The sequence below is a fragment of the Danio rerio genome, chromosome 8, assembly GCF_049306965.1.
Source record: "Danio rerio strain Tuebingen ecotype United States chromosome 8, GRCz12tu, whole genome shotgun sequence".
Lineage (NCBI taxonomy): Eukaryota > Metazoa > Chordata > Actinopteri > Cypriniformes > Danionidae > Danio > Danio rerio.
The window spans coordinates 46,127,751-46,199,839 of NC_133183.1; positions in this window are offsets into that span (position 1 = coordinate 46,127,751).

Sequence of the window (72,089 nt, forward strand, 5' to 3'; positions counted from 1 at the left end):
GGCAAGATGGGCGCTGTTTTTCACCCGATTTGACTTCCAAGTCACCTATATCCCTGGTTCGAAAAACATCAAAGCAGATGCTCTGTCCCGCCTCTCAGACGAGGAGACCTCTGAAATCCCTGACGAGCCCATAATCAAAAGTCCTCTAATTGTCGCTCCCATCCAGTGGGATATAGATCAGGAGATCCTCCAAGCCGCAGAAAATAATCCTTCTCAGCAGCCCTGTCCGGAGAATAAAATCTTTGTTCCCCCGTCGCTTCGAGAGACTCATCTCCGAGGTACATGACCACCCCAGTTCCGGTCACCCAGGCAGCACAGCCACTGTGCAAATGATTCAATCCCGCTACTGGTGGTCATCCATACACAAGGATGTAATCAACTTCATTAACAAATGCTCACCCTGTCAGATGTCCAAACACTCCCGTCACCGTCCAGCTGGATTACTCCAACCCCTGGAGGTGCCACATCGCCCCTGGTCACACATCGCTATAGATTTCATCACCGATTTACCCATATCTCAGGGCAAAACCACCATCCTCACCGTAGTGGACCGGTTTTCAAAATCCTGTCGCCTTATCCCCATTTCCAAACTGCCCACAGCCATGGAAACGGCCGAATTACTCTGCGAGTGTGTGTTTCGGTACTATGGTCTCCCCGAAGACATCGTGTCGGATAGAGGTCCCCAGTTTACATCCCGACTCTGGTCAGCATTCTTTAAAAATCTCCAAATCAACGTTAGCCTAACATCCGGCTATCATCCCCAATCCAACGGGCAAACAGAGCGCTTGAACCAAGAAATCGGCAGATTCCTCCGCACGTATTGTCATTCGAACCAGAACGAATGGGCCAAATTTTTGATGTGGGCAGAATATGCTCAGAACTCCCTCAGAAAGGCATCTACAGGATTAACCCCATTTCAATGCGTGCTGGGCTTCCAACCTCCGCTCTTTCCCTGGTCCGGTGAGACCTCTGAACTCCCTGCGGTGGATACCTGGTTTAAAAACTGCGAAGAGGTCTGGAACGCAGCTCATACTCACCTCTCTCACGCCATAAGGCGTTTCAAGGAACAAGCCGATCGACACCGACGTCCTGGTCCCATGTATTCCCCAGGACAATGGGTATGGCTTTCCACCCGCGACTTACGCCTCAAGCTGCCCTGCAAGAAACTCAGTCCCAGGTACGTGGGTCCTTTCCAGATAGAAAGACAAATATCTCCTGTTTCGTTCAGACTGACACTCCCTAACCATTTTCGTATTTCCCCCACTTTCCATGTCTCTCTGCTCAAGCCTGCTGCTGGTCCAGCCGAGACGGATAGGGAGGTGGCAGCCGGTGAACAGGGTCCCCCGCCTCTTATGATTGATGGTGAAGAGGCCTACCAGATCCACGAGATCCTGAAATCCAGACGCCGGGGCGGACAACTCCAATACCTCGTTGATTGGGAGGGGTACGGCCCGGAGGAGAGATCTTGGATTAACCGCAAGGACATACTCGACACTACACTACTGGAAGAGTTCCACTCACAACATCCGGAGATGCCGGCCCCTCGCCCCCGTGGAAGACCCCGGCGTCGAGAATTGCCTCACTTCAGGAGCCGTTCGTTGGGGGGGGGGGCTCTGTCACCGACTCGGCCCCAGTCATTCCCCTCGCTGACCAGCAGAGGTCACCATCTCCGGACTTCTAACCATTACGTCATCCTTCTCACTCAGATCCCAGCACACCTGTTCTCCATCTCACTAATGACCCACGTACCACATATAAGCAGCTCACACACACACTCCATTGCGAAGTCTTGTTTAGCCCCGGCCAACATTTCTGAGCGTTCTATCCTGCCTGATCTCCCGTTTACCACTTCAGCCCGTTCCTCGACTCTGCTCTGTCTTCTGCCTGCCCTTGACCTAAAGCCTGATTACACGGACTCTGATTCTCGCTGCCTCCCTCTGACTAAAGCCTGTATTACGGACTCTGAACCACGCTGCCTGCCCTTGACTCTAGCCTGGTAATCACTCTGCCTCTGTTATCTGCTAATCATCGTTGAGTTGTATGTTGTATGTTCGCACAGCCGTGCGAGGTGTTGATGTTTAAGTGTGACTTAATAAATACTGCAAAATGGATCCCTCCGTGTCAGTCTCCCCGTTACAATGTGTACTTCACATGAAACCTTTTTACTGTACTGTTTTGGGGAAACGGGGTAATAACCTAATATAAAGTGCTATAAAGACCACATTTAAAATAAGTAGAAATAAACAATGGTCAGTTCTTGTGCAGGACATCCCATACTATACCTGTACTTCACATAAAACCTATTTACTGCAGCACTTTGGAGAAATGGGGAATTAACATAATATAAAGTGCTATAAGGACCCCATTTCAAATAAGTAGAAAAAAACAATGGTCAGTTCTTATACAGGACATCCCATACTATACGTGTACTTCACATTAAACCTTCTTACGGCACTGTTTTGGAGTAATGGGGTATTAACATACTATAAAGTGATATAAAAACCTCATTTCAAATAAGTAGAAAAAACAATGGTCAGTTCTTTTACAGGACATCCTATACTTTGTGTACTTAACATGAAACCTTTTTACTGCAGCATTTAAAAAAATTGGGTATTAACATATTATAAAGTGCTATAAGAACCGCATTTCAAATAAGTAGAAAAAAACATTGGTCAGTTCCAAAACAGGACATGCCATACTATATGCGTCTTTGACATAAAAACTTCTCACTGCACTGTTTAGAAGAAATGGGATATTTGCATAATATAAGGTGATATAAAAACCCAATTTTAAATAAGTAAAAAAGAAAACATTGGTCAATTCTTATTCAGGACATCCCATACTATATCTGTACTTCACATGAAACCTTTTTGCTGCAGCATTTTAAAGAAACGGGGTATTAACCTAATATAAAGTGCTATAAAGACCACATTTCAAATAAGTAGAAAAAAATAATGGTCAGTTCTTATACAGGACATCCCATACTATATGTGCACTTCACAAAAAGCCTTTTTACTGCACTGTTTTGGAGAAACGGGGTAATAACCTGATATAAAGTGCTATAAAGACCGCATTTCAAATAAGTAGAAAAAACGATAGTCAGTTCTTATACAGGACATCCCATACTATGTGTGTACTTCACATGAAACCTTTTTACTGCACTGTTTTGGAGAAATGGGGTATTAACATAATAATATAAAGTAATATAAAAACCCCATTTCAAATAAGTAGAAAAAACATTGGTCAGTTCCAAAACAGGACATGCCATACTATATGCGTCTTTGACATAAAAACTTCTCACTGCACTGTTTAGAAGAAATGGGATATTTGCATAATATAAGGTGATATAAAAACCCAATTTTAAATAAGTAAAAAAGAAAACATTGGTCACTTCTTATTCAGGACATCCCATACTATATCTGTACTTCACATGAAACCTTTTTACTGCAGCATTTTAAAGAAACGGGGTATTAACCTAATATAAAGTGCTATAAAGACCACATTTCAAATAAGTAGAAAAAAATAATGGTTAGTTCTTATACAGGACATCCCATACTATATGTGCACTTCACAAAAAGCCTTTTTACTGCACTGTTTTGGAGAAACGGGGTAATAACCTGATATAAAGTGCTATAAAGACCGCATTTCAAATAAGTAGAAAAAAACAATAGTCAGTTCTTATACAGGACATCCCATACTATGTGTGTACTTCACATGAAACCTTTTTACTGCACTGTTTTGGAGAAATGGGGTATTAACATAATAATATAAAGTAATATAAAAACCCCATTTCAAATAAGTAGAAAAAACAATGGTTAGTTCTTATACAGGACATCCTATACTTTCTGCACTTGACATGAAACCTTTTTACTGCAGCGTTTTGGAGAAATTGGGTATTAAAATATTATAAAGTGCTATAAAGACCGCATTTCAAATATTTAGAAAAAAAACAGTGGTCAGTTCTTATTCAGGACATCCCATACTATGTGTGTACTTGACCTGAAACCTTTTTACTCCAGTGTTTTGGAAAAATTAGGTATTAACATATTATAAAGTGTTATAAAGACCCCAATTCAAATAAGTTGAAAAAAAAAACAATGTCAGTTCTTATACATGACATCCCATACTATATCTGTACTTCACATGGAACCTTTTTACTGAACAATTGGGTATTATTATAATTCAAAATGTTATAAAGACCCCATTTCTAAAAAGTATAAAAAAACAATGATTAGTTATTGTACAGGACTTCCCATACTAAATGTGTACTTCACATAAAAACCTTATTACAGCAGGGTTTTTGAGAAATGAGGTTTAACATAATTTAAAGTGTTTCAAAGACCCAATTTCTTGTAAGTAGAAAAAAACAATGGTCAGCTCTTATGCAGGACATCCTATATTATAAGCGTACTTCACATGAACACTTGTTACTTCAGTTTTTTGGAGAACTGGGACATTATTACTTTTCAGATGGATATAAACACCCAATTTCTAATAAGTACATAAAATCATCAGTTCTTGTACATATGAAGACTTCTTACTGCAGCAAGTTCTATAATGACCCAATTTCTATTAAGCAGAAGAAAACATTGATCAGTCATACAGGACATGCAATGCTATATGCATATCTCAGACGAAGACTTGTTACTGCATCGTTTTGGAGAATTGGGACATTGTTACCTTTTAGATTGCTACAAACACCTCATTTCTAATAAGTAGAAAAAAGAACAGTCATTTCTTTTACAGGACATCACATACTATATGCATACCTCATAGGAAGACTTGTTACTGCAGTGATCTGGATTAATGGGGCGTTATTAGTCTTCAGATGACTATAAAGTGTCCATTTCGAATGAGTAGAATAAAATAATGGTCAGTTTTGATACAGGACGAATGTGTCAAGGACAGACAGCACATCACAGTTTTCCACAACTCCAAATGTGTCAGGGATACACAAAATTGCAGTTCCCTTCCTGTTGAGGAACTATATTTATTGACCTCCATAGTAATTGTTTTTTTTTTCTAAAATGGAAGTCAATGGTTACCAGTTTTCAAGTTCATTCTAAATATCTTTTGTGTTCAACCAAAAGAAGGAACTAATAAATGTTTGTAACCATTTGATTGCCAGTGCATAGTGCGTTCATTTTCACTTTTGGGTAAACTATCTCTATGAAATTAACCAAACATAATTGTTTTGTCTTTGTACCCTACATTTGGAGCAGCACCACTCATCATCCCCAATAATATCATTTTGTTGTAATGGTACAATAATAGCTTGAGACAGTTGGGATGATGCCATCAACCTAACTGACCACTGAATTGTCCATTGAAGAACTGACCGTTTTTTTTTTTTTTTTACTTATTAGAAATGGGATCTTGATAGCCATCTAAAAGGTAATTATGTCCCTTTTCTCTAAAACGCTGCCGTAAGAAGTCTTCATATGAGGTAAGCCTTTAGTATGGGACGTCCTTTTTAAGAACAGACCATTGTTTTCTTCTACTTATTAGACATTGGGTCTTTATGACACTTTGAATGTTATTATTCCTCCATTTCTCCAAAATGCTGCAGTGACAAGGTTTCATGTAAAGTATGCATATATTATGGAATGTCATGAACGTGAACTGCCCATTGATTCTACTTATTAGACATTGGGTATTTAAAGCACTTTATATAATGTTTATGCCCAAATTCTCCAAAACACTGCAGTAACAAGTCTTCATCTGATAAATACATGTAGTATGGGATGTCCTATACAAGAACTGACCGTTGTTTTTTTTCTACTTATTAGAAATTAGGTCTTTATAGTACTTTAAGTTGATACCTATTTCACCAAAAAGCCGCAGTAGGATGGTTTCATGTAAATTATGCATACAGTGAGGGACGTCCTGTACAAAAACATAAAGCACTTTATATTATGTTAATGGCCCAATTCTCCAAAAAGTGGCAGTAAGAAGGTTTCATATTAGGTATGCATACAGTATGGGATGTCCTCTACGAGTATTCAGCAATAGGAAGAGCTGAGCATTGTTATTTTTTTCTACTTTTTAGAAAAGGGGTCTTTAAAGCAATTTATAAGTTTAATACCCAATTTCTCGAAAATGGTGCAGTAATAAGTTTTCACATGAAGTATGCATAAAGTATAAGACATCCTGTATGACAACTGACTATTGTTTTTTCTACTTATTAGTAATGAGGTCTTTATAGTACTTCATATTATGTTAGTGCCCCATTTCTCTAAAATGTAGTAGTAAGAAGGCTTCATATGATGTATGCAAATATTATGAGATGTCCTCTAAAAAAACTGACTATTTTTGTATTCTACTTCTAAAAAATGGGGTCTTTAATAATTTCTCCAAAATTATTTGGTGAGAAGTCTTCACATGAAGTATGTGTATAGTATAGGACGCCCTGTATAAAAACTGGCAATTGTTTTCTTCTACTTATTAGAAATTGGGTCTTTATAGCACTTTGTAATATGTTAATATCCCATTTCTCGAAAATGCTGCAGTAAGAATGTTCCATGTGAAGTACGCATATAGTATGGGATGTCCTATATATGAACTGACCATTGTTTTTTCTACTTATTTGACATGCGGTCTTTGTAGCACTTTATAATAGGTTAATACCCCATTTCTTCAAAATGCTGCAATAAAAAGGTTTCATGTGAAGTACACACATAGTATGGGATGTCCTATATATGAACTGACCATTGTTTTTTCTACTTATTTGAAATGGGGTCTTTATAGCACTTTGTAATATGTTAATACCCTGTTTCTCCAAAACACTGAAGTAAAAAGGCTTTATGTGAAGTACGCATATAGTATGGAATATCCTGTATAAGAACTGACTATTGTTGTCTTCTACTTATTTAAACTGTGGTCTTTATAGCACTTTATAATGGGTTAATACCCCATTTCTCCAAAATGCTGCAGTAAAAAGGTTTCATGTGAAGTACATATATAGTTACATATATAGTATTGGATGTCCTATATAAGAATCAACCATTATTTTTTTCTACTTATTTAAAATGTGGTCTTTATAGTACTTTATATTATGTTAATACTCCGTTTCCTTAAAATGCTGCAGTAAAAAGATTGTATGTGAAGTACACACATAGTATGGGATGTCCTGTATGAGAACTGACAATTGTTTTTTTCTACTTGAAATGCGGTCTTTATAGCACTTTATATTAGATCTATACCCCATTTCCCCAAAGCAGTGCAGTTAGGAGGTTTAGTGTGAAGTACACATATAGTATAGGATGTCCTGTATAAGAATTGACCATTGTTTTTTCTACTTAATTGAATAGAGGTTTTTAGAGCACTTTATAATAGGTTAATACCCCCGTTTCTTTAAAATGCTGCAGTAAAAAGTTTTCATGTAAAGTACACACATAGATTAGGATGTCCTATATAAGAACTGACCATTGTTTTTTTCTACTTATTTGAAATGGGGTGTTTATAATACTTTATATTATGTTAATAGCCAGTTTCTTTAAATTGCTGCAGTAAAAAGGTTTCATGTGAAGTACATAAATAGTATGGGATGTCCTGTATAAAAACTGACCATTGTTTTTTCTACTTATTTAAAATGAAGTCTTTATAGTACTTTATATTATGTTAATGCCCCGTTTCTTTAAAATGCTGAAGTAAAAAGGTTTCATGTGAAGTACATATATAGTTTAGGATGTCCTGTATAAGAACTGACCATTGTTTCTTCTACTTATTTTTTAATGAGGTTTTTATATCACTTTATATTATGTTAATACCCCATTTCTTTAAAATGCTGCAGTAAAAAGGTTCATGTGAAGTACACATATACTATGAAATGTCCTGTACAAGAACTGACCAATGTTTTTTTTCTACTTATTTAAAATGCTGTGTTTATATTATGTTAATACCCAATTTCTTTAAAATGCTGGAGTAAAAAGGTTTTATGTGAAGTAGATATATAGTATGGGATGTCCTGTATAAGAACTGACCATTGTTTTTTCTACTTATTTGAAATGGGGTTTTTTTATATCATTTTATATTATTATGTTAATACCCCGCTTCTCCAAAACAGTGCAGTAAGAAGTTTTCATGTGAAGTACACATATAGTATGGGATGTCCTGTATAACAACTGACAATTGTTTTTTTCTACTTATTTAAAATGCGGTCTTTGTAGTACTTTATATTATATTAATAGCCCATTTCTTTAAAATGCTACAGTAAAAAGGTTTCATGTGAAGTACACATATAGTATGGGATGTCCTATGTAAGAACTGACCATTGATTTTTTCCACTTAATTGAAATGGGGTCTTATTAGTACTTTTTTCTATTTTAATACCAGTTTCTCCAAAACAGTGCAGTAAGAAGGTTTAATGTGAAGTACACGTATAGTATGAAATGTCCTGTATAAGAACAGATCATTGTTTTTTTCTACTTATTTAAAATGGGGTTTTTATAGTACTTTATATTATGTTAAATCCCCCGTTTCTTTAAAATGCTGCAGTAAAAAGTTTTCATGTGAAGTACATATATAGTATGGAATGTCCTGTATAAGAACTGACCATTGTTTTTTTTCTACTTATTTAAAATGCAGTCTTTATAGTACTTTATATTATGTTAATACCCCGTTTCTTTAAAATGCTGCAGTAAAAAGCTTTTATGTGAAGTACACACATTGATTAGGATGTCCTGTATAAGATTTGACCATTGTTTTCTTCTACTTATTTAAAATGCGGTCTTTTTAGTACTTTATACATTTACATTTAGTCATTTAGCGGACGTATTTATCCAAAGCGACTTACAAATGAGGACAAGGAAGCAATTTACACAACTGTTAGAGCAACAATGAATAAGTGCTGTAGGCAAGTTTCAGGTGTGTAAAGAGTGTGAGAAGCAAAACATTAGTATTTTTTTATAGTTAGTGTAGGAGTCAGAGAGGGAGTTGCATATTAGCAAGGAAAGTGGAGACTAAATTGTTATATTATGGGGTATGTTAATACCCCATTTCTTTAAAATGCTGCAGTAAAAGGTTTCATGTGAAGTAAATTTATAGTATGGGATGTACTGTATAAGAACTGGCCATTGTTTTTTTCTACTTATTTGAAATGCGGTCTTTATAACGTTTTGAATTACATTAGTAACTTAATACTCCAAAACGCTGCAGTAAAAAGGTTTCATGTGAAGTACAGATATAGTATGGGATGTCCTCTATAAGAACTGTCCATTGTTTTTTTCTACTTATTAGAAATGGGGATTTTATATCACTTTATAATATGTTAATACCCCGTTTCTCCAAAACGCTGCAGTAAAAAATATTTCATGTGAAGTGTACATATAGTATGGGATGTCCTGTATAAGAACTGTCCATTGTTTTTTTCTACTTATTAGAAATTGGGTTTTTATGTCACTTTATAATAGGTTAATACCCAGTTTCTCCAAAACGCTGCAGTAAAAAAGATTTCATGTGAAGTGCACATATAGTATAGGATGTCCTGTATAAGAACTGACCATTGTTTTTTTCTACTTATTAGAAATGGGCTCCTTATAGCACTTTATAATATATTAATACCCTGTTTCTCCAAAACGCTGCAGTAAAAAGGTTTCATGTGAAGTGCATATAGTATGGGACGTCCTGTTTAAGAACTGACCATTGTTTTTTTCTACTTATTAGAAATGGGATCCTTATAGCACTTTATAATATATTAATACCCTGTTTCTCCAAAACGCTGCAGTAAAAAGGTTTCATGTAAAGTGCACATAGTATGGGACGTCCTGTTTAAGAACTGACCATTGTTTTTTTCTACTTATTGGAAATGGGCTCTTTATAGCACTATAAAATATGTTAATACCCAGTGTCTTTAAAATGCTGCAGTAAAAAGGTTTCATGTGAAGAGCACATATAGTATGGGATGTCCTGTATAAGATCTGACCATTGTTTTTTTTACTTATTTGAAATGGGGTCTTTATAGCACTTGATATTAGCTTAATACCCCGTTTCTTCAAAATGCTGCAGTAAAAAGGTTTCATGTGAAGTACATATGTAGTATGGGATGTCATGTATAAGAACTGACCATTGTTTTTTTCTACTTATTTGAAATGGGGTCTTTATAGCACTTGATATTAGCTTAATACCCCGTTTCTCCAAAACGCTGCAGTAAAAAGGTTTCATGTGAAGTGCACATATAGTATGGGATGTCCAGTTTAAGAACTGACCATTGTTTTTTTCTACTTATTGGAAATGGGCTCTTTATAGCACTTTATAATATGTTAATACCCCGTTTCTCCAAAACGCTGCAGTAAAAAAGATTTCATGTGAAGTGTACATATAGTATGGGATGTCCTGTATAAGAACTGACCATTGTTTTTTTCTACTTATTAGAAATGGGGTTTTTATGTCACTTTATAATAGGTTAACACCCAGTTTCTCCAAAACGCTGCAGTAAAAAAGATTTCATGTGAAGTGCACAAATAGTATGGTATGTCCTGTATAAGAACTGACCATTGTTTTTTTCTACTTATTAGAAATGGGTTCCTTATAGCACTTTATATTAGCTTAATACCCCGTTTCTTCAAAATGCTGCAGTAAAAAGGTTTCATGTGAAGTACATATGTAGTATGGGATGTCATGTATAAGAACTGACCATTGTCTTTTTCTACTTATTTGAAATGCGGTCTTTATGGCACTTTATATTATGTTAATACCCCCTTTCTCCAAAATGCTGCAGTAAAAAGGTTTCATGTGAAGTACAGATATAGTATGGGACGTCCTGTATAAGAACTGACCATTGTTTTTTTCTACTTATTTGATATGGGGTCTTTAAAGCACTTTATATCATGTTAATACCCCCTTTCTCAAAAATGCTGCAGTAAAAAGGTTTCATGTGAAGTACACATATAGTATGGTATGTCCTGTATAAGAACTGACCAATGTTTTTTTCTACTTATTTGAAATAGGGTCTTTATAGTACTTTATGTTGGCTTAATACCCCGTTTCTCCAAAATGCTGCAGTAAAAAGGTTTCATGTGAAGTACAAATATAGTATGGTATGTCCTGTATAAGAACTGACCATTGTTTTTTTCTACTTATTTGAAATGCGGTCTTTATAGCACTTTATATTATGTTAATACCCCCTTTCTCCAAAACGCTGCAGTAAATAGGTTTCATGTGAAGTACACATATAGTATGGTATGTCCTGTATAAGAACTGACTATTGTTTTTTTTTTACTTATTTGAAATGCGGTCTTTATAGCACTTTATATCAGGTTATTACCCCGTTTCTCCAAAACACTGAAGTAAAAAGGCTTTATGTGAAGTACGCATATAGTATGGAATATCCTGTATAAGAACTGACTATTGTTGTCTTCTACTTATTTAAACTGTGGTCTTTATAGCACTTTATAATGGGTTAATACCCCATTTCTCCAAAATGCTGCAGTAAAAAGGTTTCATGTGAAGTACATATATAGTTACATATATAGTATTGGATGTCCTATATAAGAATCAACCATTATTTTTTTCTACTTATTTAAAATGTGGTCTTTATAGTACTTTATATTATGTTAATACTCCGTTTCCTTAAAATGCTGCAGTAAAAAGATTGTATGTGAAGTACACACATAGTATGGGATGTCCTGTATGAGAACTGACAATTGTTTTTTTCTACTTGAAATGCGGTCTTTATAGCACTTTATATTAGATCTATACCCCATTTCCCCAAAGCAGTGCAGTTAGGAGGTTTAGTGTGAAGTACACATATAGTATAGGATGTCCTGTATAAGAATTGACCATTGTTTTTTCTACTTAATTGAATAGAGGTTTTTAGAGCACTTTATAATAGGTTAATACCCCCGTTTCTTTAAAATGCTGCAGTAAAAAGTTTTCATGTAAAGTACACACATAGATTAGGATGTCCTATATAAGAACTGACCATTGTTTTTTTCTACTTATTTGAAATGGGGTGTTTATAATACTTTATATTATGTTAATAGCCAGTTTCTTTAAATTGCTGCAGTAAAAAGGTTTCATGTGAAGTACATAAATAGTATGGGATGTCCTGTATAAAAACTGACCATTGTTTTTTCTACTTATTTAAAATGAAGTCTTTATAGTACTTTATATTATGTTAATGCCCCGTTTCTTTAAAATGCTGAAGTAAAAAGGTTTCATGTGAAGTACATATATAGTTTAGGATGTCCTGTATAAGAACTGACCATTGTTTCTTCTACTTATTTTTTAATGAGGTTTTTATATCACTTTATATTATGTTAATACCCCATTTCTTTAAAATGCTGCAGTAAAAAGGTTCATGTGAAGTACACATATACTATGAAATGTCCTGTACAAGAACTGACCAATGTTTTTTTTCTACTTATTTAAAATGCTGTGTTTATATTATGTTAATACCCAATTTCTTTAAAATGCTGGAGTAAAAAGGTTTTATGTGAAGTAGATATATAGTATGGGATGTCCTGTATAAGAACTGACCATTGTTTTTTCTACTTATTTGAAATGGGGTTTTTTTATATCATTTTATATTATTATGTTAATACCCCGCTTCTCCAAAACAGTGCAGTAAGAAGTTTTCATGTGAAGTACACATATAGTATGGGATGTCCTGTATAACAACTGACAATTGTTTTTTTCTACTTATTTAAAATGCGGTCTTTGTAGTACTTTATATTATATTAATAGCCCATTTCTTTAAAATGCTACAGTAAAAAGGTTTCATGTGAAGTACACATATAGTATGGGATGTCCTATGTAAGAACTGACCATTGATTTTTTCCACTTAATTGAAATGGGGTCTTATTAGTACTTTTTTCTATTTTAATACCAGTTTCTCCAAAACAGTGCAGTAAGAAGGTTTAATGTGAAGTACACGTATAGTATGAAATGTCCTGTATAAGAACAGATCATTGTTTTTTTCTACTTATTTAAAATGGGGTTTTTATAGTACTTTATATTATGTTAAATCCCCCGTTTCTTTAAAATGCTGCAGTAAAAAGTTTTCATGTGAAGTACATATATAGTATGGAATGTCCTGTATAAGAACTGACCATTGTTTTTTTTCTACTTATTTAAAATGCAGTCTTTATAGTACTTTATATTATGTTAATACCCCGTTTCTTTAAAATGCTGCAGTAAAAAGCTTTTATGTGAAGTACACACATTGATTAGGATGTCCTGTATAAGATTTGACCATTGTTTTCTTCTACTTATTTAAAATGCGGTCTTTTTAGTACTTTATACATTTACATTTAGTCATTTAGCGGACGTATTTATCCAAAGCGACTTACAAATGAGGACAAGGAAGCAATTTACACAACTGTTAGAGCAACAATGAATAAGTGCTGTAGGCAAGTTTCAGGTGTGTAAAGAGTGTGAGAAGCAAAACATTAGTATTTTTTTATAGTTAGTGTAGGAGTCAGAGAGGGAGTTGCATATTAGCAAGGAAAGTGGAGACTAAATTGTTATATTATGGGGTATGTTAATACCCCATTTCTTTAAAATGCTGCAGTAAAAGGTTTCATGTGAAGTAAATTTATAGTATGGGATGTACTGTATAAGAACTGGCCATTGTTTTTTTCTACTTATTTGAAATGCGGTCTTTATAACGTTTTGAATTACATTAGTAACTTAATACTCCAAAACGCTGCAGTAAAAAGGTTTCATGTGAAGTACAGATATAGTATGGGATGTCCTCTATAAGAACTGTCCATTGTTTTTTTCTACTTATTAGAAATGGGGATTTTATATCACTTTATAATATGTTAATACCCCGTTTCTCCAAAACGCTGCAGTAAAAAATATTTCATGTGAAGTGTACATATAGTATGGGATGTCCTGTATAAGAACTGTCCATTGTTTTTTTCTACTTATTAGAAATTGGGTTTTTATGTCACTTTATAATAGGTTAATACCCAGTTTCTCCAAAACGCTGCAGTAAAAAAGATTTCATGTGAAGTGCACATATAGTATAGGATGTCCTGTATAAGAACTGACCATTGTTTTTTTCTACTTATTAGAAATGGGCTCCTTATAGCACTTTATAATATATTAATACCCTGTTTCTCCAAAACGCTGCAGTAAAAAGGTTTCATGTGAAGTGCATATAGTATGGGACGTCCTGTTTAAGAACTGACCATTGTTTTTTTCTACTTATTAGAAATGGGATCCTTATAGCACTTTATAATATATTAATACCCTGTTTCTCCAAAACGCTGCAGTAAAAAGGTTTCATGTAAAGTGCACATAGTATGGGACGTCCTGTTTAAGAACTGACCATTGTTTTTTTCTACTTATTGGAAATGGGCTCTTTATAGCACTATAAAATATGTTAATACCCAGTGTCTTTAAAATGCTGCAGTAAAAAGGTTTCATGTGAAGAGCCCATATAGTATGGGATGTCCTGTATAAGATCTGACCATTGTTTTTTTTACTTATTTGAAATGGGGTCTTTATAGCACTTGATATTAGCTTAATACCCCGTTTCTTCAAAATGCTGCAGTAAAAAGGTTTCATGTGAAGTACATATGTAGTATGGGATGTCATGTATAAGAACTGACCATTGTTTTTTCTACTTATTTGAAATGGGGTCTTTATAGCACTTGATATTAGCTTAATACCCCGTTTCTCCAAAACGCTGCAGTAAAAAGGTTTCATGTGAAGTGCACATATAGTATGGGATGTCCAGTTTAAGAACTGACCATTGTTTTTTTCTACTTATTGGAAATGGGCTCTTTATAGCACTTTATAATATGTTAATACCCCGTTTCTCCAAAACGCTGCAGTAAAAAAGATTTCATGTGAAGTGTACATATAGTATGGGATGTCCTGTATAAGAACTGACCATTGTTTTTTTCTACTTATTAGAAATGGGGTTTTTATGTCACTTTATAATAGGTTAACACCCAGTTTCTCCAAAACGCTGCAGTAAAAAAGATTTCATGTGAAGTGCACAAATAGTATGGTATGTCCTGTATAAGAACTGACCATTGTTTTTTTCTACTTATTAGAAATGGGTTCCTTATAGCACTTTATATTAGCTTAATACCCCGTTTCTTCAAAATGCTGCAGTAAAAAGGTTTCATGTGAAGTACATATGTAGTATGGGATGTCATGTATAAGAACTGACCATTGTCTTTTTCTACTTATTTGAAATGCGGTCTTTATGGCACTTTATATTATGTTAATACCCCCTTTCTCCAAAATGCTGCAGTAAAAAGGTTTCATGTGAAGTACAGATATAGTATGGGACGTCCTGTATAAGAACTGACCATTGTTTTTTTCTACTTATTTGATATGGGGTCTTTAAAGCACTTTATATCCTGTTAATACCCCCTTTCTCAAAAATGCTGCAGTAAAAAGGTTTCATGTGAAGTACACATATAGTATGGTATGTCCTGTATAAGAACTGACCAATGTTTTTTTCTACTTATTTGAAATAGGGTCTTTATAGTACTTTATGTTGGCTTAATACCCCGTTTCTCCAAAATGCTGCAGTAAAAAAGTTTCATGTGAAGTACAAATATAGTATGGTATGTCCTGTATAAGAACTGACCATTGTTTTTTTCTACTTATTTGAAATGCGGTCTTTATAGCACTTTATATTATGTTAATACCCCCTTTCTCCAAAACGCTGCAGTAAATAGGTTTCATGTGAAGTACACATATAGTATGGTATGTCCTGTATAAGAACTGACTATTGTTTTTTTTTTACTTATTTGAAATGCGGTCTTTATAGCACTTTATATCAGGTTATTACCCCGTTTCTCCAAAACAGAGCAGTAAAAAGTTTTTATGTGAAGTACACATATAGTATGGGATGTCCTGAATAAGAACTGACCATTGTTTTTTTTCTACTTATTTGATATGGGGTTTTTATAACGTTTTGAATTACATTAGTAACCTAATACTCCAAAATGCTGCAGTAAAAAAGATTTAATGTGAAGTGCATATATAGTATGGGATGTCCTGTATAAGAACTGACCATTGTTTTTTTCTACTTTTTAGAAATGGGCTCTTTATAGCACTTTATAATATGTTAATACCCTGTTTCTCCAAAACGCTGCAGTAAAAAGGTTTCATGTGAAGTACGAATATAGTATGGTATGTCCTGTATAAGAACTGACCATTGTTTTTTTCTACTTATTTGAAATAGGGTCTTTATAGCACTTTATATTGGCTTAATACCTCGTTTCTCCAAAATGCTGCAGTAAAAAGGTTTCATGTGAAGTACATATATAGTATGGTATGTCATGTATAAGAACTGACCATTGTCTTTTTCTACTTATTTGAAATGGGGTCTTTAAAGCACTTTATATCATGTTAATACCCCCTTTCCCCAAAATGCTGCAGTAAAAAGGTTTCATGTGAAGTACACATATAGTATGGTATGTCCTGTATAAGAACTGACCAATGTTTTTTTCTACTTATTTGAAATAGGGTCTTTATAGCACTTTATATTGGCTTAATACCCCGTTTCTCCAAAATGCTGCAGTAAAAAGGTTTCATGTGAAGTACATATATAGTATGGTATGTCATGTTTAAGAACTGACCATTGTCTTTTTCTACTTATTTGAAATGGGGTCTTTATAGCACTTTATAATATGTTAATACCCCCTTTCTCCAAAATGCTGCAGTAAAAAGGTTTCATGTGAAGTGCAGATGTAGTATTGGACGTCCTGTATAAGAACTGACCATTGTTTTTTTCTACTTATTTGAAATGCGGTCTTTAAAGCACTTTATATTATGTTAATACCCCCTTTCTCCAAAATGCTGCAGTAAAAAGGTTTCATGTGAAGTACACATATAGTATGGGATGTCCTGTATAAGAACTGACCATTGTTTTTTTCTACTTATTTGAAATGCGGTCTTTTTAGCACTTTATATTATGTTAATACCCCCTTTCTCCAAAACGCTGCAGTAAATAGGTTTCATGTGAAGTACAGATATAGTATGGGATGTCCTGTATAAGAACTGACCATTGTCTTTTTCTACTTATTTGAAATGGGGTCTTTATAGCACTTTATATTATGTTAATACCCCCTTTCTCCAAAATGCTGCTGTAAAAAGGTTTCATGTGAAGTACACATATAGTATGTATGTCCTGTATAAGAACTGACCATTGTTTCTTTCTACTTATTGGAAATGGGGTCTTTATAGTACTTTATATTATGTTAATACCCAATTTCTCCAAAACAGTGCAGTAAGAAAGTTTCATGTCAAGTACATAGTATAGGATGTCTTATGTAAGAACTGACCATTGTCTTTTTCTACTTTTTAAAAATGGGGTCTTTGTAACACTTTAAATCATATTAATATACAATTTCTCCAAAACAGTGCAGTAAGGTTTATTGTGAAGTACACATATAGTACGGGATGTCCTGTATAAGAACTGACCATTGTTTATTTCTACTTATTTAAAACGGGGTCCTTATGTTACTTCATACTATGTTAATTCCCCCGTGTCTTTAAAATGCTGCAGTAAAAAGCTTTCATGTGAAGTACACACAGAGATAAGGGTGTCATGTATAAGATCTGACCATTGTTTTTCTCTACTTATTTGAAAGGGGGACTTTATAGTACTTTTTTTCTATGTTAACACCCCGTTTCTCTAAAATGCTGCAGTAAAAAGGTTTCATGTGAAGTACATATATAGTATGGGATGTCCTGTATAAGAACCGACCATTATTTTTTTCTACTTATTTGAAGTGGGGTTTTTATATCACTTTGTTGTGTTAATACCTCATTTCTCCAAACAGTGCAGTAAGAAGGTTTCATGTAATGTACACACATAGTATGGGATGTCCTGTACTAGAACTGACCATTGTTTTTTTCTACTTATTTGAAATGAGGTCTTTATAGCACTCTATATTATTTTAATACCCCATTTCTCCAAAATGCTGCAGTAAAAAAGTTTTATGTGAAGTACAGATATAGTATGGATGTCCTGTATAGGAACTGACCATTGTTTTTTTTCTACTTATTTGAATTGGGGTCTTTATAGTATTTTATATTATGTTAATACCCCGTTTTTTTTTTTTTTTAAATGCTGCAGTAAAAACGCTTCATGTGAAGTACATATATAGTATGGTATGTCCTGTATAAGAACTGTCCATTGTTTTTTTCTACTTATTAGAAATGGGGTTTTTATATCACTTTATAATAGGTTAATACCCAGTTTCTCCAAAATGCTGCAGTAAAAAAGATTTCATGTGAAGTACACATATAGTATGGGATGTCCTGTATAAGAACTGACCATTGTTTCTTTCTACTTAATCGAAATGGGGTCTTTATAACACTTTATATTATGTTAATGTCCCACTTCTCCAGATTGCTGGAGTAAGAAGTGTTTATATGTAGTATGCATATTGTATGTGATGTTCTGTACAGGAACTGATCATTGTTTTTTGTCAATTTATTGAAAATTGGGTCTTCATAACACTTTGAGTAATGTTAATGCCCAATTTCTCCAAAACGCTGCAGTAACAAGTCTTTATATGAGGTTTAGTATGGGATGTCCTGTATAAGACCTGACTATTGTTTTTTTTCTACATCTTTTAAATAAGCAATTTTTTTTCCAAATTGCTGCAGTAAAAAGGATTCATATGATGTATATATGCATATAGCATGGGACATCTAGTATCAGACCTGATCACTCTTTTATTTAACTCAGTGGATCTCAAACTTTTTTCACCAAGTACCACCTTAGAAAAAAATCGTCTCTCCAAGTACCACCTTACGACGCTATTTTTTTAACCAGTATTAAAAAATAGCGTCATAAGCCCAATTAAGCAGCTACAGGTGTGCACAGTTTTAAAACGATGCAGATTACTTCCTATTAGTAAGAATATGTATTATTGTCAGTCACTTTAAACATTTGAAATAGTCTGAACATTAACTGTGCTTGCAGATAAAAAAAAAAGTTTTAGTTAAAATGTGCTTTTAAAAGTTCATTAAAAAATGGCGCTGTTCTTAAAAAGTAAAAAGAAAACTGCTGTACTTAAATCTAAAGTATTCATAGTAGCCTATTCATCAAAAGCTGGAAATGCTGCTTGGACCTTATAAATATAGGCTATATGTCATATTCATACACTTTCAGACAAATCTTGAAATAAATGTTAAATGTACATGACAGGGTTCATACAGGCACAGCCTAATGAAAATCAATTCCTGCACCTTTTTTTTTTCAAGACTGACATGCTATGTATTGAAGACCTGAAATGTATTCTCAGCAACCCATAAAACATTGCATAGGAATAGATACAAATAAAAACCATTAATATTAATATTTATTAATCATATATTAATAGTGCATTGTGAAATCTTTTTTGTACTCAAGTAAAAATACTATTACACTGCTAAAATAAAAAAAAAAATTTAGTAAATAATCATAATATTAGGTAAAAGTACAAATAACTCTTTTAAAAAGTACTAGTTGGTTACTTTTGAAAAAAAATCTGATTTTCTTTATGAAATCACTTTTTTTTTTACGTGTAAACCTGATTTAATGGTTTGATTGCTTACATCCCAAAGCTACATGTATATTTTGCACTAACAAAGGAAGTATAGTCAATTTTTCCTTTCATGACAATTAATCTTTTTCAATAGCACTGATAAAACTACCAAATAATCTTTAAGGCCATAAAGACACTTTTTGCCCATTTTTAAACAATATATATTTTTAAGCTTTGAAAGGTTAAATTAAAGTATATGGTAAAAAGATTTCAATTTAGCCTTTTATTTACATATTTTACACTATTTTCTTTACAATATGGCAAATTTGTTTCTTAAATAGCTTTACATCACATGTAGATTTTATTTTACACTTGATCTTAATCTAAAATAGAAACGTAAAAAAATACAAGTACACTGTCAGTAAAAAAATAAAACAAATGACTTCATTTTACTTGAGGTATTTGAAATATGACTGCGGTCAAGCCAGCCGCGGTTCGGAAAAACACAGTCAAGCCAGCCGCGCTTTATATTTCGGTGCGCGCGTATTATTATCATTACGGTAATGTCAGCAGCCACACAGAGAGCGCTCCACAGAGCACCCATTTCGCCCAGAACAGAGAGATGACAACGAAATATAAGTTTATCCCCCTTTCTTCCCACGTATGCTTTATTAAACAATTTATTAGCTTTTTTTGATTGTTGTTATTTTAAGAAATTGGTTTCTGGGCTTACCTTTAATTTCCTCAAGTTTATTTTTGCTTCAAATGATTTTATAGCAGATCAAACGGACAGAATAAATATACGATTTCTAAATACCCAGAATGCGTTTTTATTTCTCCTAGCCAACTACAGTACATTGCAAATAGAGTTGAATGCAATTTTATACAACGTGGCTAACCTCAGAAAGTGAAAATAATCATGAAGTAGTCCAACATAGCATTGTTTAAGTTACAAATATATGTTGGTTTTATTTAAAGGGGATTTAAAAATGTATGCTTCTTTCAGTATATGGGATATGGGGCATTATTACACTTTAGATGACTGTAAAGACCTTATTATTTGTAGAATAGAACAACAATAAGATCTGATGCAGGAAGTCAAATACTAAGCATACATCATATGAAGCCTGTTTTACTGCAGCATTTTGGAGAAATGTACCATTAACACACTTTAAAGTGCTAAAAAGAAATAAGTAGAAAAAAAAAACAAAGTTTGGTTCTGATACAGGATGTACATGCGTACCTCATGTGAAAGACCTCATTTAAGTTAACAGAAGAAAACTATGGACAGGACATCCAATATTATATGCATACCTCATAATAACTTACTGCAGCATTTTGGAGAAATGGGCTATTAATGAGCTATAAAGTCTTTAAAGTGCTATAAATACATTGTTTGAAATAAGTTAAATAAAAGAGTGATCAGGTCTGATACTAGATGTCCCATGCTATATGCATATATACAACATATGAATCTTTTTACTGCAGCAATTTGGAAAAAAAATTGCTCATTTAAAAGATATAGAAAAAAAAAACAATAGTCAGGTCTTATACAGGACATCCCATACTAAACCTCATATAAAGACTTGTTACTGCAGCGTTTTGGAGAAATTGGGCATTAACATTACTCAAAGTGTTATGAAGACCCAATTTCCAATAAGTAGACAAAAAACAATGATCAGTTCCTGTACAGAACATCACATACAATATGCATACTACATATAAACACTTCTTACTCCAGCAATCTGGAGAAGTGGGACATTAACATAATATAAAGTGTTATAAAGACCCCATTTCGATTAAGTAGAAAGAAACAATGGTCAGTTCTTATTTAGGACATCCCATACTATATGTGTACTTCACATGAAATCTTTTTTACTGCAGCGTTTTGGAGAAACTGGGTATTAACCTATTATAAAGTGATATAAAAACCCCATTTCTAATAAGTAGAAAAAAACAATGGACAGTTCTTATACAGGACATACCATACTATATATGTACTTCACATGAAGCGTTATTGCTGCAGCATTTTAAAGAAACGGGGTATTAACATAATATAAAATACTAAAAAGACCACATTTTAAATAGGTAGAAAAAATCTATGGTCAGTTCTTATACAGGACATCCCATACTATATGTGTACTTCACATGAAACCTATTTACTGCAGTTTTTTGGAGAAATTGTGTATAATATATTTCAAAGTGTTCTAAAGACTCCAATTTAAATAAGTAGAAAAAAAAAAAACAATGGTCAGTTCCTATACAGGACATCCATACTATATCTGTACTTCACATAAAACTTTTTTACTGCAGCATTTTGGAGAAATGGGGTATTAAAATAATATAAAGTGCTATAAAGACCTCATTTCAAATAAGTAGAAAAAAACAATGGTCAGTTCTAGTACAGGACATCCCATACTATGTGTGTACATTACATGAAACCTTCTTACTGCACTGTTTTGGAGAAATGAGGTATTAACACAACAAAGTGATATAAAAACCCCATTTCAAATAAGTAGAAAAAAACAATGGTCGGTTCTTATACAGGACATCCCATACTATATATGTACTTCACATGAAACCTTTTTACTGCAGCATTTTAGAGAAACGGGGTGTTAACATGAAAAAAAGGACTATAAAGTCCCCATTTCAAATAAGTAGAAAAAGACAATGGTCAGTTCTTATACAGGACATCCCGTACTATTTGTGTACTTCACATTAAACCTTCTTACTGCACTGTTTTGGAGAAATTGTATATCAATATGATTTAAAGTGTTATAAAGACCCCATTTTTAATAAGTAGAAAAAGACAATGGTCATATCTTTCATAGGACATCCCCATACTATGTACTTGACATATACTTTCTTTTCTGCACTGTTTTGGAGAAATGGGGTATTAACATAATATAAAGTACTATAAAGACCCCATTTCCAATAAGTAGAAAGATACAATGGTCAGTTCTTATTCAGGACATCCCATACTATATGTGTACTTCACATAAAAACTTTTTACTGCACTGTTTTGGAGAAACGGGGTAATAACCTAATATAAAGTGCTATAAAGACCGCATTTCAAATAAGTAGAAAAAAACAATAGTCAGTTCTTATACAGGACATACCATACTATATGTATACTTCACATGAAACCTTTTTACAGCAGCATTTTGGAGAAAGGAGGTATTAACATAATATAAAGTGCTATAAAGACCCCATTTCAAATAAGTAGAAAAAGACAATGGTCAGTTCTTATACAGGACATCCCATACTATATCTGTACTTCACATGAAACCTATTTACTGCAGCGTTTTGGAGAAAGAGGGTATTAACATAATATAAAGTGCTATAAAGACCGCATTTCAAATAAGTAGAAAAAAACAATGGTCAGTTCTTATACAGGACATACCATACTATATGTGTACTTCACATGAAACCTTTTTACTGCAGCATTTTGGAGAAAGGGGGTATTAACATAATATAAAGTGCTTTAAAGACCCCATTTCAAATAAGTATAAAAAGACAATGGTCAGTTCTTATACATGACATGCCATACTATATATGTACTTCACATGAAACCTTTTTACTGCAGCATTTTGGAGAAACGAGGTATTAAGCCAATATAAAGTGCTATAAAGACCCTATTTCAAATAAGTAGAAAAAAACAATGGTCAGTTCTTATACAGGACATACCATACTATATGTGTACTTCACATGAAACCTTTTTACTGCAGCATTTTGGAGAAAGGGGGTATTAACATAATATAAAGTGCTATAAAGACCCCATTTCAAAAAAGTAGAAAAAAACAATGGTCAGTTCTCATACAGGACATACCATACTATATGTGCACTTCACATGAAACATTTTTACTGCAGCGTTTTTGGGAAACAGGGTATTAACATATGATAAAGTGCTATAAAGAGCCCATTTCCAATAAGTATAAAACAACAATGGTCAGTTCTTACATAGGACATCCCATACTATGTACTTGACATGAAACTTTCTTACTGCACTGTTTTGGAGAAATTGGGTATTAACATAATACAAAGTACTATAAAGACCCCATTTCCAATAAGTAGAAAGAAACAATGGTCAGTTCTTATTCAGGACATCCCATAACAATGTGTACTTCACATAAAAACTTTTTACTGCACTGTTTTGGAGAAACGGGGTAATAACCTAATATAAAGTGCTATAAAGACCGCATTTCAAATAAGTAGAAAAAAACAATAGTCAGTTCTTATACACGACATACCATACTATATGTGTACTTCACATGAAACCTTTTTACTGCAGCATTTTGGAGAAAGGGGGTATTAACATAATATAAAGTGCTATAAAGAACCCATTTCAAATAAGTAGAAAAAGACAATGATCAGTTCTTATACAGGACATCCCATACTATATCTGTACTTCACATGAAACCTATTTACTGCAGCGTTTTGGAGAAAGGGGGTATTAACATAATATAAAGTGCTATAAAGACCGCATTTCAAATAAGTAGAAAAAAACAATGGTCAGTTCTTATACAGGACATACCATACTATATGTGTACTTCACATGAAACCTTTTTACTGCAGCATATTGGAGAAAGGGGGTATTAACATAATATAAAGTGCTTTAAAGACCCCATTTCAAATAAGTAGAAAAAGACAATGGTCAGTTCTTATACATGACATACCATACTATATATGTACTTCACATGAAACCTTTTTACTGCAGCATTTTGAAGAAACGGGGTATTAAGCTAATATCAAGTGCTATAAAGACCCCATTTCAAATAAGTAGAAAAAAACAATGGTCAGTTCTTATACAGGACATCCCATACTATATGTGCTCTTCACATGAAAACTTTTTACTGCAGCATTTTAAAGAAACTGGGTATTAACATATTTTATAGTGCTATAAAGAGGCCATTTCCAATAAGCAGAAAAAAACAATGGTCAGTTCTTAAACAGGACGTCCCATACTATATGTGTATTTCACATGAAACCTTTTTACTGCAGCGTTTTGGAGAAACAGGGTATTAACATATTATAAAGTGCTATAAAGAGCCCATTTCTAAAAAAGTAGAAAAAAAACAATGGTCAGTTCTCATACAGGACATCCCATACTATATGTGCATTTCACATTAAATCTTTTTTACTGCAGCATTTTGGAGTATTAGGTTAAAAATGTAATTCAAAACGTTATAAAGACCCCATATCAAATAAGTAGAAAAAAACAATGGTCAGTTCTTATACAGGACGTCCCATACTATATCTGTACTTCACATAAAAACTTTTTACTGCACTGTTTTGGAGAAACGGTGTAATAACCTAATATAAAGTGCTATAAAGACCGAATTTCAAATAAGTAGAAAAAAACAATAGTCAGTTCTTATACAGGACATACCATACTATATGTGTACTTCACATGAAACCTTTTTACTGCAGCGTTTTGGAGAAACAGGGTATTAATATATTATAAAGTGCTATGAGGAGCCCATTTCTAATAAGTAGAAAAAATCAATGGTCAGTTCTTATACACGACATCCTATACTATATGTGCACTTCACATGAAATCTTTTTTACTGCAACGTTTTGGAGAAACTGGGTATTAACCTATTATAAAGTGACAAAAAACCCAATTTCTAATTAAAGCTGCAAGCAGCGATGATAGGGACCTCGCACCCGGGCTCACCGCCACCCGGTGGCCTCAGGATGACAGAGAACAGCGAACAGTAATAATTTAAGCCGATATGTTTAAAAAAATCTGAGAAAATCACAGATTTATGCCAAACCTCCTCCTCTCAGCAGGTGGCGCTATGACTGTGACTCAAGATTGGCATGTAGATGTCACCAGGAGAGGAATCTTATCAACCATGTGAAGTTTCAGGCAGATCGAACATTGTTTAGCTGAGTTATAAGCCAAACTGCCTTTTGTCAGCAGGTGGCGCTACGACAGACTCAATGTTGTTATGTAGATGTGTTCAGGAGAGGACTTTTATCAACCATGTAAACTTTCAGGCAGATCGGACTTTGTGTGGTTGAGTTATAATGCAAACTACCATCTGCCAGCAAGTGGCGCTATAACTGTGACTTAAGATTGGCATGTAGATGCCTTCAGTAATGGAATTTAAACAACCATGTGAAGTTTCAGGCAGATCGGATGTTGTTTGGCTGAGTTATAAGCCTATCTACCTTCTGCCAGCAGGTGGCGTTATGACTGACTCATTACTGTTTTGGGGATGTGTTCAGAAGAGGACTTTTATGAGCCATGTGAAGTTTCAGGCTGATCTGACTTTGTGTGGTTGAGATATAAGGACTTCCTGTTCCACTGCGAAGCGTTGAGGTTTGTCATGCCGCCACGGACACACCCCTCTGCAAAAACTCTAGACCTTCACAAAATATCATCACTTAAGCTTTCAGATAACAACCCACCAAACTTGGTGCTGATACAAAAAAAAATAGTGGGAGGAGTTTGTTACTCTGTAAATCATGACATTTCCTGTGGCCAGCAGGTGGCGCTATAACTGTATCTGGATATTGGCATGTAACGTGTTCAGGTCAGGACTCTTATTAAACATGTGAATTTTGAGGCAGATCGGGTAATGCATGCCTAAGTTATAATGACTTCCGGTTTTGTGGCGAATCGTCAAAGTTTGCGGGGCCGCCACGGACACGCCCATCGACAAAAACTATAAAGCTCCGCAATTTAACATCGCCAAAGCCTTTAGATGACAAAACCCAATTTTGGTGTCGATAGCATAAAATCCCTAGGAGGAGTTCGTTAAGATACAACGCCTGGAAATGGCAAAAATGCCACTTATTTGCAGCAGGAAGTTAAAAATATCCGACTTCCTGTTGGGTTTGAGATATGGCTCCAAGAGACTTTTTCGTATGTTTTGGCGTGTTTGAGGTGTGTGCCAATTTTCGCGCATGTGCGTGATTCGTAGATCAGGGGCTCGTCCGTTTAATTTTTCTAGGTGGCGCTGTCGAGTCATTTTGCCACGCCCACTTCAATATTGTTATGTGGATGTGTTCAAGAGATGACGTTTATCAACCATGTGAAGTTTCAGGCAGATCAGACATTGTGTGGTTGAGTTATAAGGACTTCCTGTTCCTTGGCGAAGCGTTGAGGTTTGTCATGCCGCCACGGACACGCCCCTCTGCAAAAACTCTAGATCTTTACAATATATCACCGATAGAGCTTTCAGATGACACCACTCAATTTTGGTGCTGATAGCATAAAATTTGTGGGAGGAGTTTGTTACAGTGTAAAACATGACATTTCCTGTGGCCAGCAGGTGGCGCTATTTCTGTATCTGGATATCGGCATGTAAACGTGTTCAGGTCAGGACTCTTATCAAACGTGTGAATTTTGAGGCAGATCGGGTAATGCATGCCTGAGTTATAACGACTTCCTGTTTTGTGGCGAATCGCCAAAGTTTGCGAGGCCGCCACGGACACGCCCATCGACGAAAACTCTAAAGCTTCGCAATTTAACATCGCCAAGGCCTTTAGATGACAAAACCCAATTTTGGTGTCGATCGGATAAAATCCCTAGGAGGAGTTCGTTAAAATACAACGCCTGGAAATGGCAAAAACGCCACTTTTTCGCCGCAGGAAGTCAAAAATATCCGACTTCCTGTTGGGTTTGAGATATGGCTCCAAGAGACTTTTTCATATGTTTTGCCGTGTTTGAGGTGTGTGCCAATTTTCGTGCATGTGTGTGATTCGTGGATCGGGGGCTCGTCCGTTTAATTTTTCTAGGTGGCGCTGTCGAGTCATTTTGCCACGCCCACTTCCGTGACCCATATCAACCTGCTATTTACACCGGGTTTGGTGTGTGTGCAAATTTTCATGAGTTTTCGGGCATGTTTAGACCCTCAAAAGTGCCCCGATAGGGGGCGGAATAATAATAATAATAATTAAAGCTGCAAGCAGCGATGATAGGGACCTCGCACCCGGGCTCACCGCCGACCGGTGGCCTCAGGATGACAGAGAACAGCGAACAATATTAATTTAAGCCAATGTATATGTAAAAAATCTGAGAAAATCACAGATTTATGCCAAACTTCCTCCTGTCAGCAGGTTGCGCTAAGACTGTGAGTCAATATTGGCATGTAGATGCCTTCAGGAGATAAATTTTATCAACCATGTAATTTTTCAGGCAGATCGAACATTGTTTGGCTGAGTTATAAGTAACTTCCTATTGCCAGCAGGTGGCGCTATGACTTTGACTCAATACTGGCATGTAGATGTCTTCAGGAGAGGATTTTAATAAACCATGTGAATTTTCAGGCAGGTCAAACATTGTGTGGCTGAGTTATAAGCCAAACTTCCGGTTGCCAGCAGGTGGCGCTATGACTGACTCAATATTGTTATGTGGATGTGTTTAGGAGAGGAATTTTATCAACCATGTGTAGTTTCAGGCAGATCAGAGATTGTGTGGTTGAGTTATAAGGACTTCCTGGTCAATGGCGAAGCGTTGAGGTTTGTCATGCCGCCACGGACACGCCCCTCTCCGAAAACTCTAGATCTTCGCAATTTAACATCGCCAATGCCTTTAGATGACAAAACCAAATTTTGATGTTGATCGGATAAAGTCCCTAGGAGGAGTTCGTTAAAATACAACGCCTTGAAATGGCAAAAATGCCACTTTTTTACAGCAGGAAGTTAAAAATATCTGACTTCCTGTTGAGTTTGAGATATAGCTCCAAGAGACTTTTTCCTATGTTTTGGCATGTTTGAGGTGTGTGCCAATTTTCGTGCATGTGTGTGATTCGTATATCAGGGGCTCGTCCGATTAATTTTGGTAGGTGGCGCTGTCGAGTCTATTTGCCACGCCCACTTCAATATTGTTATGTGGATGTGTTCAGGAGAGGACTTTTATCAACCATGTGAAGTTTCAGGCAGATCGGACATTGTGTGGTTGAGTTATAAAGCCTTCCTGGTCAATGGCGAAGCGTTGAGGTTTGTCATGCCGCCACGGACACGCCCCTCTCCGAAAACTCTAGATCTTCACAATATATCATTGCTAGAACTTTTAGATAACACAACCCAATTTTGGTGCTGATACGATAAAATTTGTGGGAGGAGTTTGTTACTCTGTAAAACAGGTCATTTCCTGTGGCCAGCAGGTGGCGCTGTAACTGTATCTGGATATTGGCATGTAAACGTGTTTAGGTCAGGACTGTTATTAAACGTGTGAATTTTGAGGCAGATCGGATAATGCATGCCTGAGTTATAACGACTTCCTGTTTTGTGGCGAATCGTTAAACTTTGCGAGGCCGCCACGGACACGCCCATCGACGAAAACTCTAAAGCTTCGCAATTTAACATCGCCAAGGCCTTTAGATGACAAAAGCCAATTTTGGTGTCGATCGGATAAAATCCCTAGGAGGAGTTCGTTAAAATACAACGCCTGGAAATGGCAAAAACGCCACTTTTTCGCCGCAGGAAGTTAAAAATATCCGACTTCCTGTTGGGTTTGAGATATGGCTCCAAGAGACTTTTTCGTATGTTTTGGCATGTTTGAGGTGTGTGCCAATTTTCGTGCATGTGCGTGATTCGTGGATCGGGGGCTCGTCCGTTTAATTTTTCTAGGTGGCGCTGTCGAGTCATTTTGCCACGCCCACTTCCAAAGCCCATAACAAACGTAAATTTTCGCCACTTCTGAGGCGTGTGCAAAGTTGCGTGAGTTTTCGGGCATGTTTAGCCCCTCAAAACCGCGATTCATTTCGCAGGAGAATAATAATAATAATAATAATAAACGGAGCAATTCCAATAGGGCCTACGCACCGTTTCGGTGCTCGGTCCCTAATAATAATAATAATAATAATAATAAAAAACGGAGCAATTCCAATAGGGCCTACGCACCGTTTCGGTGCTCGGTCCCTAATAAGTAGAAAACAACAATGAACAGTTCTTATACAAGACATCCCATACTATATGTACACTTCACATGAAATCTTTTTTACTGCAGCGTTTTGGAGAAACGGGGTATTAACATATTATAAAGTGATATAAAATCCCCATTTCTAATAAGTAGAAAAAAACAATGGTCAGATCTTATACAGGACATCCCATACTATATGTGCACTTCACATAAAACATTTTTACTGCAGCGTTTTTGGGAAACAGGGTATTAACATATGATAAAGTGCTATAAAGAGCCCATTTCCAATAAGTAGAAAAAAAACAATGGTCAGTTCTTACATAGGACATCCCACACTATGTACTTGACTTGAAACTTTCTTACTGCACTGTTTTGGAGAAAGGGGGTATTAACATAATATAAAGTGCTATAAAGACCAAATTTTAAATAAGTAGAAAAAGACAATGGTCAGTTCTTATACAGGACATCCCATACTATATCTGTACTTCACATGAAACCTATTTACTGCAGCATTTTAGAGAAAGGGGGTATTAACATAATATAAAGTGCTATAAAGACCACATTTCAAATAAGTAGAAAAAAACAATGGTCAGTTCTTATACAGGACATACCATACTATATGTGTACTTCACATGAAACCTTTTTACTGCAGCATTTTGGAGAAACGGGGTATTAACATAATATAAAGTGCTTTAAAGACCCCATTTCAAATAAGTAGAAAAAGACAATGATCAGTTCTTATACATGACATACCATACTATATATGTACTTCACATGAAACCTTTTTACTGCAGCATTTTGGAGAAACGGGGTATTAAGCCAATATAAAGTGCTATAAAGACCCTATTTCAAATAAGTAGTAAAAAACAATGGTCAGTTCTTATACAGGACATACCATACTATATGTGTACTTCACATGAAACCTTTTTACTGCAGCATTTTGGAGAAAGGGGGTATTTACATAATATAAAGTGCTATAAAGACCCCATTTCAAATAAGTAGAAAAAGACAATGGTCAGTTCTTATACATGACATCCCATACTACATATGTACTTCACATGAAACCTTTTTACTGCAGCATTTTGAAGAAACGGGGTAATAAGCTAATATCAAGTGCTATAAAGACCCCATTTCAAATAAGTAGAAAAAAACAATGGTCAGTTCTTATACAGGACATCCCATACTATATGTGCTCTTCACATGAAACCTTTTTACTGCAGCATTTTAAAGAAACTGGGTATTAACATATTTTATAGTGCTATAAAGAGCCCATTTCCAATAAGTAGAAAAAAACAATGGTCAGTTCTTAAACAGGATGTCCCTTACTATGTGCACTTCACATGAAACCTTATTACTGCAGTGTTTTGGAGAAATTGTATATTATTATATTTCAAAGTGTTATAAAGACCCCAATGTAAATAAGTAGAAAAAAACAATGGTCAGTTCTTATACAGGACATCCCATACTATATATGTACTTCACATGAAACCTTTTTACTGCAGCATTTTAAAGAGACGGGGTATTAACATAATATAAAATACTATAAAGACCGCATTTTAAAAAAGTAGAAAAAAACAATGGTCAGTTCTTATACAGGACATCCCATACTATATGTGCACTTCACAAAAAGCCTTTTTACTGCATCATTTGGAGAAACGGGGTTTTAACATATAAAGTTCTATAAAAAAAACCATTTTTAATAAGTAGAAAAAAACAATGGTCAGTTCTTATACAGTATCCCATACTATGTGTGTACTTCACATGAAACCTTTTTACTGCACTGTTTTGGAGAAATGGGGTATTAACTTAATAATATAAAGTAATGTAAAAAACCCATTTCAAATAAGTAGAAAAAACAATGGTCAGTTCTTATACAGGACATCCTATACTTTCTGCACTTGACATGAAACCTTTTTACTGCAGCGTTTTGGAGAAATTGGGTATTAAAATATTATAAAGTGCTATAAAGACCGCATTTCAAATAATTAGAAAAAAAACAGTGGTCAGTTCTTATTCAGGACATCCCATACTATGTGTGTACTTGACCTGAAACCTTTTTACTCCAGTGTTTTGGAAAAATTAGGTATTAACATATTATAAAGTGTTATAAAGACCCCAATTCAAATAAGTTGAAAAAAAAAAACAATGTCAGTTCTTATACATGACATCCCATACTATATCTGTACTTCTTATGGAACCTTTTTACTGAACAATTGGGTATTATTATAATTCAAAATGTTATAAAGACCCCATTTCTAAAAAGTATAAAAAACAATGATTAGTTATTGTACAGGACTTCCCATACTAAATGTGTACTTCACATAAAAACCTTATTACAGCAGGGTTTTTGAGAAATGAGGTTTAACATAATTTAAAGTGTTTCAAAGACCCAATTTCTTGTAAGTAGAAGAAAACAATGGTCAGCTCTTATGCAGGACGTCCTATATTATAAGCGTACTTCACATGAACACTTGTTACTTCAGTTTTTTGGAGAATTGGGACATTATTACTTTTCAGATGGATATAAACACCCAATTTCTAATAAGTACATAAAATCCTCAGTTCTTGTACATATGAAGACTTCTTACTGCAGCAAGTTCTATAATGACCCAATTTCTACTAAGTAGAAGAAAACATTGATCAGTCGTACAGGACATGCAATGCTATATGCATATCTCAGACGAAGACTTGTTACTGCATCGTTTTGGAGAATTGGGACATTGTTACCTTTTAGATTACTACAAACAACTCATTTCTAATAAGTAGAAAAAAGAACAGTCATTTCTTTTACAGGACATCACATACTATATGCATACCTCATAGGAAGACTTGTTACTGCAGTGATCTGGATTAATGGGGTGTTATTACTCTTCAGATGACTATAAAGTGTCCATTTCGAATGAGTAGAATAAAATAATGGTCAGTTTTGATACAGGACGAATGTGTCAAGGAAAGACAGCACATCACAGTTTTCCACAACTCCAAATGTGTCAGGGATACACAAAATTGCAGTTCCCTTCCTGCTGAGGAACTATATTTATTGACCTCCATAGTAATTGTTTTTTTTTTTCTAAAATGGAAGTCAATGGTTACCAGTTTTCAAGTTCATTCTAAATATCTTTTGTGTTCAACCAAAAAAAAAGAACTAATAAATGTTTGTAACCATTTGATTGCCAGTGCATAGTGCGTTCATTTTCACTTTTGGGTAAACTATCTCTATGAAATTAACCAAACATATTTGTTTTGTCTTTGTCTTTGTACCGAACATTTGGAGCAGCACCACTCATCATCCCCAATAATATCATTTTGTTGTAATGGTACAATAATAGCTTGAGACAGTTGGGATGATGCCATCAACCTAACTGACCACTGAATTGTCCATTGAAGAACTGACCGTTTTTTTTTTTTTTACTTATTAGAAATGGGATCTTGATAGCCATCTAAAAGGTAATTATGTCCCTTTTCTCTAAAACACTGCCGTAAGAAGTCTTCATATGAGGTACGCCTTTAGTATGGAACGTCCTTTTTAAGAACAGACCATTGTTTTCTTCTACTTATTAGACATTGGGTCTTTATGACACTTTGAATGTTATTATTCCTCTATTTCTAAAAAATGCTGCAGTGACAAGGTTTCATGTAAAGTATGCATATATTATGGAATGTCATGAACGTGAACTGCCCATTGTTTCTACTTATTAGACATTGGGTATTTAAAGCACTTTATATAATGTTTATGCCCAAATTCTCCAAAACACTGCAGTAACAAGTCTTCATCTGATAAATACATGTAGTATGGGATGTCCTGTACAAGAACTGGCCGTTGTTTTTTTCTACTTATTAGAAATTAGGTCTTTATAGTATTTTAAGTTGATACCTATTTCACCAAAATGCCGCAGTAGGATGGTTTCATGTAAATTATGCATACAGTGAGGGACGTCCTGTACAAAAACATAAAGCACTTTATATTATGTTAATGGCCCAATTCTCCAAAAAGTGGCAGTAAGAAGGTTTCATATTAGGTATGCATACAGTATGGGATGTCCTCTACGAGTATTCAGCAATAGGAAGAGCTGAGCATTGTTATTTTTTTTCTACTTTTTAGAAAAGGGGTCTTTAAAGCAATTTATAAGTTTAATACCCAATTTCTCGAAAATGGTGCAGTAATAAGTTTTCACATGAAGTATGCATAAAGTATAGGACATCCTGTATGACAACTGACTATTGTTTTTTCTACTTATTAGTAATGAGGTCTTTATAGTACTTCATATTATGTTAGTGCCCCATTTCTCTAAAATGTAGTAGTAAGAAGGCTTCATATGATGTATGCAAATTTTATGAGATGTCCTCTACAAAAACTGACTATTTTTGTATTCTACTTCTAAAAAATGGGGTCTTTAAAACACTTGAATTTTGTTATTTCCCAATTTCTCCAAAATTATTTGGTGAGAAGTCTTCACATGAAGTATGTGTATAGTATAGGACGCCCTGTAAAAACACGCAATTGTTTTCTTCTACTTATTAGAAATTGGGTCTTTATAGCACTTTGTAATATGTTAATATCCCATTTCTCGAAAATGCTGCAGTAAGAATGTTCCATGTGAAGTACGCATATAGTATGGGATGTCCTATATAAGAACTGACCAATGTTTTTTTCTACTTATTTGACATGCGGTCTTTGTAGCACTTTATAATAGGTTAATACCCCATTTCTTCAAAATGCTGCAATTAAAAGGTTTCATGTGAAGTACACAAATAGTATGGAATGTCCTATATATGAACTGACCATTGTTTTTTCTACTTATTTGAAATGGGGTCTTTATAGCACTTTGTAATATGTTAATACCCTGTTTCTCCAAAACACTGAAGTAAAAAGGCTTTATGTGAAGTACCCATATGGTATGGAATATCCTGTATAAGAACTGACTATTGTTGTCTTCTACTTATTTAAACTGTGGTCTTTATAGCACTTTATAATGGGTTAATACCCCATTTCTCCAAAATGCTGCAGTAAAAAGGTTTCATGTGAAGTACATATATAATTACATATATAGTAATGGATGTCCTATATAAGAATCAACCATTATTTTTTTCTACTTATTTAAAATGCGGTTTTTATAGTACTTTATATTATGTTAATACCCCGTTTCTTTAAAATGCTGCAGTAAAAAGATTGTATGTGAAGTACACACATAGTATGGGATGTCCTGTATGAGAACTGACAATTGTTTTTTCCTACTTGAAATGCGGTCTTTATAGCACTTTATATTAGATCTATACCCCATTTCCCCAAAGCAGTGCAGTTGGAAGGTTTAGTGTAAAGTACACATATAGTATAGGATGTCCTGTATAAGAATTGACCATTGTTTTTTCTACTTATTTGAATAAAGGTTTTTATAGCACTTTATAATAGGTTAATACCCCTGTTTCTTTAAGATGCTGCAGTAAAAAGTTTTCATGTAAAGTACACACATAGATTAGGATGTCCTATATAAGAACTGACCATTGTTTTTTTCTACTTATTTGAAATGGGGTGTTTATAGTACTTTATATAATGTTAATAGCCAGTTTCTTTAAATTGCTGCAGTAAAAAGGTTTCATGTGAAGTACATAAATAGTATGGGATGTCCTGTATAAAAACTGACCATTGTTTTTTCTACTTATTTAAAATGAAGTCTTTATAGTTCTTTATATTATGTTAATGCCCCGTTTCTTTAAAATGCTGAAGTAAAAAGATTCATGTGAAGTACATATATAGTTTAGGATGTCCTGTATAAGAACTGACCATTGTTTTTTCTACTTATTTGAAATTAGGTTTTTATGTCACTTTATAGTATGTTAATACCCAATTTCTTTAAATGCTGCAGTAAAAAGGTTTCATGTGAAGTACACATATATTATGGGATGTCCTGTATAAGAACTGACCATTTTTTTTCTACTTATTTTTTAATGAGGTTTTTATATCACTTTATATTATGTTAATACCCCATTTCTTTAAAATGCTGCAGTAAAAAGGTTAATGTGAAGTACACATATACTATGAAATGTCCTGTACAAGAACTGACCAATGTTTTTTTCTACTTATTTAAAATGCTGTTATTATATTATGTAAATACCCAATTTCTTTAAAGTGCTGGAGTAAAAAGGTTTTATGTGAAGTAGATATATAGTATGGGATGTCCTGTATAAGAACTGACCATTGTTTTTTCTACTTATTTGAAATGGTTTTTTTTTATATCATTTTATATTATTATGTTAATACCCCGCTTCTCCAAAACATTGCAGTAAGAAGTTTTCATGTGAAGTACACATATAGTATGGGATGTCCTGTATTACAACTGACAATTGTTTATTTCTACTTATTTAAAATGCGGTCTTTGTAGTACTTTATATTATATTAATAGCCCATTTCTTTAAAATGCAACAGTAAAAAGGTTTCATGTGAAGTACACATATAGTATGGGATGTCCTATGTAAGAACTGACCATTGATTTTTTTCCACTTAATTGAAATGGGGTCTTATTAGTACTTTTTTCTATTTTAATACCAGTTTCTCCAAAACAGTGCAGTAAGAAGGTTTAATGTGAAGTACACGTATATTATGAAATGTCCTGTATAAGAACAAATCATTGTTTTTTTCTACTTATTTAAAATGGGGTTTTTATAGTACTTTATATTATGTTAATACCCCGTTTCTTTAAAATGCTACAGTAAAAAGCTTTTATGTGAAGTACACACATTGATTAGAATGTCCTGTATAAGATTTGACCATTGTTTTTTTCTACTTATTTAAAATGCGGTCTTTTTAGTACTTTATACATTTACATTTAGTCATTTAGCGGACACTTTTATCCAAAACGACTTACAAATGAGGACAAGGAAGCAATTTACACAACTGTTAGAGCAACAATGAATAAGTGCTGTAGGCAAGTATCAGGTGTGTAAAGAGTGTGAGAAACAAAACATTAGTATTTTTTTTATAGTTAGTGTAGGAGTCAGAGAGGGAGTTGCATATTAGCAAGGAAAGTGGAGACTAAATTGTTATATTAAGTTATATTATATTATGTTAATACCCCATTTCTTTAAAATGCTGCAGTAAAAAGGTTTCATGTGAAGTAAATTTATAGTATGGGAAGTACAGTATTAGAACTGGCCATTGTTTTTTTCTACTTATTTGAAATGCGGTCTTTATAGTACTTTATAATATGTTAATACCCTGTTTCTCCAAAACGCTTTAGTAAAAAGGTTTCTTGTGAAGTACACATATAGTATGGGATGTCCTGTATAAGAACTGACCATTGTTTTTTCTACTTATTGGAAATGGGCTCTTTATAGCAATGTCTAAAATGTTAATACCCTGTTTTTCCAAAACGCTGCTGTAAAAAGATTTCATGTGAAGTGCACATATAGTATTGGATGTCCTGTATGACAACTGACCATTGTTTTTTTCTACTTATTAGAATTGGACTCTTTATAGTACTTTACAATATGTTAATACCCTGTTTCTCCAAAACGCTGCAATAAAAAGGTTTCATGTGAAGTGCACATGTAGTATGGGACGTCCTGTTTAAGAACTGACCATTGTTTTTTTCTACTTATTGGAAATGGGCTCTTTATAGCACTTTATAATAGGTTAATACCCTGTTTCTCCGAAACTCTGCAGTAAAAAGGTTTCATGTGAAGTGCACATATAGTATGTGATGTCCTGTATAAGAACTGAACATTGTCTTTTTTTCTACTTATTTGAATTGGGGTCTTTATAGCACTATGAATAATGTTAATATCCCGTTTCTCCAAAATGCTGCAGTGAAAAGGTTTCATGTGAAGTACACATATAGTATGGGATGTCCTGTATAAGAACTGACCATTGTTTTTTTCTACTTATTTGAAATGGGGTCTTTATAACGTTTTGAATTACATTAGTAACTTAATACTCCAAAACGCTGCAGTAAAAAGGTTTCATGTGAAGTACAGATATAGTATGGGATGTCCTGTATAAGAACTGTCCACTGTTTTTTTCTACTTATTAGAAATGGGGATTTTATATCACTTTATAATATGTTAATACCCTGTTTCTCAAAAACGCTGCAGTAAAAAATATTTCATGTGAAGTGTACATATAGTATGGGATGTCCTGTATAAGAACTGTCGATTGTTTTTTTCTACTTATTAGAAATTGGGTTTTTATGTCACTTGATATTAGCTTAATACCTTGTTTCTCCAAAACGCTGCAGTAAAAAAGTTTCATGTGAGGTGCACATATAGTATGGGATGTCCAGTTTAAGAACTGACCATTGTTTTTTTCTACTTATTGGAAATGGGCTCTTTATAGCACTTTATAATATGTTAATACCCCGTTTCTCCAAAACGCTGCAGTAAAAAAGATTTCATGTGAAGTGTACATATAGTATGCAATGTCCTGTATAAGAACTGACCATTGTTTTTTTCTACTTATTAGAAATGGGGTTTTTATGTCACTTTATAATAGGTTAATACCCTGTTTCTCCAAAACGCTGCAGTAAAAAAGATTTCATGTGAAGTGCACACATAGTATGGTATGTCCTGTATAAGAACTGACCATTGTTTTTTTCTACTTATTAGAAATGGGCTCCTTATAGCACTTTATAATATATTAATACCCTGTTTCTCCAAAACGCTGTAGTAAAAAGGTTTCATGTGAAGTATACATAGTATGGGACGTCCTGTTTAAGAACTGACCATTGTTTTTTTCAACTTATTGGAAATGGGCTCTTTATAGCACTATAAAATATGTTAATACCCCGTTTCTCCAAAACGCTGCAGTAAAAAAGATTTCATGTGAAGTGTACATATAGTATGGGATGTCCTGTATAAGAACTGACCATTGTTTTTTCCTACTTATTTGAAAAGGGGTCTTTATAGCACTTGATATTAGCTTAATACCCCCTTTCTCCAAAATGCTGCAGTAAAAAGGTTTCATGTGAAGTACAGATATAGTATGGGACGTCCTGTATAAGAACTGACCATTGTTTTTTTCTACTTATTTGATATAAGGTCTTTATAACGTTTTGAATTACATTAGTAACCTAATACTCCAAAATGCTGCAGTAAAAAGATTTAATGTGAAGTGCACATATAGTATGGTATGTCCTGTATAAGAACTGACCATTTTTTCCCTACTTTTTAGAAACGGGCTCTTTATAGCACTTTATAATATGTTAATACCCTGTTTCTCCAAAACGCTGCAGTAAAAAGGTTTCATGTGAAGTACACATATAGTATGGTATGTCCTGTATAAGAACTGACCATTGTTTTTTTCTACTTATTTGAAATAGGGTCTTTATAACACTTTATATTGGCTTAATACCTCGTTTCTCCAAAATGCTGCAGTAAAAAGGTTTCATGTGAAGTACATATATAGTATGGTATGTCATGTATAAGAACTGACCATTGTCTTTTTCTACTTATTTGAAATGGGGTCTTTAAAGCACTTTATATCATGTTAATACCCCCTTTCTCCAAAATGCTGCAGTAAAAAGGTTTCATGTGAAGTACACATATAGTATGGTATGTCCTGTATAAGAACTGACCATTGTTTTTTTCTACTTATTTGAAATGGGGTCTTTATAGCACTATGACTAATGTTAATACCCCGTTTCTCCAAAATGCTGCAGTAAAAAGGTTTCATGTGAAGTACAGATATAGTATGGGATGTCCTGTATAAGAACTGACCATTGTCTTTTTCTACTTATTTGAAATGTGGTCTTTATAGCACTTTATATTAGCTTAATACCCCGTTTCTCCAAAATGCTGCAGTAAAAAGGTTTCATGTGAAGTGCACATATAGTATGGGACGTCCTGTATGAGAACTGACCATTGTTTTTTTCTACTTATTGGAAATGGGGTGTTTATACCACTGTATAATATGTTAATACCCTGTTTCTCCAAAATGCTGCAGTAAAAAGGTTTCATGTGAAGTACACTTATAGTATGCTATGTCATGTATAAGAACTGACCATTGTTTTTTTCTACTTATTTGAAATGGGGTCCTAATAGCACTTGATATTATTAATACCCCATTTCTTTAAAATGCTGCAGTAAAAAGGTTTCATGTGAAGTGCACATATAGTATGGGATGTCCTGTTGAAGAACTGACCATTGTTTTTTTCTACTTATTGGAAATGGGCTCTTTATAGCATTTTATAATATGTTAATACCCTGTTTCCCAAAAACGCTGCAGTAAAAATGTTTCATGCGAAGTACACATATAGTTTGGGATGTACTGCATAAGAACTGACCATTGTTTTTTTCTACTTATTGGAAATGGGGTCTTTATAACATTTTATATTATGTTAATACTCTGTTTCCCAAAAACGCTGCAGTAAAAAGGTTTCATGTGAAGTGCACATATAGTATGGGACGTCCTGTATGAGAACTGACCATTGTTTTTTTTCTACTTATTGGAAATGGGGTGTTTATACCACTGTATAATATGTTAATACACTGTTTCTCCAAAATGCTGCAGTAAAAAGGTTTCATGTAAAGTACACTTATAGTATGCTATGTCATGTATAAGAACTGACCATTGTTTTTTTCTACTTATTTGAAATGGGGTCTTTATAGCACTTTATATTATGTTAATACCCTGTTTCCCAAAAACGCTGCAGTAAAAAGGTTTCATGTGAAGTGCACATATAGTATGGGATATCCTGTTTAAGAACTGACCATTATTTTTTTCTACTTATTGGAAATGGGCTCTTAATAGCACTTTATAATATGTTAATACCCTGTTTCCCAAAAACGCTGCAGTAAAAAGGTTTCATGTGAAGTGCACATATAGTATGGGATGTCCAGTATAAGAACTGACCATTATTTTTTTCTACTTATTGGAAATGGGCTCTTAATAGCACTTTATAATATGTTAATACCCTGTTTCCCAAAAACGCTGCAGTAAAAATGTTTCATGCGAAGTACACATATAGTATGGGATGTCCTGTATAAGAACTGACCATTGTTTTTTTCTACTTATTTGAAATGGGGTCTTTGTAGCACTTTATATTATGTTAATACCCCCTTTCTCCAAAATGCTGCTGTAAAAAGGTTTCATGTGAAGTACACATATAGTATGGTATGTTTGTAAGAGAACTGACCATTGTTTTTTTCTACTTATTTGAAATAGGGTCTTTATAGCACTTTATATTGGCCTAATACCCCGTTTCTCCAAAATACTGCAGTAAAAAGGTTTCATGTGAAGTACATATATAGTATGGTATGTCATGTATAAGGACTGACCATTGTCTTTTTCTACTTATTTGAAATGGGGTCTTTAAAGCACTTTATATCATGTTAATACCCCCTTTCTCCAAAATGCTGCAGTAAAAAGGTTTCATGTGAAGTACACATATAGTATGGTATGTCCTGTATAAGAACTGACCATTGTTTTTTTCTACTTATTTGAAATGGGGTCTTTATAGCACTATGACTAATGTTAATACCCCGTTTCTCCAAAATGCTGCAGTAAAAAGGTTTCATGTGAAGTACAGATATAGTATGGGATGTCCTGTATAAGAACTGACCATTGTCTTTTTCTACTTATTTGAAATGTGGTCTTTATAGCACTTTATATTAGCTTAATACCCCGTTTCTCCAAAATGCTGCAGTAAAAAGGTTTCATGTGAAGTGCACATATAGTATGGGACGTCCTGTATGAGAACTGACCATTGTTTTTTTCTACTTATTGGAAATGGGGTGTTTATACCACTGTATAATATGTTAATACCCTGTTTCTCCAAAATGCTGCAGTAAAAAGGTTTCATGTGAAGTACACTTATAGTATGCTATGTCATGTATAAGAACTGACCATTGTTTTTTTCTACTTATTTGAAATGGGGTCCTAATAGCACTTGATATTATTAATACCCCATTTCTTTAAAATGCTGCAGTAAAAAGGTTTCATGTGAAGTGCACATATAGTATGGGATGTCCTGTTGAAGAACTGACCATTGTTTTTTTCTACTTATTGGAAATGGGCTCTTTATAGCATTTTATAATATGTTAATACCCTGTTTCCCAAAAACGCTGCAGTAAAAATGTTTCATGCGAAGTACACATATAGTTTGGGATGTACTGCATAAGAACTGACCATTGTTTTTTTCTACTTATTGGAAATGGGGTCTTTATAACATTTTATATTATGTTAATACTCTGTTTCCCAAAAACGCTGCAGTAAAAAGGTTTCATGTGAAGTGCACATATAGTATGGGACGTCCTGTATGAGAACTGACCATTGTTTTTTTTCTACTTATTGGAAATGGGGTGTTTATACCACTGTATAATATGTTAATACACTGTTTCTCCAAAATGCTGCAGTAAAAAGGTTTCATGTAAAGTACACTTATAGTATGCTATGTCATGTATAAGAACTGACCATTGTTTTTTTCTACTTATTTGAAATGGGGTCTTTATAGCACTTTATATTATGTTAATACCCTGTTTCCCAAAAACGCTGCAGTAAAAAGGTTTCATGTGAAGTGCACATATAGTATGGGATATCCTGTTTAAGAACTGACCATTATTTTTTTCTACTTATTGGAAATGGGCTCTTAATAGCACTTTATAATATGTTAATACCCTGTTTCCCAAAAACGCTGCAGTAAAAATGTTTCATGCGAAGTACACATATAGTATGGCATGTCCTGTATAAGAACTGACCATTGTTTTTTTCTACTTATTTGAAATGGGGTCTTTGTAGCACTTTATATTATGTTAATACCCCCTTTCTCCAAAATGCTGCTGTAAAAAGGTTTCATGTGAAGTACACATATAGTATGGTATGTTTGTAAGAGAACTGACCATTGTTTTTTTCTACTTATTTGAAATAGGGTCTTTATAGCACTTTATATTGGCCTAATACCCCGTTTCTCCAAAATACTGCAGTAAAAAGGTTTCATGTGAAGTACATATATAGTATGGTATGTCATGTATAAGAACTGACCATTGTCTTTTTCTACTTATTTGAAATGGGGTCTTTAAAGCACTTTATATTATGTTAATACCCCCTTTCTCCAAAATGCTGCAGTAAAAAGGTTTCATGTGAAGTACACATATAGTATGGTATGTCCTGTATAAGAACTGACCATTGTTTTTTTCTACTTATTTGAAATGCGGTCTTTATAGCACTTTATATTATGTTAATACCCCCTTTCTCCAAAACGCTGCAGTAAATAGGTTTCATGTGAAGTACAGATATAGTATGGGATGTCCTGTATAAGAACTGACCATTGTCTTTTTCTACTTATTTGAAATGGGGTCTTTATAGCACTTTATATTATGTTAATACCCCCTTTCTCCAAAATACTGCAGTAAAAAGGTTTCATGTGAAGTACACATATAGTATAGTATGTCCTGTATAAGAACTGACCATTGTTTTTTCTACTTATTTGAAATAGGGTCTTTATAGCACTTTATATTGGCTTAATACCCCCTTTCTCCAAAATGCTGCAGTAAAAAGGGTTCATGTGAAGTACACATATAGTATGGTATGTCCTGTATAAGAACTGACTATTGTTTTTTTCTACTTATTTGAAATGCAGTCTTTATAGCACTTTATATTAGGTTATTACCCCAATTCTCCAAAACAGTGCAGTAAAAAGTTTTTATGTGAAGTACACATAAAGTATGGGATGTCCTGAATAAGAACTGACCATTGTTTCTTTCTACTTATTGGAAATGGGGTCTTTATAGTACTTTATATTATGTTAATACCCCATTTCTCCAAAACAGTGCAGTAAGAAAGTTTCATGTCAAGTACATAGTATGGGATGTCCTATGTAAGAACTGACCATTGTTTTTTTCTACTTATTGGAAATGGGCTCTTTATAGCACTTTATCATATGTTATTACCCTGTTTCCCAAAAACGCTGCAGTAAAAATGTTTCATGTGAAGTGCACATATAGTATGGGATGTCCTGTATAAGAACTGACCGTTGTCTTTTTCTACTTATTTGAAATGGGGTCTTTATAGCACTTTATATTATGTTAATAACCCTTTTCTCCAAAATGCTGCAGTAAAAAGGTTTCATGTGAAGTACACATATAGTATGGTATGTCCTGTATAAGAACTCACTATTGTTTTTTTATACTTATTTGAAATGCGGTCTTTATAGCACTTTATATCAGGTTATTACCCCGTTTCTCCAAAACAGTACAGTAAAAAGTTTTTATGTGAAGTACACATATAGTATGGGATGTCCTGAATAAGAACTGACCATTGTTTCTTTCTACTTATTGGAAATGGGGTCTTTATAGCACTTTATATTATGTTAATACCCCATTTCTCCAAAACAGTGCAGTAAGAAAGTTTCATGTCAAGTACATAGTATGGGATGTCCTATGTAAGAACTGACCATTGTCTTTTTCTACTTATTAAAAATGGGGTCTTTGTAACACTTTAAATCATATTAATATACAATTTCTCTAAAACAGTGCAGTAAGAAGGTTTAATGTGAAGTACACATATAGTACGGGATGTCCTGTATAAGAACTGACCATTGTTTATTTCTACTTATTAAAAACGGGGTCCTTATATTACTTTATACTATGTTAATTCCCCCGTGTCTTTAAAATGCTGCAGTAAAAAGCTTTCATGTGAAGTACACACAGAGATAAGGGTGTCGTGTATAAGATCTGACCATTGTTTTTTTCTACTTATTTGAAAGGGGGACTTTATAGTACTTTTTTTCTATGTTAACACCCCATTTTTTTAAAATGCTGCAGTAAAAAGGTTTCATGTGAAGTACATATATAGTATGGGATGTCCTGTATAAGAACCGACCATTGTTTTTTTCTACTTATTTGAAGTGGGGTTTTTATATCACTTTGTTGTGTTAATACCTCATTTCTCCAAAACAGTGCAGTAAGAAGGTTTCATGTAATGTACACACATAGTATGGGATGTCCTGTACTAGAACTGACCATTGTTTTTTTCTACTTATTTGAAATGAGGTCTTTATAGCACTTTATATTATTTTAATACCCCATTTCTCCAAAATGCTGCAGTAAAAAAGTTTTATGTGAAGTACAGATATAGTATGGATGTCCTGTATAAGAACTGACCATAGATTTTTTCTACCTATTTAAAATGTGGTCTTTATAGTATTTTATATTATGTTAATATCCCATTTTTTTAAAATGCTGCAGTAAAAACGCTTCATGTGAAGTACATATATAGTATGGTATGTCCTGTATAAGAACTGTCCATTGTTTTTTTCTACTTATTAGAAATGGGGTTTTTATATCACTTTATAATAGGTTAATACCTAGTTTCTCTAAAACGCTGCAGTAAAAAATATTTCATGTGAAGTACACGTATAGTATGGGATGTCCTGAATAAGAACTGACCATTGTTTCTTTCTACTTAATCGAAATGGGGTCTTTATAACACTTTATATTATGTTAATGTCCCACTTCTCCAGATTGCTGGAGTAAGAAGTGTTTATATGTAGTATGCATATTGTATGTGATGTTCTGTACAAGAACTGATTATTGTTTTTTGTCTATTTATTGAAAATTGGGTCTTCATAACACTTTGAGTAATGTTAATGCCCAATTTCTCCAAAACGCTGCAGTAACAAGTCTTTATATGAGGTTTATTATGGGATGTCCTGTATAAGACCTGACTATTAGTTTTTTTTCTACATCTTTTAAATGAGCAATTTTTTTTTCCAAATTGCTGCAGTAAAAAGGATTCATGTGTTGTATATATGCATATAGCATGGGACATCTAGTATCAGACCTGATCAGTCTTTTATTTAACTTATTCCAAACAATGTATTTATAGCACTTTAAAGACTTTATAGCTCATTAATAGCCCATTTCTCCAAAATGCTGCAGTAAGTTATTATGAGGTATGCATATAATATTGGATGTCCTGTCCATAGTTTTCTTCTGTTAACTTAAATGAGGTCTTTCACATGAGGTATGCATGTACATCCTGTATCAGAACCAAACTTTGTTTTTTTTTCTACTTATTTCTTTATAGCACTTTAAAGTGTGTTAATGGTACATTTCTCCAAAATGCTGCAGTAAAACAGGCTTCATATGATGTATGCTTAGTATTTGACTTCCTGCATCAGATCTTATTGTTGTTCTATTCTACTTATAACAAATAATAAGGTCTTTACAGTCATCTAAAGTGTAATAATGCCCCATATCCCATATACTGAAAGAAGCATACATTTTTAAATCCCCTTTAAATAAAACCAACATATATTTGTAACTTAAACAATGCTATGTTGGACTACTTTATGATTATTTTCACTTTCTGAGGTTAGGCACGTTGTATAAAATTGCATTCAACCTTATTTGCAATGTACTGTAGTTGGCTAGGAGAAATAAAAACGCATTCTGTGTATTTAGAAATCGTATATTTATTCTGTCCGTTTGATCTGCTATAAAATCATTTGAAGCAAAAAGATAGACTTGAGGAAATTAAAGGTAAGCCCAGAAACCAATTTCTTAAAATAACAACAGTCAAAAAAAAGCTAATAAATTGTTTAATAAAGCATACGTCGGAGGAAAGGGGGATAAACTTATATTTCGTTGTTATCTCTCTGTTCTGGGCGAAATGGGTGCTCTCTGGAGCGCTCTCTGTGTGGCTGCTGACATTACCGTAATGATAACAATACGCGCGCACCGAAATATAAAGCGCGGCTGGCTTGACTGTGTTTTTCCGAACCGCGGCTGGCTTGACCGCAGTTTCTCTCCGCCTCCTCATTCATAACCAGCGGGACGCACTGCTAATGGAGGCAATAGAGACACTACGTCATTCATAATCTTAGCTGATGTTTGCAGTCGAAAGAATATATTAAAGAGAAATGTTCTTTTAAAAGTCCCGATATGTTTAATCTTTTTTTTTTCTTTTTTTTCCCAGTCATTTTCCTTCAGCAAATTATATTTTTTAAAGCTGCTTGATTCTTTTAAAACCGAAAGCAGAGCCCGTCAATTGGTGTTTTTCCATAAGATACTCCTTTGTAAATGTTTTATTTTATAAGTAAAATCTTTAATGTGTTTTTAAATAGTTTTATTCTATTCAAAGCAGCACCTATATCCGAATTTATCCTCAAAACACAGCATAAGAGCAATGCATGTCATGTGTCGCATAATTGCCTTTTTTTCCTGCACGTGCGCGATCAATTTCTGTTCCTTTTGCATAAAGGTTTTAATCAAAAAACAGGTCATTTAATTACTTTCGATGTGCTAAAATATATGTTAAACGAATGTTATTTTAAAAAAGCATATGCACATATTACAATTATAAAACAGACTAAAATGCATGGTCTAATCAGAAATAAAGGAAGTTAGTTATATTTCATTATTTAATGCGTAAAATAGGCTAGTCTTTTTATAAATTGAGTTTAAATGATTTGAAACTTTTAATTGCATTTTTAGGTCCTGTAAATAATAAGAGTTGCATCAGATTGATGAAAAGGAATCTTATTACCTGCAAACAGGGCCACAGTTACTTTTTTTTCACTGAATGGCATGAATGGCAAACGTGTCAGAAAAAAAACTGCTGAATCTCTGGAATATTAGGTTAACTTATAAAACAAATATCTGGTTTAGTGATGTTAGTAATGCATAGAAAAATGCAAAGCAGAATTCTCCTGAGCTCATTAACCCACTGATGACAGCCAGGGAATCACTGGCCCACCACGTTCTTACGAGCATATTTTATTTATTAAAGGTATTATTTCATTGACCTGAACATAACCATTTATAATATAATTATTAACCCATCGTCTAAAGCAGGCCAACACTCTATTCAGCTATGTTCTGTGTTTTTACGTAAAAATATATTCGTTTTGGCGAATGCTTGGAGCGTAATATAGATATTTTAAATAACACGTAGTTCAGTTCAGAAGTTGTTGTGTATAGAAACATTCATTTTCATAAGGCACCATATTTAATACGGTTTAATTTTTAAACGCATAAGTTTTGTTACGCTATCCGTCCTACGTCGGAGTTTTGGATTATGTGTAGTCATGTTTGTGGAAAACACTTAAGAGTGGAGACCCCTTCCCCCTTCTCATAACCAAAAGCTTGTCTGTCAGGTGTTAATGGTCTTCAGTGAGGCCGAAATCATGTCGCGTTTTAACTGTAGGGCTAGCTTGCAGCATGTCACGCAAACCCTGCCCCCAGGACGTCCCCAAAATCAAACGTCACACAACCCGCTCACTTCAGCGGGAATTAGGCAGATAAACCACACCATATCATCACGAGAGCATTAAAATAAAGACAACCGAAACAAACAAATGACACGTCACTGTACAGCAAGTCCTACATAATAGCCTATCTATACGCACGGGCTTGTGTGTTTCATTTATTCACCGACCGACTCATCGAACATCGTGTGGTCTCCGTTAATAACTCGGTAGAAAATGTATTTTATAACATCCTCATTTTGATAGACGCAGTCAAACATTCAGTCCAAATGCTCAGGAGAGACCTGAAACAATAATTTTCCTTATAGGCTATATGACACTTAGATGTTTATTCTGTGATCTGGAGGAAAGTGTTAAGTAGACTATTAAGGCACAGAGCAAGTAAAACAGCATATATTTCTTTGCGCTCAGCAGCTTTTCACAAATAAAGCTCTTCATGTAAATTTCATTTTTTTCAATTTTAGCACGTCATATAAATACATCAACGCTTGTTTAGGGACACAGAACACACTTATTTTTGTAGTTTTCTCTGATGCGTTTTTAAAATGGCACTGCAGCTGGTTAACAGAAAAAAAGGTCGGGGCAAAGTCTGCCTCTCCTTTTGATCCGCCCCGAAGCCCCAGCTGGACCTCCTGGCATCCTCTGCGTACAACATATGCTGGATAAGTGGACGGTTCATTCCGCTGTGGCAATTACAGACTAATAAAGGGACTAAGCCCAAAAGAAAACGAATGAACGAATGAATGAATAAATAAATGATATTAATACAATAAAAATAAGGTAATAATCTTTACACACAGATGCCACGTAACTGGCCTTTTTATTTTTAGAGATGGTCTCTCAAAAAGTTGCAGAGAGAACTGTAGCCCATTTACACCTTGATGCCTTAGCCTCAATAGCAAAAGTTCATAGCCCATTTACACCAAGACAGTGCAAGTTTAGCAGAAAAATGGAGAATCACGCAGATGAAGCACACCAGCTACTACTATGAAACTATTAAAATGGCATTGGCATAACTTTGTTTTGTTTTCGTGCAACAAAAATGCGGCGTTGGGAAGCATTTAATAAATAAAAGCAGGGTTAATAGTGACGTGATTCAAATGATGGATCTGCGACACAGAAACTAGGGGTTTTGGGAAACACTCATCACTATATCCTTTTTTCCCCCCCAAACTATGCATAGTTCAGCCGCAAGTAACTGTACGTCTTTGTTTGGGAAAGCACAGGTCCGCTGGTGCCGCGCGCCTCTTTCTCTGGGCCAAAGCGAGGTGATTTTAAAAATATCAAAGATATAGATTAATTAAATATTCAGCAAAAGAGACATTTATTTCATATTTCACTATGCATTTCATCTGATAGGCTAATCTTTATAGCTTAATTAAACACATATTGTCAAAACCCACACATGTATGAAAATGGCATTTATGTTATTATTAGACTCCAATTTGTTATTTGTTGCCTAGGTTATTTTCACATTTGAGGTGCTTTATTGGCATGACAAATAACTGTACATTCGTATTGCCAAAGCAGTGCAGCGTCACTGCGTACAAAGACAGTGCAAAAAGGGCAGTAGTGCAAACAATTATGAATATAGCATATAATAAAGAAAATAAAATAAAGAAAATAGAATAATAAAAATAAAATCAGGATAAAGGTAATGATAGTAGCCTATTATCAAAAGTAAGTCCACAAATAAAGAGTTCCAGTATTTGTGTGTTGGAGACAGTGGAGCGGGTATTGTTGGTTGAACGCACAACCAACGCGCTCTGTGCTGGACTTTACACCTGCTTTGATCTGGTGCAGGCATAAATGTGCATGCGGTTGTTAGGAAACGGACGGACAAACAGGGTGAGTAGAAAATATAAACGTTTATTTTCACAGCAAAGCAATATAAGGATATGTAGGGTTCCATTAGTTGAGATGAAGGAGATGTAACTATCCGTCTTCCTTTCAGTATGGATGATGATATTGATGCTGACCGAATATACACACCAGATGAGTAGGGGATGAGACAGAATGATGGAGCACACACTAGATGAGTTGAGGAAACACACACCTCCAACTGGACACGGGGCTGACTGGACAAACTGGAGATAAAACAGAGAATAGGTAAGTTTCTGAAGGGTCGATCGCTGCTACTGAATACGTGGAGAGTATCCGTTATCAGTCCGCTTCGTATGAACGAGCCCGGACAAAGAGTGGTGTGAGGTGTGTGTTTATATTGTCTCACGATGATAAGATGCAGCTGTGCATGATTAAAACTCAGGTGATGATGGGCATTGTGTTAAATTGGTGGAAGAGCCTGGCCAATCTGTGACAGCGGTGGAGGCGCACTCTAAACTCACTCTGGAGAAAACTGGACTAGTGGATATCACAAAGACACGCAGCTTAATTTATTTAATGTTTTGCTTAACTAATTCTTTAAATAAAACTATTGAGCTATAAAGGGAAAAAACACAGAAGAAATTTTCCGTTATATTAATTTTAGCACAGCTGCCAGTCATTTTCATTTTAGTTTTTCAGTTAGGGATTAATATTAAAGTAGCCTAATAAAAATGTCTATACTATAAATAATATTATAATTTATTATATCAATTATTATTATTATTATTATTAACATTATTATTATTATTAAGATATAAAATTGACAAAACGCAGAACCCTTAAAAATATTTGCTTTCATTTTGACATAGCTAGTTTACAGTTATGTAAAAAAACATCCCATTCTAAAGCAGCAGTCATGTTAGGATACTTAAAAATGCCTTTTGCATTTAAAGATGATCGACCTGCGAAGTTATGTTTACAGTGTTATAAAAAAAAGGTAGGCTATTTAGTGCGTGTGGATTTACCGCGGATCTACCTCTTGCGCTGCAGGCTGAATAAGGTAGACAGGCTTTATGTTTGGCTACACTAATGCCTAAAAATGTAACTAAGTAACACATTAATTTTAGTAACTATCTTTAAATGGCATTTAACATTTAATTTTTTTTTTATTATTTAATTTAACTTTTAAATATAATTTAAAACATTTGTTTTTTTCCTCGCTGATTTTGGTTGGGTAGAAAGCGTGATGACTCAGATATGATCTAGTTTAGCTTGCATGTGTGGGCATATTTTGACGTCTTTACCTAAAACTTTAAACATTTATAATATTTAAAATAAAACGGAAAGAAATAAGGAGACTAACATAATTTAAACCACTTGTTTGGTGCTTAAACCATGACCTTTCTGCATTACGGTATCGTTGCCTTCATTAATAAAATCGGTAATAGCGAAACTGCATATTATACTTACTATAAAAAGTAGGCCTATATCGGTAATGCAAAGTAATGAATGATTAAATAGCCTAAATAAAAGGAACAAGAAGGACCAAATTCAGTCATCAGGTCAAGTGCAATGGGATTGCGCCCTCAGTTATGATATCCATCCGCCGGCCCTGCTATAGCGAAACTTTATTGTTTGAGAAGAAACAAAAGCGGAAACTGTGGATGAAAACCTGGCTGGGAAAACAGCGATAACATGAATTTTCTGTTCTTCAACGAGAAAAAAAAAAATCGCAGACACGACACAAAGACGGCGTTTATTATACAACGCAGGTCGTGTTTACGATCACTAATATTAACAACTAACATAATAACTCCTCTCGCTTTAGGGTTTACCTTTTAGAGCTTGTTCTTGTCGGCGCAATATAAGTTTATTGCATGTATAGGCTACGAATCAGATTATGAAGAATGATTAAGAGCATGCATTTCCTTCATCATTTTCCTTTTCGTAAGGTGTTTTTTTAAATTTTTTTTTTATTTATTATTTTTTTAAATGATGATGACAATATTCACTGTCTAAACATTCCTCGGTATACTACCAACAAATTACGCCCCTGTACCTGTATAGCCTACCTAAGTTAATTTACATTTTATGTAAAAATTAAGAAATAAAAAAAGACCAAAGTATTATGCTAAATATCCGTCCAAACGAACATGTTTGTTTTTTAACTTTTGTTGATAAAACAACACAATGCAGCCTATAATAATGTTTGAAAAAAACTGTTTGAAAAAAACTGCGTCTCTCCGCCTTTTGTTTTCTATTCTTATTTTAAATTCTTTGCCAGAAAAACTAACATGTTGACTTTGTTCGGTTTAAGCGGAGACTTATTTGAGATTACAATGTTTCCAGCAGCACTAAGACGGTGTGCCTGTAGCGCATGCAGATACTTTTTCGCAACCGTGGCAAAGAGGGTATCTTGCTCCGCCGCCTGCATTTCTCGGAAACCAGCTCTACATTGCGGAGCGGCGCGTTCTCAACTACCAAATGTTGCTCTATTTCTCATCAACGTCTACTATTTATCAGTTTCTCTTTTGTATTTGGCCATTTTTGAAAAGGCCTCTCTGCCATACCTGGCTGACTAGCTGGGCATTTACGTTCAGGCTGCGCATGTCATGGCTGGGTGACATTATTACAGATGGCTCTGGAGGTTTGACGTGTTTGTCCATTTAACACTTATTTTTCTAAACAAGCCCTACAAATAGATTCATCCTAATTATTGATTCGCCTTTCTCGTTCGCCACAAGTCCAAAATGTTTCCAGATTGGCGATGTAATATAAGTTTTCCAGCGAGGTTCATGGCTGAACTTGAACATGCTGTATCACGTCTAAGTGATATTCATTTATATTTATAAATGTATAGGCTACTTGGCAACAAAACAGAAAATGTGTGTTCTAGTGTGATTGTCGTCACGGTGACCGTCACAGCCCTTACATATGACAATGCATACATTCGCATACATGTTTTATAAGCTATAAAATGAAAGCCTCAGTTTGGTGCAGAGTTATTATACAACAATCAAGAAAATCTTTGGATTTGTTTGATTCGTAGATTGTAGGCTATTTTAAAAGCTGATATTATTTAAGAACTATTAATAACTGTAATTTTCTAAAAAAACAAAAAATAAAATAAAATAAAAAGGGGTTTGTTGGTTGTAGCCCACCCTAAATCATCAACAGCCTGTTTTAAAGTTTATGAAGCGGCTCCAGACAGCACAGAGGTGATCTGCATCAGCGCTGGTTAATGTCAACTCTGTGTGAAACTGTGACCAGAAATATCCTTCTTTCATTTTGCTTCTTTGGCAAAATGCGTCTGTAGAAATGTGTGTTTGCATGTGTTATCATCCCAAGAGTTAACAAATATTTGTTGTATTTAGGGGCCGATCACAAAGAGCACGCCTTTACGTTCCAAAAACGCGCGGTATGCGCATACCGCGCTGCCTTTTATGGTTGACAAGAAAAAAAGAAGCCCTCCGCTCTTTTGTATGTCACTAGAAAACGACTGAATCAGCTGGTGTGCGCGAGTCGAGTTGCTGTCGATGTTATAATTGTAATTTTAATAATATTATGATATTCAAGATCTATAAACACAGCTCTGGATAACTTGAACAGCGACCACAAGTCTTTCCTCCATCTTTAAAAGTTTGCCATACTCACATTGACAACCCAAACCCCGCTGTCACTTCAACAGAAACCCTGCAGTGCTTTCATTTGACTGAACAATGAAACAGAGGTAACACGCTTTCTCCGCATGAGCACACAGCGCGCAATGGCAAAACTTGAAGCGCGCAGAGCGAGCATAAGCAGAGCATAAAACACTGGCGGCCGTCAGTAAATCATTAAACAGATGCCCCCGTATGCAGCCAAACTTTAAAAATGTATAAAGCATATTTTAATCTTTAACTGATACTCTATTTTTACTCAAGCTCTATTTTTTTTTCTCTCACGGCCGCACGCCGGAGATCCGGCATGGTGCAGGAATACTTTAAGCCCTGGTAAGATCATGTTTAATACTAAGAAAACTAAATCAAAATTATATTTTAATTGAACACATCTGATCACATACGCACAGAAAAGTCTGTTTAGTGTTGTGAAAAGGCAAAGCTGAATATCTGTGGTTAAAGTGCCACCCAGCGGTCAAAAGCTGCTGGCGCACCAAGTACTGCCGTCGCCGCGGTATGAATGGCGGCAAAAGGAACACATTGAAGTAGTAACATTTGTAGCTGAAGGCATTTTCTGTAGATCGCGGAATTCACGAGTCACCATAGAAAGTCACAGTGAGAAAAAAAAGGACAACGCACTTTACAGAGGCGAAGCTGGAGGTTTTAATCACAGAGATTACACATCTGCTTCAACGAAGGAAAGAAATATAGAATAAGAAATAGATAAGAAAAGAAAAAATAAATAAGAAGAAAGTTTGTTAGTTCATTAAATTACACATGTCACCCTCCATTTTATTGTAATGAAAAGTTAAACTGCTCTTTAACATGCTTTTTGAGTATGTTGTGTAACCATTCATGCATTTATTTTTCTTGCCAATAATTTCTTAAGGCCACAATATGTGTATTGACTAATAAGGCTTATAGAAATTGTAATCTTTCTGGAGCTAGAACTCTGTCCAAAGTCATTAAACACAGAGACATTCTCCTAAAAGGTAATATTTAATTACTGGAGCTCTGTAGTTAACACTCTAGAATATTCTTTCTATCATGCAGCTAATAGAAAGAGGCCTGTAACTGCTGTGTCCTATAATAAAGGATTATCAGTGGTTGAGTTTTTTACTTAAACCACACAATCTGTCATTATTGTAAGTGATTGTTGTCAGGTAGCTTTAGGTTCTTTTTATGGTTTTTATTTTGCATGCAGACGAAGTTCCTTCTGCCTCAACTAACTAGCAGTGTAAGAATTTGTCTGCAATTTTCCATATTTGAATATTACTCTTGGATCACAAAATCTTTTATATATATATCTAAATTCTAAAGTAGCTGTATAAGGTCCATCTTCAAAGATAAATAAAGTCACATGAGCATTACCTTAAGGTGACAAATGTGTATGAAAAATATGTTACCCGTTGAAAGATGCGCATATAAAGCAGTGTAAAAATTTGTTTTATTTCAGGAAAAGAACAAATGAACAGACCAAACTATTTGATTAAACATAGTTTTTTTGACAAATTATATTTCTTAGCACTCTTCCATCTTTTTTGTCTGCTTGGGTCACTGAGATTTCCTCTGGGTCAGGCTGCAGGTAGGGTGTCATCGTATAAGGCAGAAAAGGGTATCTTTTGTCCTCCAGCAAGTAACAATGTAGTGCCCAGTAATGATTCAATTGTATAATACAAATATAATAAAAATGAACATTGTGTAAAGCAACATTTGCTTTCCAGTTTTTTTTTTTACTATATTTGTATTATACACTTGAATCATTACTGCTTAAAAATCAGCCATTTAGCCTCAACATATAGTGATGAGGTCGGGTCATCACATATAAGCTGGTAAGTGGAAGCAGTAATGAGTTTAATAGTTGAAACACCAAAAGATTAAGGACAGAAAATTAAGTTGTACCTGCACATTTATACTATGGACAGATTTCATATTATCAGTGTCCTTTAGTGACTAATGGAGCTTTAAAACCAGCTGCAATTAATGCACACAATAGCATTTGGAAACCCTGAAAAAATATATATTAAAAATGTAGGTGTGTGCGTGAATGTATATATTTGACTGACGTCCTACATCTTAAATTATAGATATATTTTTTCCTACAAACTACAAAGCTGCCACTTATAATATTATACAGAAAAATGTGAGGGGTGCAGAAGGAGAGAAAATTCAAGATCTGTATGTGAGATTCGAACTCGCTCCACTACACTATTGCCGTGCTCTGATTCTACTGCGTAATGATACGCAGTGATTTATGACCAAGGAACTGTACAAAAGTGTAAAAAACAGTTCAGTGCCAGGCATACTGTACAGGTGGTCATACTGCCACATTGTACAGTTGCCTAAAATGCCCTGATGCGAATACAAAGAGCTGCACTCAATGTTTTCTATGGTAAGCGCAGACCCACAGTTTGTCACATTTGATTTCAAAAAGGTTTGTTAAATACATTAACATTATAAATTTGGTTATGAAAAATATAACCCTCTCACAATGAAAAAACTTGTATCCGTGTGTCCACATCCATAAATATTCTCATCAAAAGCGCACGCAATGCTCAGTAAACTCTCTGAAACAGACAAACTCTGGAACATAGCAACTTACTCTCTGAACATAACCTGCTCCGGAGCAGGGTATCTTCAGAGAGTAAGTTGCTATGGCTACTTACAGTTTTTTAAAATTGCTATGACACTTTTTTCAATACATTTAACAAGTTTCCTAAACTCGGTTAGCACAACATCTGTCTTCGTGGGTTATACAATTAACACATTTCTTGTTGCTTTGACACAAAATGCATCCAGTTAACACAAATTTAAAATGCTTGAACTTCTTTTACACACAAACTCAACCAAAACCAAAACAATGCAATTTCACAGTCCAATTTACCAATGCTTTCACACAGTATGTCAGAACAGATAACATCATGTTCTAAACAGAACCTATACAGGCTAAAGCCACAGTAAACAGCTGTTCATATCGTCAATTGAAACACAAATATATTCTCTGTATATATATATATATATATATATATATATATATATATATATATATATATATATATATATATATATATATATATATATATACAGAGTTCTGTAATGTGCTAACTGTTCCTTTCAAAAACCTCATGAGTCCTCTTTTTGAACATACAGATGTTACTACTTCAATGTGTTCCTTGTGCCGCCATTCATACCGCGGCGACGGCGGTACTTGATGCGCCAGCAGCATTTGACCGCTGGGTGGCACTTTAACCACAGATATTCAGCTTTGCCTTTTCACAATGCTAAACAGACTGTTCTGTAGGCGTAGCTTACTGTATGTGATGTGATGTGTTCAATTAAAATATAATTTTAATTTGGTTTTTCTGGTAATAGACATGCTCTTACACTCTACTATGCTGTAGAAAAGATACATGGTGAGAAGTCAAAAAGCAAATATAAGAATTAAGTTATTAGCCTTCAGTGCCCGATTAAATTGCGTTGGGGTGAAAATAATGTTTTGATTTCTTTGACTATCATGGCAATGTTATTATCTCAAATCTTAAACGTGCGCATATGAAAAACAGCAAAATAATATAGATTATCCTGCCGGTAGAGCACATCACCTCACAGTTGTGAACTTGCGATCACCTCAACTTACATTTTAAATTTGTTTACCTGGTTTATTGTAAACTTTTTAAGTGCAAAGAGGATTCGTTTTGGATAATAGTATTGAAGAAATGAAAGACAATTAAAATGAAAGCACAAACATTCAGTACATATAAGTAGTCTTAAATAAATAAATAAATAAATAAAGCAGTCTTTTAGTCTAAATATAGAGAGATGTAGTGTTTGCTATTTTCATAGGACTAAGACAAGACATTTTCATTTATGTTTTTAATTTACGTTTTTATTTACATTTTCGATGTTGATTATATTTTACTATCTCATTTTATGTTTCAATTATAGTACATAATAATAAACGAATGATGAAAATAAATGAATAATGAAAATTGGACATAAATTAAGTCTGGCAGGTTTTTTTTCATAATTAAGTTTCAGTTCCGTTTTTTTGTTTCAAAACGTCAATGTTCTGCTTTAAAGTATAACTGTTGTTTTGTTTTGTTTTTTTTACTTAATGGCTCTGTATGTTTTGTATTTTAATTTCATATTCAGTCACCTTGCATATGCGTGTGAAATATAATGCCGCATAACCGCGGAAAAAGAAGAAAAGGCTGTCAGTTAAAGCTAATTAATCAAAATTAGCTATTAAAATACAGCATTTATGTTAATACAGGCAGAGTGTGAACAAACTCAAGGCTAAGATATGCATTTGCCTTTTAATGCATTTAAAAATATTTGCGTCCTTTTTATAGGCTACAGGCAACTATGGTGTATAATAATGTTTTTTTTTTCTTTTTTTGTATGGTAAAGGACAATGCACATTATTTTATTGATGTAAACTTAGGCTAAAACTTACCATTGATAAACGTGACCTACCTCAAGCAGATCACTTAAAGTGTAATAAAAATAATGTTGCAGCAGGACATAAATGAAGTCCCGCAAGTTTATTTTTAATAATTTAGTTTCAGTAGGCCTACTATTATTTTTTTTTTTCTCAAAACGTCAATAGCACCTTCAATAATCTAAACATTAAAGATGGACCGCAAGATGTGTTGAGTGGCTATATGTGGTGAAGAATGATGGCAAAGCTAAGTGTGATTATTGTAATAAACTAATAAGTTATAAAGCAGACAGTCCCGACCAACAGGACTAAGCATATGCGGTTGGCTCATTTTTCACGAATATAGAATTAAAATAATGGCGCGTTAGGTTCATTGTGCATCCTGCAGGTGCAACCAACAAGAGTTGTGCATTTTAGTTTAACTTTTTGAGCGTCATAAGCAGCTCGTTGTTAGTTTTTATTTAAATATATCAAGCTGAAACTAAGCAGCGCATTCTCTCCGCCTCCTCGTTTATAACCAGCGGGACACGCTACTGAAGCAGAAGAGACACTCCGTCATTCATAATCTTAGCTGATGTGTCGGAGTCGAAAGAATATATTAAAGAGGAATGTTCTTTTAACAGTCCCGATATGTTTAATTTTTTTTTCCCTGTCATTTCTCTTCAGCAAATTATATTTTTAAAACTGCTTGATTCTTTAAAAACCGAAAGCAGAGCCCGTCAATTGGTGTTTTTTCATAAGATACTCCTTTATGAATGTTTTATTTTAAGAGTAGTCTTTAATGTGCTTTTTAATAGTTTTATTTCATTCAAAGCAGCAAATAAAAGCGAATTTTTCCTCAAAACGTGGCATGAGAGCGATGCATGTCATGTGTCGCATATATTGCCTTTTTTCTGATCTTTTTGCATAAAGGTTTTAATCAAAAGACAGGTAATTTAATTACTTTCGATGTGCTAAAATATTTGTTAAGTACATGTTATTTCAAAAAAAGCATATGCAACGTGCTCTGACGGGTAAAATCCGATTCTTTCTCTCTTTCAAATTCAAAGCAAATTTGAATGGCAAAGGATTATAGATATGCATATACAAGCCTATGCAGTATAATAACATCAACAAATTAATAAAATAAGTAGCAAATGAGAAATAAATGACAGACAAGTTGATAAAAACAGACATTATCTCTAAAAGTTATCAGAATTGCAAGATTAAAACAGCTGAATATAGGCCTAAAATAATCTAGAAAGCAACTACTGCACGCTGATATTTATTCTTTTTTTCGAATAACGAACAATTTCAACCGCGGGGAGATACCGACAGCTTGATTTGCAGTATGTTTTAACATGTTAGAAGCGGGCAGCGGACATCAGCCAGCCGTAGAGACGGGCCGGCACAAAAAAAACATCGCTGCCGGTGGAGAAGCGGCTGTGCCCTCAGCAGCTGATTGAGACGGAGCTGCATATCCTAACTGAGTGCACTAAATACTCCGAGATCCGGGAGAAGTTCTACCCGATAATCCAACACATACAAAACAACTTTGAGTCCCTGTCGAACAGAACCCATCTTACTGGGGGAGTGTGTGTGCTGCTGTGTGTTCAACCAACAATATCCGCTCCTGTCTCCAACACACAAATACTGGAACTCTTTATGTGGACTTACTTTTGATAATAGGCTACTATTATTACCTTTATCCTGTTTAATGTTATCAAAAATCTATTTTCATTTTTATTATTATATTTTTATTTTTTTATTCTATTTTTATTTTTATTAATAATTTTTTTATTATAGGTTATTTTCATATTTGTTTGCACTACTGCCCTTTTTGCACTGTCTTGTTTGTGAGACGCGACGCTGCACTGCTTTGGCAAAACGAATGTACAGTTAGGCTACCTGTCATGCCAATAAAGCACCTCAAATGTGAAAATGTGAAAATAGCCTAGGCCACAAATAACAAATATAGTCTAATAATAACAAAAAACGCCCTTTTCATTTTCATACAATATGCCTATGTGTGGGTTTTGACAATATGTGTTTAATTAAGCTATAAAGATTTGCCTATCTGATGAAATGCTCAGTGAAATATGAAATAAATGTATCTTTTGCTGAATATTTAATTAATCTATATCTTTAATACTTTGAAAATCAACTCGCTTTTGCCCAGAGAAAGAGGCGCGCGGCACTAGCGGACCTGGGGTGCTTTCCCAAACAAAGACGTACAGTAACTTGCGGCTGAACTATGCACAGTTTGGGGGGAAAGGATTTAGTGATGCGTGTTTCCCAAAACCCCTAGTTTCTGTGTCGCAGATCCATCATTTGAATCACGTTAGTTATAACGTACACCCATAATGATGAAGCACATTATAATCACGAGGGCATTAAAATAAAGACAACCTAAACATTTTTTTAATTGTTTATTTATTTAATGTGTTTTTATATCTTTATTCTTTAAATTTTTTCAATATAACTTAGGCTATTCTATCGAGATGACACCATAAAAGGCCAATGCACTGATATAGTTAGCTTAATAGGGATACAATAAAAGCCGATTTCACTTTTACCCTGTTTTTATTCATTGATTGCTTCCCAACGCCGCATTTCTGTTGCACGGAAAAAAGCTGCTCCAAATAAGCAAATTTATGCCAATGCCATTTTTATAGTTTCATCATAGTAGTAGCTGGTGTGCTTCATCTGCGTCATTCTGATTTGACATTCTTCCGCTAAACTTGCACTGTGTTGATGTGTAAATGGGCTATGATCTTTGCTATTGAGGCTAAGGCATTAAGGTGTAAATGAGCTATAGTTCTCTTTGCAACTTTCAGTTTTGAGGTGGGGGAAGAGGAAAGAGCCAATTCAAATGTACCATCTCTAAAAATAAAAAGGCCTCTTACCATGCATTTGTGTTGAAAGATTATTACCTTATTTTTATTATATTAATAATTTATTCCTTCATTCATTCGTCCATTCATTTTCTTTTCGGTTTAGTCCCTTTATTAGTCTGTAATCGCCACAGCGGAATGAACCGTCAACTTATCCAGCATTTTTTTTACGCAGTGGATGCCAGGAGGGCCAGCTGGGGCTTCGGGGCGGAGTGAAAGGAGAGGCGGAATTTGCCCCGAGTCTGGGAAAGACGGCTTGCCGTCATTACACCGATCGCACACGAGTTACATGCGTCAAACACATAAATAAATAAATAAATAAATAAATAAATAAATAATTAAATAAGGGAAAGAAAACATCTAGCATTATAGGCTGAGGTCTTTTTGCTTATAATCGCCCTTATGTTTCCGTTTTAAATGTAAGGCTGTTGCATAATACAATTTTAATTTATAAGTGACTTTGTTGCGTCCCCCTTGATGTTTCAATAACGCATAATAATCTATACACCATATTAAAGACAACAGAAAGACATAAAACTTTACAAATTACCTGTCCCCTTTTGTAGACTCAAAACAAGTGTCAAATCTTGAAAAAATTGCCTGAGCCATATTAAAATATAATTTAAAGAATTACATTATCGGATATAATAAAACCGCATTATATAAATAAACCAATATAAAACAAGCAAAAGCAAGCTATAACAGTTTAGGTAGGTCTATGTAGCCTACATAAATGAAACCGTTAAAGCCAAATTAAACTTTCATTTTACAATTTTTTTTTAAGATTTTAGATATTTTCTGAAAACAATAAACACCAGAGAAGGTTTAAATAATTATATAGTGGGTACGATGATAATAATCAAATCGTGCAAACAGAGCATTTTTTTTGGGAGAGTGAAAGAGTGAAAGCAGAATGCGACCTTTTTCTGTTATCCAGCTATGCAGTGCCACTTTAAAAAACGCATCGGGGAAAACTGCAAAAAAGTGTTTTGTGTCCCCAAACAATTGTGTTGATGTTTTTATATGACGTACTAAAATGAAAAAAATGACATTTAGCCAACATGAAGAGCTTTATTAGTGAAAAGCTGCCGAGCGCAACGAAATGGGCTATAAGCTATATTTGCTCTTATGTGCTGAAATACTTAACACTTTCCTTAAGACCACCGAATATGCAACATCTAAATGTCATAAAGCCAATAAGGAAAAATTTACATGTTTCAGGTCTCTCCAATGCATTTGGACTGAATATTGGACAGTAACTTGCGGCTGAACTATGCACAGTTTGGGGGGAAATGATTTAGTGATGCGTGTTTCCCAAAACCCCTAGTTTCTCTGTCGCAGATCCATCATTTGAATCACGTTAGTTATAACGTACACCCATAATGATGAAGCACACCATAATCACGAGGGCATTAAAATAAAGACAACCTAAACATTTTTTTAATTGTTTATTTATTTAATGTGTTTTTATATCTTTATTCTTTAAATTAAAAGCAGGCCTTGCAGACTTAAACAAGTCACAAGGAACTGATTCAAACTCATGCAACCACTGTGCTTCAGCTGAAAGAAGCGCAAACAGCAGCAACGGAAGCTCAGTGGACACAAGACCCCATGCGTACACCCGTTAACCGGAATGAGGATATGGAACAGTACGAAGTCACCTCTGCTGGCCCGACTCCAAATTCAAGTTGCCATTCCGATTTACTGTTCTCCCCTCCCACTCAAGAGCACATTGACATGCTTATGGTTCAGAGTCATGGACGGCCAGATCGGTACGGTTGCTTGCTGTTTCGTGCAGTTGTGCCAGAACAGCGCTACGCGGAGTGGGCATCCACAACGAACTGGGATGGTTCGAGAGGCAAAGTTGCTTTGCCCGTGAACCTAAAACAGTTCGTTAGAGACAGCGTGATTAAGAGATTCCCTAACCTGACCAGCGCTGACAGCAAACGCATAAAGGACAGAGTGAACGAATTTCTACAGTCCCCACGAACCTCTGTTAGCGCCCATTGACGTCTTCAGTATTAGAGACAACTTAAAAAAACATTCAGTTATTTTTGTATTTGTATTTGCTTTTTTTCTCAGAATAAATATATCCTCTTAACCAACTGTAGGACTTTTTTTTCCCCGATTATACGCAAAAGAAATAGTTTTTAAAGTGTTTTTTTCATGCTTTATTTCTAACACGTTTATGAATTATACGTTTTAGCCTAAGGTTACCAGACAAAACAACAATAACAACATTATTATACATCACAGTAGACTATAAAAAGGCAACATATCGACTCATGCGCACACATGAGGCCCGTAGCCAGCATGGTGAAAGGGATGGTTCTTTTTTTCTCAAGTGGACCTTTTTGCAGTTACGCCTCAGTTTCTATTTAACTATGAGATTTAAATACTACATTTTAGTGACTTTTTTGCTGAATTAGCCAGTCAGATGTCATTATAACCACACTTTTTGATGTACTAAAATATTTCCTAAAAAGTGCAGTTAAAAAATTCAAACAAGAGAAATTTTTAAAATACAAATTTATTAAATCATGTCATTAGAAAAATAGCAATCTGTTTTAAAGTTTTAAAGTAAAAAAAACTATCATTTATTAGACAAAAAACACACTGGCCAAACCTTTGACAGCTTTTTCTTCTTTTTTTCGCGGTTATGCGCGCATAAGCCTATATTTCACACGCATATGTAAGGTGACTGAAATTAAAATTAAAATACAAAACATACTGATCCATTAAGTAAAAAAACAAAACAACAATTTTACTTTAAAGAAGAACATTGACGTTAACATTATTTTATTATACTGTACTTTAAGTGATCTGCTTGAGGTAGGTCACGTTTATCAATGGTAAATTTTAACCTAAGTTTACATTAATAACATACAGTGCATTGTTCTTTACCATACAAAATAAAAAATAATAAAAGAAACATTATACATCATAGTATCCTGTAGCCTATAAAAAGGCCGCAAATCTTTTTAAATGCATTAAAAGGCAAGCGAATATCTAAGCCTTACCTTGAGTTTGTTCACACTCTGCCTGTATTAACTTACATGCTGTATTTTAATATAGCTAATTTTGATGAATTCGCTCTAACCTTTGACAGTTTTTTCTTCTTTCCGCGGTTATGCCCGCATTATATTTCAAATGCATTTGCAAGGTGACTGAAATTGAAATTAAAATACAAAACATACTGGGCCATTAAGTAAAAAAACAAAACAACAGTTATACTTTAAAGAAAACTTTAAAGAGAACATTGATGTTTTGAAACAAAAAAATTAACTGAAAACTATTAAAAATAAACCTGCGAGATATGTTCTGCTGCAAAATTATTTTATGAAGCAGCATTCAACTTAAGCTCTTTAGACCATGCGCCTGACCGTTTCTTAGTGTTTCACCACATGTCCTTAAATACATAAGGCCTATTTTTATTATTTTTCATTATTCATTTATTATTATGTACAATAATTGTGACATAAAATGAAATAGTAAAATATAATCAACAACGAAAATGTAAATAAAAACGTAAATTAAAACATAAATGAAAAGGTATTGTGTTAGTCCTACTAAAATAGCAAACACTGAACATCTCTTTACATTTAGGCTAAAAGACTGCTTTATTTTTTTAATTTAGGCATACTTAGAATATTTGTACTGAATGTTTGTGCTTTCATTTCATTTGTTTTTAACTTCTTCAATTCTATTTTTCAAAAAGAATCCTCTTTGCACTTAAAAAAATTAGAATAGCGTGTTAACAAATTTTAAATGATTAATAAAGGAATTATAATGCTTTGACTTATAGTTTAATCTCATTTACAAGCACAGTAGCATATTTAAGGCTGCTGTGTGGGCTATTTCTGTCCGTTCGCATCCCGTCCCTTTGCGCCCCCTGGCGGCTCATTCACAAACTGCGGTCATACACTAAAAACAGAGCGGCACCTATTTCAAACGGCGGCGGTATATGACGCGGCGGTAATAGTCACTTTGAACTCTCACCTACTGTACAGTATGATCATGTGATTTGAAAAACATTGATAATGTTTGTATGTATATATATATATATATATATATATATATATATATATATATATATATATATATATATATATATATATATACACACACACATACATACACACACACATGTATATATACATAAATGTATGTATGTATGTTTGTATGTATGTATGTATGTATGTATGTATGTATGTATGTATGTATGTATGTATGTTTGTATGTATATATATATATATGACAGCTCCCATCTCCCATATGATCATGATTCCCATCTAGAAAGCACACTCATGTGTTGAGATTTTTCAAATCACATGATCATACTGTACGTATGTTCTAAAAACGGACTCATGAGGTTTTTGAAAGGAACAGTGAGCACACTGCAAAACTCCGTCACCAATATGTCCAGATAAGGTTATGCAATACAGTCATTACTTTACTACTTTACTATGCACAGTGTGTTTTGCAGTAACCTACTCTATAAACCTGGCGTGCATACATTAGTTATAGTACAGTGAACCATTTACACTGTGTCTAATTACTTTTAGAGAGTCATGAAATTGGAGGTCAATCAAGTCCCACATGAAATTATATATGTTGCCGAGGCCTGGCTTCAACTTGGCGAAAAGGCGTCGCCAAAGGGCCATCGTTACCCTGCCGGGCCAGAGAAGAAGTCGGCAGGCAGTATAGAAAATTATTTAGTTTTTTATTATAATTGCTTTGCTTTTTTTGTTTGTATAGCTTGCAGTGATGTCCTTTTTCAAATAAAGTCTGTACTGCAGCAATTCTGTGTCTGTATTTTTTTTTTTTTACATTACAGTTTTTCTAGTTTGCTTTGACCTGGTTAAAGAAACTAGGTTCCTCTTCATTGTCATTATCACTATCCCAGCAGAGCAGAGGACCGGTCTTGCAAATGTGTAAACCCTTTCTCATTTGGTTAACACATTTTCCCCACCATTTTTCCAAACAGTTAACACAGATGTCATTCAAGCAGTCCAAACTCCATTGTTTTAGTTTTGGTAACCAAACAGAATCCATCTATTCCTAACTATTAAAAACTACCAACATCAATTTGAAATCACTGAAGCACCGGTTTGACACTCCTTCACACAAATCTTCAATTAGCCATCAGTCTGCAAACCTTATAAAAACGATGGAAGGTCTGTGTTGTTCTGTGCCAGCATTGATGGAGGAGGTCAATATGGCTATGTCCTATATTCCCAATAGATTTGACTGTATATTAGTTTACATGTGTTTTCTCTAATATTTACAGTATTTTATTACTTTTGTCTGTTTTTTTATATACAGTATTTCAGTTTTCAGCCACAGTTTGAAAAATGTCATGAATTCAATATGAATTCAATCAAAGCACATCTTATTCTTGATCCAATTATTTGCAAAAAGGCGAATTTGACAGCCCAAATAGAGACGACAAATGCCATTGGCTATAAGCTACAATGGCAAGCAATGGTGGTGCATTTTGAGTTTTGTATTTTGTTGTGCATTGTGTAATGATTAATTGAAAGAGCTCATATACTTGTTTGCAAGTTGTGTTGTTTGAAGGTAAAACTAGCTTTTGTTGCATATGTGAAATGTTTTGACACGATGTGTGCCTTTTGCAAGCATAATGTGTCATTTTGACCATGAGTACTGCTGTTTAGGGCTGTGTGTTAACTGTTTTGAAAAGTTGGAGTTTCAGTTGACAACTGCATCCAAGCAATCGAGAAAAACTGTAACTGTACATTTTATAAAGCATTTTTTTTTCTTTATTTTTGTATTGAACTTTTGCAGTAAAATAAAGAAAATGTATGCATTTACTAAACCCAACAAAGTGAAAATTTAGAGAGTCTTAAAATATAAGGTCAAAGCTGACACATAAACTAATGCAGTTTCTGTAATTTTAGCTGATGATAGTGTTTTTATTGTCAGTGTGTTCTGATTGACTGAATGTTTCTGTTGAAAGAGAACGTGTTTGTGTTTTGAACAATAATGTCATTTTGAAACATGTTTGTAGTGTTTTGTTAGACATAGTGTAGTGTGTTCGTTTATTATTGTAATTTGAAAAGTAGTTTAGAGGTTTAGTTTACAATGTGTGATTTTGAGCATAAAATTAACTGTTTTGTCAATTGTGTGTTTTAGGTGTGTTGCTGCGTTAAGAGTTTAGCAAACTTGTTTAATGTATTGAAAAAACTGTCATAGCCATTGTAAAAAACTGTAACATACCCAGAAGTTACCTCCGATTTTGGAACCAAAGCTGAGGTTATCTACTTACTTACTCTCAAACTTACCTGGGTATGTGGCCTCATTATGGCACTGCTGGCGTGATGCCGGCACTGGCATGCATAATGTCAGCTGAATGTGGGCCATGTATGGCAATGATGGCACTGGTTGCATGACGGCAAACTACATTTGGGCTAATTGTGGATGGGAGGTGTGTAGCGATATCCACAAGATCCACAATATCCAGGAAAGTTTATTCTCTCTCTCTCTCTAAATCATATGCAACGATTATAAGAATAATAGTAATAATAATAATAATTGTTTTGAGTCAGTGAAACAAGATATAGGTTAAAAAAAAAAAAAAATATATATATATATATATATATATATATATATATATATATATATATATATATATATATATATATATATAACAGCTTTCATTTTTTAAAAAGGATCAAAAAATCTATTTGACCTAAACAAATATGCATTTTAAATGTGCAAATATACATCAACAAATATAATTTATTTAATTTAATTTGATTTTAAATATAATATAATAATAAAAAAAACTAATTCACATGTAAATAGTTTTCCATACATTTTAGTTTTAGCACCACAAAATTATTGTGGTCAAACTTGATCAGAATTGTTAGTCTGCTTTTTAAAATGATTTGAAAATCAGTGACTGAAAATACAAAAAGCTAACTGGATGTTGGCGCAATCTCCACAGTAACAACAGCTTTTCTGGTTGGTGGATGAGGTTCACGTGATACAGCGTCGGTTGTAATTTGTCTTTACTAGCTAAAGAGAGAAGACGTCCGTCAGACAACTATTGTTCAGGTAAGTGAATTTATCTTGCCTACAGGTACTGCAGATATGCAACTACATGGGTTATCATTTAAAAAAGATTTGCCGAAAAAGATTAGTCTGCGATGTGTTCATTACACTTTGTAGTGTTTTTATTAATCCCTAACGCTAGCCTAAAAACAGTGTGCGTAATGGGCCGTATAATATGGAACAAAATCAATGCCGAAAGTCTTGAATTAAAAAGCTTGTTGAATATCACAAACTGAAACTGTTTTTGCATTTTAATGACTTGAATTCTAGGGTTTGTATTTTTAGGTCCTGAAATTTAACATATCTGTTTAATTTAACCTGTGAATATTTCAACAAAAAATATTTCAAACACGTTTTCATACTTAAAAATTCAATAATTCAAATTCAATTTTCAGATTTTACTTACAAAATATTCAATACCCTTTAAAAATACGATGTATAATATTCAAAAAGGTCATTTTCAGTTCATTTTATTTCAGTTCAAATATTCGCTTCCATAAATTCGGTGGATCAAATTCGACTGTTAAAATTCAACATTACATCCGGGAACTGCAGGAAAAGCAATAGATTGCAGAGTGAAGATCGCCAGCTGCTCTAGCTTTCACCAGCAGGTGGAGATGGAATATTGTAAGATTTTTAACCCAGTAAACAGACGAGAAAAGGCACAAAAGTAGCATTTAATATTAATATCAATTTCTTGGACATTATAAATGATAAAAAGTATGAGTAAATGAGGTTTTAGTCATCTATATTTGCCCTTATGTAACGGAAGCCAGCTGGTGATCGCGTAAAGCTAACTCCTCGAATCCAGGGACAGACGTTGTTCTGCAATCTTATCGGAGCTTGTCTCCCATGCCAGCTCGCTCCCTGCTCGGACCGGTGCGGTAACTTGCACATAAACCGTCTTTTGATGAATATGATGTTACACATTGTCTATCTTTATTGACTCTTTCTTCCATAGACGCGAAGTATTATATTGACAGCTAAAGAATATAAACGTAAGAGAAACAGGAGAGGAAATATTATAATAATAATACAACATAGATAAACATTGCCAGGGCTAAGAACAATTATGAACAAAGATATTCAAAACCAGAGAGATTTTATGAAAATGTCACACAAAACAGTTTACTTGGAACTGTCAAACAGACAGTTCAGGTATGATTTAAGGTTGGTTATGGATGGGGCGTGTAATTTAAAATAATTTAATATAACGTGCGAATGCATTAAAGGAGCGTCTATAGTTATTATTTAAACGCAGCTATGTCAGGATTGGGATAGGTTATATAATTTCATTATTTAAATTATGATTGTTAATATTAATATTTTATGACATGTATTTGGGCTATTGCGCTTAATTACGTCATCCGTGATTCTAAATTAATATTTCTATTCATCCTTTTTAGCTATCACTTTGCTATCGTCTTTTTCTTCTTTTTTTCTAATTTTTGGGGTTCTGCCACGGTTAAACATTTGCAGTCTTTAGTTTGTCCAGATTATTGCTTTTCCTCTAAAATAGAGACGAAGCAGAAGGAAAATGAATGAATTGATGAATGAATGAAATGATTGACGTTTTTTTTTTTTTATCAAACAGTAAATTATTACAGCATAATGAAACATTAGGAACTATATAAGGAACATGTGCGGTGTGGCTTGCACACGACAAAGTCTAAAGAGTGGCCGCGAGCTCGGGTGGCCGGTCAGAGCCAGCGCCGCATATCAAACTGGTTAAGAGATGCTGGATGGCTGCCAATATATGATAGGAATTCTTCCGTAGTTTCAGATGATATCTGGGCTTGTGCATAATAATGTAAAATGAAAGTGAAAGTCATGACATTTGGCCAAGCATAAGAATAGCCTACAAGAGTGTTTCGATTATTATATCAATCATGACATATGTCATGCTTGGGCTTATATGAATAACACCTAGCTGTTTACCATTTCCGAAAGTGGAGCTGACGTCGGCGCGAAATTGGTTGTATAATTGTAAAAAGAGTGATGAATATTAATGGATTTCTTATATCTGTCATTTCTGATAATATAATTGATTTAACTAGTGTGAGCTTATGAGTATCCAACACTTATTTAGCAAAAAGGCATCCAGAATCCTAAACCAATAACTTTGTCAAGCAAAAATTATGATTTTATAGGCTACTGATTTATTTTTTTTTAAAAACAAGAAAAAAGAAACTATTAGCTACACTGGCATTTGTTTATTTAAATATGATCATCTCAAAATATAAAATAAAAAAATAATGGTTTGACTTTGTGAAATCATAAAACACACTTGCAGAAAAGAGTTAATAGAATAAATGAGCAAATATATTCTTTCCAGTAGATATCGATTAAAGCTCAGTAACCTCATGATGATAAACACTGAGCTGCTTTGCAGGAACCCCTAAACCACGCATGTCAAACCACGCATTCTAAACATTAATCTTATGAAACTAGCTGAAGTGACAACTATATTAAATTTAAACCAGTTCAATTAAGTTTATATGTTTAATAACTGCAAAAAAGATCAATATTGCTAATCATAAAATACAAACGGTCGCTGAAAAGTTATAAATAACGGTTTTCTCATAATACTGAAAACAAATTAAAGTCAGTTATAACTGCCTATTATCAAACCACAGGCGACACATTTGATTACTTATAATTGGCTGCGACATTGCCACTTTTGCGTTAATACCTTTTTCTCGCCTATAGGCTACATAACAATAAAGCAATAATCTGGACAAACTAAGACATTTTGCAAACGTTTAACCGTGGCAGAACCCCAAAAATTAGAAAAAAGAAGAGAAACACAGAGTGATAAAAATGATAAATAGAAATATTAATTTAGAATCACGGATGACTTATTTAAGCGCAATAGCCCAAATAAATGTCATACAATAATAATATTAACAATCATAATAATAATTTAAATGATGAAAATGTATAACCTATCCCAATCCTGACGTAGCTGCGTTTAAACAGCACCAACATTACTCCTTATAGTTATGCCATATTAGACGGTTCTGTGTGAATTAGGCTTGGGCGGTATTACAGTATTATGGTATACTGCGGGATCTAAAAATAGCAACGGTGTCAGTTTCAATACCGTTATACCGTCAAAAATATTAAATATCCTTTATTTAATGCCTACAAAAACGTATGTGTGGTTGTCATCATGGGACAATGTGGAGGAGAGAGGGAGTGGGAGAGAGGGGGAGAGGGAGAGGTGAAGTGACGTGACGAGTCGCGCTTCAAAGTGTCCTGCAGTTTGGCAGTATTTACGGTTTCGACTGAACAGAAGGGAGACGTGGTTAATATGAACAAAAGGTCTACATTAGAGCTGAAGATCTTTGCCCGAACCCGACGAGACCCCGAAAAAATCCAAATCCCTGCATTAAAATCCATCCCTGCAAAGGTGAAACAAATGATGACGATGTAGTAAAAAAAGCGAATTTTGACGGCGGTCAAGTCAGTCACTAGCTCAGAAGGAGCGGTTATTCCAGCCGCAGGTATTTCGTGGTCGCTCATACACTGCGTATTACGGTAGAGCCTTAAACCGCAAGCTGACAGTTCAATTCAATTCAGCTTTATTTGTATAGCGCTTTTACAATGTAGATTGTGTCAAAGCAGCTTCACATAAATGGTCATAGTAACTGGAACAGTGTGGTTCAGTAACTGGAACAGTGTGGTTCAGGTTAAATGGTCATAGTAACTGGAACAGTGTGGTTCAGTAACTGGAACAGTGTGGTTCAGGTTTTAGTGTTTAAGTTCAGTTCAGTTCAGTTTAGCTCAGTTCAGTGTGATTTAATCATTACTGAAAGTTCAAACACTGAAGAGCCAATTCATCGATGCGTAGCTCTACCAATCCTGAACCCTGCGAGGCAGTGGCAACAGCGGAGAGGGAAAAAAAACTTCACCTGGTAAAAAGACGAGGCCTCTCGCTACAATGAAACTACTGTCATGGAAAACTAAATGAATGTTCCTGACAGGTAGAAGATGAACAAACAATCCTACCCAAAACTTGCAAAATCAGCCAGATTAGAACTCTGCATCTCGACCTGTAGCAGCAGGAAAGGGTGTTCAGCTGCTGGACCCCGTGAGCGCAAGACTGCGCTAAAACCTCTGGATTTAAATGTTCCTCCACAAACACACGTAGCCTAATCTTGGTGAGTAAAGGGTTTTTCAATTATAAATAAATATTAATTAAACCATATAATCATAATGTAGACAGAGTATACAGGCTAATGGTGGCATTGTTATTTTAATATTCAGCTTCACCGCCGCCCTTATGCCAGATTGTTAAGAGAAGTGGAGAAACATCTTGCACAGCCTTTATCTTAATTTCGTTATTGCCAAAATACCCGTCATAATTTAGAGTTTATTTTAATTTGATTTGTTAAGCAAGATTTCTTTTCATTGGTGTGTTGGCCAATTTAAAAGCTAAGTGTATGTACCCAGCCTAGAGTGCTGAGATGTTACGATGTTACAGAGGACTTATTTTATTTCCTTGTTCCAACTTTCAAGTGGCATATAGTCTACGTTTGTTATGAATAAATTATGGTAAAACATATAAATGACTCATTCTTGAAAAAATGCAATAGAGCTGTGTGCATGAGCACATTTGTATAATGTCGGGCTGTAAACGGGTTCGGGCTTTATAAAGCTGTCAATCAAAATGTATGTGCATTCGCAC